The sequence below is a fragment of the Cornus florida genome, unplaced genomic scaffold (assembly GCF_030987335.1).
Source record: "Cornus florida cultivar Cherokee Brave unplaced genomic scaffold, ASM3098733v1 CherokeeBrave_3.0.0_Hap2_Chr02, whole genome shotgun sequence".
Taxonomy (NCBI): Eukaryota; Viridiplantae; Streptophyta; class Magnoliopsida; order Cornales; family Cornaceae; genus Cornus; species Cornus florida.
In genome coordinates this window covers 101609273-101681361 of record NW_026775572.1, presented here as the reverse complement: position 1 = coordinate 101681361, position 72089 = coordinate 101609273, and the positions used below count along the sequence as shown (strand labels likewise).

General features: G+C 36.0%; 1 protein-coding gene, 1 long non-coding RNA gene and 1 other non-coding gene across 7 annotated transcripts; 2 read left to right on the top strand and 1 right to left on the bottom strand.

Annotated features, from left to right (window-relative positions):
* Positions 1-25694: 25694 nt before the first annotated feature.
* LOC132295509 (uncharacterized) lies at positions 25695-49101 on the top strand. 5 transcript variants are annotated; one of them, XR_009478507.1, is made up of 11 exons: positions 25695-25912; positions 28886-28951; positions 29090-29149; positions 33216-33341; positions 33415-33754; positions 38501-38844; positions 38939-39161; positions 39255-39615; positions 39744-39873; positions 45959-46046; positions 47374-47561. It is a non-coding gene; the product is annotated as an uncharacterized LOC132295509 (long non-coding RNA). The 5 variants fall into 5 exon arrangements; XR_009478509.1 differs by lacking the exon at positions 29090-29149 and having other exon boundaries at positions 25697-25912; positions 33415-33519; positions 33609-33754; XR_009478510.1 differs by lacking the exons at positions 29090-29149; positions 47374-47561 and adding an exon at positions 48145-49101 and having other exon boundaries at positions 25696-25912.
* On the bottom strand, positions 36128-36245 carry LOC132297362 (5S ribosomal RNA). The gene has a single exon (XR_009479219.1). It is a non-coding gene; the product is annotated as a 5S ribosomal RNA (ribosomal RNA).
* A 6455-nt stretch (positions 49102-55556) lies between the features above and the next one.
* LOC132296574 (uncharacterized) lies at positions 55557-56072 on the top strand. The gene has a single exon (XM_059794761.1). It carries the CDS (start codon positions 55557-55559, stop codon positions 56070-56072), a length of 516 nt encoding a protein of 171 aa, XP_059650744.1.
* The last annotated feature ends 16017 nt before the right edge of the window (positions 56073-72089 follow it).

The following is a 72089-nucleotide window of genomic DNA, read 5'->3' as shown; positions in this document are numbered from 1 at the left end:
AACTCCAATCCTACTTATTACATCACCATCTATATCCTCAACTTTTTGTAGTATTGATCTTATGTAACGGAAATAGTTCTTTTCAGAGTAACACTTTGATTTTGAAGTGTAATATTTATATTGTCATTGTTTTCTGTTTTATCAATTCTACATGCCATATACTCCATTTTGGTTTTACTAATTCTTAGGCCCCTTGATTCTAATGTCTTTCTCCATATTTCTAATTTTACCTCCATGTGATACCCCTCGATTCTAGAGCCACGGGTGATCAAGTCCGAGCACAGAATACAAGGGATACCAAACAATTAATATTTAAACAAGCATTTGAATACAAAAAGAATAATAAAGAATTAAATAAATAATTAGCTAAAGGAAACTAAATAATAAATCCTTATTTTAAAATCCTCAAATAAAAATAATTAAAAATCCCATACTAAAATCCTCTAATCCTCTGATACCAGTAATTAATTAAAACTACAACTCGGGAATCCATATTGTGAACCCCTAATAATCTCCTAACTGAATTAACTGAACTGCAATAAAACTAGTAATTAAACCATGAAGAAGAGTCCTACGTAGAGTCGGAAGAGTAAATGACTGTCTCTGTTCAGCACGAACAATCTCTAAGAATGGAACTGACGAACACCTGAAAAATAATGGTGGGTCAAGCCCACATACAAGTTCTAAATCTACTACATCCCAAACAGAGACCCAATACACGTACACATTCTAATTAATTCAACAATAACTAAATAGTCCATATATAGATATACACACACTAAAGGAACCTCACCAGACTATAGAGTTGTCTCAACCTGAATAGTAGGCAACATGCAAAACGCACATATAATGGGCATGAGTACCTAGACCTACCAGGGTACACAACTACACTATATCTAGCTACACATCCCTGGCAATATATGCACCCTAACCACTGATCCTGAGACTCAAGCTCATATCATGGCGTATAATTATATATGTAAAATCTGTCCTATCCAACCATCAAAATAAACTATCCAATTATTATTTTAATAATATGTCATCCAACTGTTCCGTTGACCTGACACGAATAAGTAGGACTTAACACTGTGATTAATCCGTTCCTTTATTAAAAATAGGTAGGACTTAACTTTTAAGTTAATCCGTCCCTAATATGCCCCCATCCCATAATGGTGCATTAATCCATATCATAATCAAATAAAAGTTTCCAATCCAAGAATAATGTAAATAATATTTACATTTAATAATCCAAATAAACATGATATAAATCTTAAACACATCATTTGCATTTACTTGAGCAAAAATATCAATTCTAAGTAGCATGCGTTTAATTTACATCATAAGAAATTAACATGTATCTCAACTAAATTGTACATCTCCAAGTTCTAATTAAATTACTTTAAATCTAAATAATTGATTAAAATAATTTAATCCAACAATATTTAATTAATTTAACCTTTTTAAATTAATTAAATTCCATACTTAGCATGTAAACTTAAATCATACATTCCAATTCTTAATGAATCTATTTACTTTAATTAAATATTTAATGTAGATCCATCAATCCAAAAATAACAAAATAATAATACTAATTTAATATTTCAGCATTAAACAGATTTACATACAAATTTATTTAATGCCAAACCCATTATGTACCAAACTGATGCATTCCTAAAACAATTGTCCTTTCTTCTCGTATGGTGTGCACAATATATTGATTCTAATTACAATTGCATTACAAATTGATTCATTCAAATCAGTATGTTTCTATTCCTCGTTCGGCGTGCATTTATAAAGGAAACAATTGCAAAATTTGATTTCATATACATATGGAATACAAACTGATTCGGGCAAACATTAGCCTCGTTCGGCGTGCATTCATAAAGGACAAATTCAAATTTTGACTTCACATATTATACTATACAAACTGATTAATGTAAGCCATCACTACCCTCGTTCGGCGCGCACCCAAACTGATTCATGCTATAACTAACTCATGTGTGGAAAAAAAATAGATAAATATAAAATAAAAACTAAGGCCATCAACAGTGTTAAGTTCGGCAGAAAAAAGAAGAATTAAATCTCATTATTAGAACATGAATTTAAATTTTCAAATTAATCAATAAAATTTGATTCAACTAATTCATTTAAAGAACCTATAATTAATCTAGCATGCATAGAGTACGAATCAAAGGAGAAGAGAAGAATTAAAACTTGCCTTTAGGGATTTGATAAAAACCCTAGCCTCCTTCTTCCTTTTTCTCTTCCTTCCTCTTCTTTCTTTCTCTCTCTAAACTACAGTACGTGATATATTTTCTAACCTCTTTCACAACTCTATAGTTATATATTTATAGGCAACTAAAATAACCCTAATCATTTTTCCATTCCAAGACAAACTAAAATAAAATCAAAATAAAATAAAATAAAATTTAAATACTAAAAAGGTAACTTAAATATATGTTACGTATAATCTATGTGTACTCCTTTTTATATATAATATATAAATATATATCAGATTATTATTTAAGGACTTTCCTTATATATATATATATATATATATATATATATATATATATATATATATATATATTTATTTATTTATTTATTAAATATACATATACATGGGTAATTATCCGTACCCATTAAACCCCTTATCCAAGTAGTCCATGTCAGTTGAATTGATTGGTCAATTACTACTATCCCTATCCAATTCCTTAAAAATATATAAATAAAATAAAAATAAAAATAAACAATTAAATTCCTAAATAAATACACATCATCACATACAATTCAATTTAAACAAATAATTAAATTAACACATTTAAACAAATAATTAAATCAATTAAACCAATAAACAATTAGCCAAGAAATCAGCTAAATAATTAAATGCAATTAAAATAAGTTTAAAAAAAATACTGAGAATATCCTTTTAAAATTAAGGGTATTACATTCTTCCCCCTTAATAAAAGGAATTCCGTCCTCAGAATTCGCCCTTACCTTCTTCCATTATATCTGGAAACTGTGAGCGAATGACATTATCTTGTTCCCAAGTAGACTCAGCCTCATTATGGTGACTATATTGGACCCGTACTAATGATATGACTTTATTGCGAAGAACATGATTCTTACGGTCTATAATGCGACATGGTGGCTCCACATATGTTGCATCCGGTTGCAACTCAATCTCACCCACATCTATGTGCTGATACCTATCCTTATCGCGCAAAAATTTTCGCAACATGGAAACATGAAACACGTTGTGGACGCGATCCAAATGATCTGGAAGTGCCAACCGATAAGCGACAGCTCCAATGCGATCCGTGATCATGAATGGACCAACAAACCGCGGTGACAACTTACCTTTCTTCCCAAAGTGCATGACACCTTTCATAGGCGACACTTTGAGTAGAACCTGATCTCTAACCCTAAACTCCAAAGCACGAGTACGTCGATCGGCATAACTCTTCTGCCTACTCTGGGCAGTGCGCATGCGATTCCTAATAAAAGCAATTTTCTCAGAAGTATCTTTAATGAACTCAGGACCTAAAAATCTGCTCTCGCCAACCTCCATCCAACAAACAGGAGATCTACATGGTCGGCCATATAATGCCTCAAATTTTGCCATACTAATAGTCTTCTGAAAGCTATTGTTATATGCGAACTCCACAAGTCGCAAATACTCCTCCCAATGGCCCTTAAAGTCAAAGACACAAGAACGAAGCATATCCTCCATTATCTGATTAACCCTCTCGGTCTGTCCATCAGTCTGGGGATGATAAGTAGTACTAAGATGCAACTCTGTACCCAAAACCTACTGAAAACTCTTCCAAAACCCTGATACAAAGCTCGAATCCCTATCCGATATAATAGATAACAGAATGCCATGCAACTTCACAATCTCTGTAATGTAAAGTCTCGCTAACTGTTCCGAAGTGTAATCAGTCCGAATAGGTAAGAAATGAGTTGATTTGGTTAACCTATCAACGATGACCCAAATGGAATTGTGATTCTTGAACGAATTAGGCAATCCCTCCACAAAATCCATAAAAATGCTCTCCCATTTCCACTCTGGTATCGGCAGTGGCTGTAGAGCTCCTGGCGGCCTCTGATGATCAATCTTGACCATCTGATAAGTACTACATCGTGAGACAAATAGAGCAATGTCCCTCTTTATACCTGCCCACCAAAACTGCCGCTTCATATCCTGATACATTTTGTCACCTCCTGGATGAACCGAAAACTCAGAGTGGTGAGTCTCAGTCATCACATCCTTCCTCAACTCATCAGCAGAAGGTACCACTACCCGTCCCTTGTACCTCAAACCTCCATCAGCCCCAACATAGTAGAATGGAACCTCTCCGGAAGCTATCTCTGCAACTTTATCAATGCACTGCTGATCCGTGAGTTGTGCCTTTAAAACTTTGTGAATGATAGAAGGTGTAACTACCATGCAAGCCAGGAAAGCATCTGACAATTCATCCACCCTCTTCAACGCATTCCACTCAGTATTGAATAGAGCGGAAAGACTACCAACAGGTCGACGACTGAGTGTATCCGCCACCACATTCGCTTTCCCTGGATGATACTATATAAAAAAATGATAGTCTTTCACAAACTCTAACCACCTGCGCTGTCTCATATTCAGCTCCCGTTGAGTGAATAAATACTGCAGACTTTTGTGATCGCTGAATAATCTGAAGGACTCACCCAACAGATAATGCCTCCAAATACGTAAGGCAAAAACCACAGCTGCCAACTCCAAATCATGCGTTGGATAATTAAGCTCGTGAGGCTTAAGCTTTCGAGATCCATACGAAATTGGTCGCTCCTCTTGCATCAAAACATATCCAAGACCCTGCAATGAAGCATCTGTGTACATAAGATACTCTATCCCGCTCTGTGGGGTAGACAAAATTGGTGCAGAAGTCAACTTAGTCTTCAGCTCATCAAAAGCTTTCTGACAATGTTCATCCCACACGAACCGTACACCCTTCTTAGTCAAATGAGTGAGTGGTCCCGCTATCTTTGAAAACCCCTGGATGAACCTTCTGTAATATCCTGCCAAACCGAGAAAACTTCAAATCTCGGTAGGTGATGTAGGTTGTCCCCACTCAACCACCGCTGAAACTTTGGCTGGATCTACCGCTATTCCCCTTTCTGACACCACGTGACCCAGAAATTTCACTTCCCGCTGCCAAAATTCACATTTCTCAAACTTGGCATACAACTGGTGTTCACGAAGCGTCTGTAAGACTATCTGAAGATGTCTAGCATAATCATCCTTTGACCTCGAGTAAATCAAAATGTCATCTATGAAGACAATGACAAATTGATCCAAGTAAGCCTTGAAGACTCTGTTCATTAAATCCATGAAAACCGCTGGTGCATTAGTCAACCCGAATGGCATCACCCGAAACTCATAAGATCCATATCTAGTGAGAAACGCTGTCCTCGGAACATCCTGCTCCCGAACCCGAAGTTGATGATATCCAGACCGCAGATTAATCTTAGAGAAATAAGTAGCTCCCTTCAACTAATCAAACAAGTCATCAATCCTGGGCAAAGGATATTTGTTACGAATAGTAACCTTGTTCAACTCCCTATAATCTATACACAAGCGGAGCGAACCATCCTTCTTCTTCACAAATAAAACCGGTGCTCCCTAGGGTGAAGTACTCCTGCGAATGAAACCCTGACTGAGCAGCTGCTGAATCTTATCCCTCAAGAATCTGATCAATGAATGGCAAAGCAAAGTGATCTTTTTTATGCCTCTCATCTCTTTCTCCTACTAATGAGCGCTAAAAAGTACACATTTAAACCCCTTAAGCTTGAGTATTCTAGGAGCTTTATCTATCTTATTTACCCGTTTTAGTACTTATTTGTGTTTTTGTCTATTTCAGGTCAATAATGTTAAAATGGGCTAAAAATGAGTTCTTAAGGCCTTTTGGAGTCAAACTAAGTCTTAGCGATGATCCGAAGCAAAAAGAGGCTGATTTGGAGCAAAAAGAAGCTGATACTGAAAAGCTGAAAAGTTGGATGGATCGCAGAAAAAGTTGGATCGATCGAACTTTTAGTTAGATCGATCAGAAAAAGTTGGATCGATCAGAAAAGTTGGATCGATCGAAAAATAAGTTGGATCGATCGAAAAAGTTGGATCGATCGAAAATAAGTTGGATCGATCGAACTGGACATGCTGGCAGCAAGCTGTCACTTTTTCCGTGCGCGCCCAAAAGTTCACCTACCAAAAAGTTGCGGGATTAGATATTTTTGGGCATATATTCTAGACTTAGTGACTAAGAAAAGGACCTTCTATATAAAGGGAAGCAACCCATTTGTAAAAGGGGGATTCTTTAGGCTTTTTATCAATTTTTATTTTCTACATTGTAATTTTTATTTTCTCTAGAAAAGTTAGAAATTAGGGTTAGAAGAAAAGAGAGAAGTGGAGACACATCTCAAGAACACATCTCTAAATCCACTATCTCTCCATCTCTAGAGCTTCAAAGAAGAAGAAGAAGAAGAGGAGGAAGAAGATGGAGCCATGTTTGGAGCTTGATTCCATGACTACATCCACCTCCTCCATGATTGACTAGATCTACACTTAGGGCTTGGATGAGCCCTAAGTCTTGTGTAATCTAAACCCTTGTATTTCTATTTTTGGGGATTTTTATATATATTGTTGTGATTAGTGTTCTAGCCTTGTGAATGTCATGAATCTTGGTATATTTCTATGATTTCCATGGTCTAATTCTTCCTATTAATTCTCTAGTTTATTTACATGTCTATGTGTGATTAAATTAGGAATTATGTCTCACATGATTCATATGGGTTAATTCTTCCATTGATTCTCTATTTTAATTACATGTTGTCTTATGTGTGATTATTTGGGAAATTGATCTCTACACTAGTTTTTCTATATTAATTGCATGTCTATGTGTGATTGATTGAAAATCTAGTGATGGCTAGATATTAGTGCTTAATGGAATGCTCTTGTTATGTCTCTTGATGGTTCATACTTATTCCTTGATGGATTGTACCTCTCCCTTAGTTTATTTTCATGCTAGTAGTGTAGTTGTAGTGTAATGTTAGATGGGGGAGACAATTCATGCTTGTTCTTTGATGTTCCATGTTTTTGAATGCAAGAAGCATATGCTCTAATATTGTGGTGTAATGGAATTTTGAGCTTAATGAAGGATTAATGACTTGTTATGATATATTGTATCTTTCACATGTGTTTAGACAATATATTCCTCTCCCAATAGATATATTGTGGCCTCTCACATGATGTTTAGACAATACATGTTTAACTAAGTCATCCTTGTGAATTATTTGGACTATGAGCTTAATGAAAGGTTTAATGACTTGATTTGATATTTTGTTCTCTTCACATGTTGTCTAGACAATATATTCCTCTTCCAATAGATATATTGTAGCCTTTCACATGTTGTTTAGACATTATACACTTGTTGAGTCACCTTTACTAGTCGAACCAATTTTGTTCACAACAATGTATTCCCCATTAATGGAAAGCAAGTGGTTAATTACATGAGCTTAGTGGTAATTCCAACACCCTAAGTCCTCTCTTCTCATCTCTTAAATCCCTATCTCTACTTAGTTTTATTTTTATTGCATTTTAATTAATTCTTTTCTAGAAGTAATCAACCAACACAACTCTCTTTTGCAATCATTTGGTACGCTAGAGTCGAAGTTGAAATTCCAACACGTATAATCCCTTGGGAGGATCCCTACTCACTCTTGCTATGTTAGTAGTGGTGTTGGTAGTGGTTTTTATAAATTTAAATTTGACATAAAATGCTTTTCTTGAACTATACATTCACTACATTTAGTTTGGCATATTGGAACGGCCGTCGTCACCTACATCAAATCCTCAACAAATTCATCGTCAGATTCTATGACTTCCAATAAGATTCAGACGAAGATCAAGAATACCAATTCGGTTTATTCAAATAAAATGTAATACCCCTAATTTTAAAAGGATATTCTCAGTATTTTTTTTTAAACTTATTTTAATTGCATTTAATTATTTAGTTGATTTTTTGGCTAATTGTTTATTGGTTTAATTGATTTAATTATTTGTTTAAATGTGTTAATTTAATTATTTGTTTAAATTGAATTGTATGTGATGATGTGTATTTATTTAGGAATTTAATTGTTTATTTTTATTTTTATTTTATTTATTTTATTTTTATATTTTTAAGGAATCGGATAGGGATAGTAGTAATTGACCAATCAATTGGACTGACATGGACTACTTGGATAAGGGGTTTAATGGGTACGGATAATTACCCATGTATATGTATATTTAATAAATAAATAAATATATATATATATATATATATATATATATAATAAGGAAAGTCCTTAAATAATAATCTGATATATATTTATATATTATATATAAAAAGGAGTACACATAGATTATACGTAACATATATTTAAGTTACCTTTTTAGTATTTAAATTTTATTTTATTTTATTTTAGTTTGTCTTGGAATGGAAAAAGGATTAGGGTTATTTTAATTGCCTATAAATATATAACTATAGAGTTGTGAAAGAGGTTAGAAAATATATCACATACTGTAGTTTAGAGAGAGAAAGAAAGAAGAGAAAAAGGAAGAAGGAGGCTAGGGTTTTTATCAAATCCCTAAAGGCAAGTTTTAATTCTTCTCTTCTCCTTTGATTCGTACTCTATGCATGCTAGATTAATTATAGGTTCTTTAAATGAATTAATTGAATCAAATTTTATTGATTAATTTGAAAATTTAAATTCATGTTCTAATAATGAGATTTAATTCTTCTTTTTTCTGTCGAACTTAACACTTTGATGGCCTTAGTTTTTATTTTAATTTATCTATTTTTTTTCCACACATGAGTTAGTTATAGCATGAATCAGTTTAGGTGCGCGCCGAACGAGGGTAGTGATGGTTTACATGAATCAGTTTGTATAGTATAATATGTGAAGTCAAAATTTGAATTTGTCCTTTATGAATGCACGCCGAACGAGGCTAATGTTTGCCCGAATCAATTTGTATTCCATATGTATATGAAATCAAATTTTGCAATTGTTTCCTTTATAAATGCACGCCGAACGAGGAATAGAAACATACTGATTTGAATGAATCAATTTGTAATGCAATTGTAATTAGAATCAATATATTGTGCACACCATACGAGAAGAAAGGACAATTGTTTTAGGAATGCATCAGTTTGGTACATAATGGGTTTGGCATTAAATAAATTTATATGTAAATCTGTTTAATGCTGAAATATTAAATTAGTATTATTATTTTGTTATTTTTGGATTGATGGATCTACATTAAATATTTAATTAAAGTAAATAGATTCATTAAGAATTGGAATGTATGATTTAAGTTTACATGCTAAGTATGGAATTTAATTAATTTAAAAAGGTTAAATTAATTAAATATTGTTGGATTAAATTATTTTAATCAATTATTTAGATTTAAAGTAATTTAATTAGAACTTGGAGATGTACAATTTAGTTGAGATACATGTTAATTTCTTATGATATAAATTAAACGCATGCTACTTAGAATTGATATTTTTGCTCAAGTAAATGCAAATGATATGTTTAAGATTTATATCATGTTTATTTGGATTATTAAATGTAAATATTATTTACATTATTCTTGGATTGGAAACTTTTATTTGATTATGAGATGGATTAATGCACCATTATGGGATGGGGGCATATTAGGGACGGATTAATTTAAAAGTTAAGTCCTACCTATTTTTAATAAGGGAACGGATTAATCACAGTGTTAAGTCCTACTTATTCGTGTCAGGTCAACGGAACAGTTGGATGACATATTATTAAAATAATAATTGGATAGTTTATTTTGATGGTTGGATAGGACGGATTTTACATATATAATTATACGCCATGATATGAGCTTGAGTCTCAGGATCAGTGGTTACGGTGCATATATTGCCAGGGATGTGTAGCTAGATATAGTGTAGTTGTGTACCCTGGTAGGTCTAGGGACTCATGCCCACTATATGTGCGTTTTGCATGTTGCCTACTATTCAGGTTGAGACAACTCTATAATCTGGTGAGGTTCCTTTAGTGTATGTATATCTATATATGGACTATTTAGTTATTATTGAATTAATTAGGATGTGTACGTGTATTGGGTCTCTGTTTGGGATGTAGTAGATTTAGAACTTGTATGTGGGCCTGACCCACCATTATTTTTCAGGTGTTCGTCAGTTCCATTCTTAAAGATTGTTCATGCTGAACAGAGACAGTCATTCACTCTTCCGACTCTACGTAGGACTCTTCTTCATGGTTTAATTACTAGTTTTATTTCAGTTAGGAGATTATTAGGGGTCCACAATATGGATTCCCGAGTTGTAGTTTTAATTAATTACTGGTATCAAAGGATTGGAGGATTTTAGTATAGGATTTTTAATTATTTTTATTTGAGGATTTTAAAATAAGGATTTATTATTTAGTTTCCTTCAGCTGATTATTTATTTAATTCTTTATTATTCTTTTTGTATTCAAATGTTTGTTTAAATATTAATTGTTTGGTATCCCTTGTATTCTATGCTCGGACTTGATCACCCGTGGCTCTAGAATCGAGGGGTATCACACTCCAAGGCTTTCTTAGAGGTATCTCTATTGAAACTGTCTTCTGCAAATAACATACACATGGGATGTTTTCTTTAATATCTTCCTTTATTTTGTCATTTTACCTCCAAGGCTTTCTTAGAGGTATCTCTATTAAAACTGCCTGCTGCAAATAACATACACATGGGATGTTTTCTTTAATATCTTCCTTTATTTCATCTAGTATCATCGCAAATAAGCATTAACTCACCGATCTTTCGTGTGAACCCACTTTTATAGAAAGTCACTAGTTTCTCCGCATGTAGTGTTTAACTTTAGTCAATGTCTCACTATATATATCTTGTATAAGATTATAAGTTTTTAGGTACTTGTTTCTTTGTAAAGCCCACCAAATTATATCCCTTGGCACTCTATCACTAGTCTATCCATGAAATGTTCTATGGGCATATTTCTGCTTAATAATTATTATGGTGTCGTCGCACCCATATGCTTTTCGAGCTAGTGACTTTTGAGCTTTGATCTAATATTTTGTTTTCTACTTAATTGTTTCTTGCAGCTTGAGTACAGCAGTTCCCAGTGGGTTAAAAACCCAGCGAAGGATAAAAATCCTAGGTCTTTTGCTACTGCTAATTTTTGGTTATGAGCTTTCTTAGATATGTGGGATTAATATTATTAGCTCTTGTGGACCTTCCAGAATCTATAATTCTATATATGTATATATATTCTTTTGGTGAATGGATTGTGTTCTAAGAATATACATTTAATGTTGGATAAATATTGTAAACTAAAAGAGAAGCTATCATGACAATGACAAGAGTCTGTGAACTCTTGTTAGTGATTGATGAATTGAGAGATTTATTAAGAGATTTATTTAATTTTCACATATTTCTAAAACTATCTTTATGCGGTGTTTAAAAATGTTAATACAATTGTATAGAAGAGTTCATTATTTTTGTCATTAATATGATTAGTTTTTTTTTTTTTCCCTTCCTCCCTTCTTATTGTCCAAGGATATTAAATATTGGTTTTTTAGTAAAGGTGAAATTTCTCTGACTGATCTCATAGGTTGCATCATTTGTGTGTGTGTGTAGAGTACTGCTATTGCTAGAGCGCTCTGGCAAAAAGTCTAAAGAGCTCGCGCTTATAAGCCACACGATTCTTATTTTAAGGATTTGGGAGACAGAATTAATTAAGAAAGAATTATTTGCAATAAGGAAACAAGTTAAGCTTTTTTCTCTCTTCTCTCCACGTTCTCTCTCTCTCTCTTGGTTAACATCCTCAACAAATCTGTCTCTTTCTCTCTCATAGTTAACTCTCAAAGAATGTGTCTCTTTCTCTCTCATAGTTAACCCTCAAAGAATGTGTCTCTTTCTCTCTTATAGTTAAACTCTCAAAAAATATACCTTTTTTGTACTACAGTATGGGTACAGCAGGACCCATTTACAGCAGAGGATCCTAGGCCATTAACTAAAAGAGAACGTGGAGAGAAGAAAGAGAAAAAAAACTTGATTTTTTTTCATATTGCAAAGGATTCTTTCTTAATTAATTATCTCTCCCAAATCCCTAAAAATAGGAATCGTGTGGCTTATAAGCGCGAGCTCTTTAGACTTTTTACGAGAGCACTCTCATAATAGCACTACACTACACACACACAAACAATGCAACCTATGAGATCAGTCAGAGCAATTTCACCTTTACTAAAAAAAACCATTGTATATTAATGGTAATGGTAAATTACATTCATCTCTCTTGAGATTTTGTCAAATAACACATCGATGGAAAGTTTGACGATTATTACTCTGTCCTCCCTTGAGGTTTTCAGTATGCACTCAACAACCTCCCTTCTTGTTAAATAAAATTTACTATATGGCCAAAATACCCATTTCTTTGTTCAAAAAGACATTATTATCCCTGCATTGTGCGGTAAAATTACAAAATTAACCTTGTATTGTAAGCTAATATACCTCTGAAGGTAACATATATGGCAAATTACATTCACACCCCCTGAGGTTAGGTCACTGTTCAGCTAGAATAACATTTTGGTTTTAAAATTCACTTACATTTGAATTGGTGATTTAATATTTCACTTACACCCAAATGTCAATTTTTGGTGGGGTTATAATAATTTTGAGGTGTTAAATGACTATACTACCCTTTGACCTCCCGTTGACTATTTTTGTGACCAAACTATCCCAACATACACATTTCCTCTTCTTCCTCCTCCTTAGACCATCATTGTAACGACTCGAACCAGGGGGTCCAAATCGCTCGCCGGGTCCTTACTCGAACCCGAGGTCATCTAAGGGCATTACGGTCAATTTCAACGTCGATACATGACATACGCGTCATCCTAGAAGGGTCACAAATGCCAATAGGCAAAAACAACGTCGGCCGACTGAAATTGCAGGGTCGGTCGGCTAACTGAGTTAGTCAGCCGGCCTAAATAATGGTTTAAAAAAACCCAACTCTCTACTTGGCCTCGAAATGCACTATCAGTCAATTGGCTAGCCTTGCCAGCCGGCTGACAAGCCCTGAAAACTGCAAATTCTGCAGGTCATGGCTTTAGGAGTCCCATACCTAACCGAGCTCATTTTTGAGCTAAAACCTATTATAAAACCTGTCCTAGCTCATAGCAAATATGATATAACGTCTCAAAATCATAACATCAATAAAATCATTCGAGGTAGTTCACATTCATCCCATCCATTCAAAAATAGCAACATAGTCCTTTACATGAATTAATAGCCATTACAAAATAGTAAATACTACAAAATGATCATGGTTGTAATTACAGGGCCACAAGTTACAAGGTTATACAAGTCATATTAATGCTTTACAAGAATGGAATTCCAATCACAAAAGATAAAAAAAATGGTCCACTAGTCCACCTAAGCTTGTAGAGGAGCGTCGTCCGCTACTTAAATGAAGGGGTAACCACGGAGGATCAGTAGAAGTTGCCTAAGACGTCAACTTTGGACTCCCTTGAGCCATGAAGCACATAATGGGGATAGAGATTGAATCGGGATTATACTTTGGGGATACACATCACATTTATAATATAAAGTAGCATTTCCATCAACCGCATAATACATTTCAACAAACTTATGCCTAGTATGATATGCAATGCACCATATCCCCATGCTTGGTCTTTACTAACCCTAACTCACACTTTGAAAAGCCATTAACCGACATTACCGAGGCGAGATTGATAATTTTCCCTGGTTCCAAATCCGGCAATCATTTGGGGCCTAGTATCAAATTTTTGACGTCCTAAACCAACACGCGCTCCCTCTAGGTTGAGTTAGCACTGGACTTGCGAAATCCGGTTCAATTTCATAAAAATCATTTCAAAATCCCTTTTCTCATTCTCTTTCCTGCCATGCATTGAAAATGCATTTTCTCATATCAATGTAACCTCAATTCCATTTATATAACAATGACAACATTAGCATGGCATTCATAGTGTAAAAGTTATGAACACAACATCTTTTCAACATTCAATCATAAGCATGCTCTTTATATAACTCAATACAATATAATTATTCTAGCACTCAACTTCAACATAGAATGACACATTTGTTCATATAAGCATACTTTTGGGCACTTAAACACATCATTGGCCTTCATATAGCAATAATTTCACAATATAGCCTTCAACTTGAAATTTTAAAGAAGAACAAGACAACAATTTTCAACAAAACTCAAAGTTTAAGGCATTAAGAAACCCCTACCTCAAGGAATTAGCAAAAGCCCCAAATCAGCCCCAAAACTTGAAATCCCAAAGTGTTCCAAATCAAAGTTTGCTCCGATCAAATCGAAGCTCTTGTCATGCTCGTTAACTTTGCCTTCAGTGGCAAAGTCAAATTCTCAAAGCTGAGGAGTAGATCTAAGCTTAAATTTGGAGAAGGAAAAGTAAAAGAAAAGTTGCAGAGGGAGAGAAAGAAATGGCGCAAAAAAGGGAGAAGGAAAATGGTTAGGTAGATGACCATATGGTCCCACGGGTCAAAATATCTCCCTTTGTCATCATATACACACACTAAATACACCACAACCACACATCTAAACACATAGCCACATAATTATGCATCAAATAATTATACATGAAATGTAATGGCCGTAAAAAATAATCCTCGTGTATGACCAAACTTGAAGAAATGTCCCAACTAACTCTCGAAACTCACCCGACACACCCCAAGGTGTCCAGCACGCAAAACGAGGCAAAAAAGAAATAATTCTGAAAAATCTCTGAAAATGAAAAATAGGAAAAATGAGAAACATTATAATCATCATCCCCAATTCACCCCTCCATAGATCCACTAATCCCACATAGGTCCCTCCTCAACCTCACCCATCAATCCTGTTAATCTATCACCCAAATCCTATTGCACCAACGTTGCTCTTCTCTCTTTCCCATTTTTTTTTTTCTCACGGTGGACGCCATATACAGTGGACAAAACCAGCGGATTGGCCATTCGACCACCACCAACACACAAAACCCAACTCCTCAAAATTACACACATATATATCTGCACACACACACACACACACACACAAAAAACAGGGGTCGACCGGATCAATGATGGGTTTTGGATTATGGATTGGAGGTGTGGTGGCCGGACACTTATGATTCTTGAAGAGTAGAGGATGATTCTTGAGGAACAGAGGATGATTCGTCAGGATCAAATATCAATGATAGATATGATGCACGCACTTATGATTCATAATGGGCTTAATTCCGATAGTCCGCGCCCTCCATTTTAGCTATCCTGCCAGGTGCTTTCGTTGTTTGTTTTCTTTTTCGTTGTTATTTTTCTTGCTTTTGATTTTTGGCCAAGTGAGGACACTGTCTAATTCAAGTTTGGGGACATGGAGTCTACTCTAGTTGTTTAAATAATAATAAAAAATAAAATAAAAAATTCCAATTCTTTTTCTTTGGCCTATTAATTTTAATTCAAGTATTTGGGAATTGTTGGGGGGATTTAGACGCTTAAGTAATTTTAAAATTCTTTTATGAGATAGTCCTGAATTCCCACTACTTGTGATTTATCTTATGTGGGCTTCATTATCTACTATGATAGGAATTTTAGTATTTGTTAGTCCCTGATGAATTCACATGCACACTATAATTTTATCTATCAATATTTGTATTTATTTGTTGAATTCTGATGACTATCGATAGATATGAATTGGTAAACTTTGAAGGTTATTACTGTGGTATATATATATATATAAAACAAAGAAGAAAAAAAATTTATCTAAAGCCTTTCATTGATTCATTAGGGCTCATGTCTCATCAGCATAGAGTGTTCACGTAAGGAAATAGGGGTAAGGATAAGGAAAAAAAAAAATATTGAAATAAATTGATTTGGTTCGTCTAGGTTTGTAGCCTAGTTGACTTGAACAATTAAGTCTTTAGGGTGTCTTTATTCCTAATGTTCTAGGACTATCTGGTCTAGGAGTTATTGGCTAAAAGCTTGCTACATGAGTCTTCTAGAAAGCTTAATAAACCGGACATTGCACATCCAATCAATACAATGTGTGTGAAAATATATATATATATATATATATATATATATATATATATTCCATAGAAAATAACTTGAGAAGTGATATGAGGAATTGAAGATATAGAAGTTGGGTTCAATTGAAAAAACATTACTACATAGGTGATTTGCTAGTTCACAAATTTCGCAACATTGGGGATTGATTTTGTTGTTATTCTTATTATACAGGTGTGTGGGAAACATTGGGATGAAGTATGAAAATAGGGACTAAGGAATATTGTCAGTTGATAATTTTTAAAATACTTTTGTGTAGTCTTCCCCATAATTATTATGAGAATAAGTTTATTAACGAATGATTGAATTGTTTTGTATGGTTGTGGGTATCATCTTTGGAAACCCTAATGAGACTTCACTCGTCCATTAAGGGTAACCTAGAGGTTTAAAAGGTTTGTTGCATACGCTAAATGTAATCGTGATTCCCACAAAGCGGCATTTATGTTTCTTTAGTTTTATTGCTATGGGACTAACAATATGTAAGTTTGGGGGTGTGTTAGGTGCTAAATGTTATATATTTTAACCCTTTAATTTGCATGTTTTATTCTCTTAATTGTAGTTTATTTGTGATTTTATATTATTTTATTATTTTTATTTATTTCAAGGCTTTAATTGTAAAATCGGTCAAAACCAGTGATTCTGAGCTTTAAAAGATGACATTCCATAGGATCGAGCAATATTGAAGATCCGACTCTAATTAGACTTAAAAAAGAGTTCAAAAGAAGTCACAAGTTGATGAGAATGGAAAGAAGAATAAAAGAAAGAATTCTTCTCCAACAAGGAAACTTTCTCCAAAGTTGGTAACTTGAACCCGTTTTGGTAATCTATATGTACCTCTCTCCTTAAGTGTCAAAACAGCTAAATTCTCCGCATTGTTGAAAGGAAATTCGAAGAGCTACAATTTTGTATTTCATGAGGATTTCATAAAACAACCGTTTACCTTGTCAAAACGGGATTGGAAGTCTGTATGAATTTTTGAATCCTTATTTGGCAAAATTTCCATATATGTCTTCTATATGAAAAAATGAACTTTTGGGTTGATCTTCTCTTATTTAAAGAGAGTTCTCTACATCATTAGAGGCATCATACAAAGGAGCTTGAGGTTGAGATCAGAGGAGAAGCATTTAGAAGAAAGAAGGGATCAATCCATGGCGGTTAACATGCCTTCCTCAACCATGAAGAATTCCACTCTAGCTATGCTTGGCTAAATTGTGACGGTCCAAGTTTTTGTAAACTCGGTGCGTCAGTAATGACCAAAAGATGACCCGATAATGGATCCGAAATGCGGAAGTGAAAGGTGAAAAACGGTCTCTAAAGATATAATGCGTCTCTAAGACATCAATGTGACCCTCAATGAGGTCACGGAACCCAAAGGAAACAAATGCAGAAGTGTCGTTTCAAAAACGGACAAAAAGAACCTAGGGGCAAAATGGTCATTTTTCAAAAAGTGGATTCAGGTGCTATCAAGTACACCATTGGAAAGACAATGACAAATTAGTCAAGTTCAAAAAAAAGTTTACTCAATTTGGAGTCTGGACGGGGGAGAAAGGTCAAAAACAAAAATGATGTCGTGGCGGCTCGATGAGGACAACCCACCACTACTGCAACTGAGAGTAAAAACGGTCATCTAAACGGACTTTTTTGGAAAATCCCAAAAAAGAAACCCCCCCTAAAATCAAGTTTCCTACCCCGCACCTGAACGGAAACAAAAAAAATGCATTGTAAAATGCCCCGAATGCCCCCAAGAAAATTAGGTCAAGCGGAAAAAAAATGAATCCAAGCTACTGCCCAAGTTTTGGAAATAGGGCTTCGGGAGGTTTTTAAATTGCCTAAATTGAAAATTCAATCTTAAAATACACCCACAAGACCTCCAGAAGTTTCGGATCGGTCGTGACGATTTTCAAAAAAAAGTTGATGAATAGTACCAACTACATTTGTACTAAAAATTTGCAAAACCTGGCAGTAAGGATTTTTTGGATCAATATGGATTTTTGAGGGTCAAGATGATATTTTCTAAAAAAACACAAAAAATAAACCCCCCTCAAAATCAAGTTTTCTGCATGACTTGCAAGGAAAAATGAAAAAAACTCATTGTGAAATACCCGAAATGCCCCTATAATAGAATAGGGTCAAAACTAAAAAATATGCAACTTTAGGTTTTTGTTTCATCAAGGAAGGTATTGTTTGCCAAAGTGAGTATGCAAGTGCATGCAATATGATAAAAATAGATGTACCAACATGGCCTAAATCCTCTTTACATTCCATTAACAAGTTTAGCATACAAAACCTACATTTCTCACAAATAAGCTACAATGGCAATACTTGAGTTTAAGGAGAACATGCTTGTAATCTTTCATGTTAATGGCTCTTGGCCTCATGTTACACATACAAAACAAGCATCAAAGAGAGTACTTAGATACACATTACATGAAGGAAGCCATCTTAGCTTCTAAAATACCATACATCCATGGTATACAAAAGTATTACATCGAAAAGATAAAACATGCTAAACAAGTGCATGCTAATATACAAAAATGCTTCAACTAGCTCAAAAGCTTCTAAGGATGATGAGCATCCATGAACATAGTCTCTTTACCTAAAAAACAACCCAAACCACTAGCGCGAGTAATCAAGTTACTCGTAGGAGAAGCATATGCATATACCCTAAAGTTTCAATATCATTGCGAGATCAATATAGACGAATACAAGGGAGCATTCCACTTAACGTCTATGTTCAAGGTGTGCTAAGGGATCATCTTAAGCTAACTTAAATGATTCTTAAACAACACATAATAATGTCAATGTACTTAACAACATTAATTCACAATCAACCAAAAATTACAAGTTACAATTAAACATTGGTTGTCAACTTGAAATTTAATGCGAAATCACATAATGGAAAACTTGGACATCTCGTCTTGGACTAAACCACGATCAATATGGTTATTCCGGGCATTAACCTGCTGGGAAGACCACCCTAGTGCGCACTATCTCAATTGGGGAGAATTCATACCTCCCGCACTAAAACCAAACTTTAGCCATGTCACTTGTAACACAATGTCCCAAGAGAATCCAAAATATATCAAGTTCAAAACTTATATATCATAATTTAAGGCATATAAACCACCTTCCATGCACAAGTATCTTTGAAATCACACAAACCATGTCTTAGGGTTCCAAATCTAGAATGGCATAATAAATGACAAGTTCCTAACATGATATAATGTGCAATATAATACCACAAACTCATCAATTTAACCATTTCTCAACAATAAGCTTTATACACTAGATTACAACATTTATAGTATTAAGCTTCTAAAATAATTACAATCACCAATAGTAATCAACTTGAATATAGAATTATCATCACAATAGTATAGTAATTCAAATCAATAAGAGTTATATACAACATCAATAATCCTACACAAGATACATACACAATATACATGCTTAAATCAAATAAACCCTAAGTCAATCATAAGGATTTCCTATAATATGCAAGACTATCATATTAGAAGCATGTACACAATATATATTAAACCCCAAATGATTATAAAACACTTAAAATATAAACATACTACCACCCCTACCTCAATAGAGAATTGAATCTCTATAATCCAAGCAGCCAAGCACTAAATGAAAAACAAGCTTAGGGTTAATGAAGGGGAGAATGAGAGGAAACTTTTACTAGTTAAGGTTCTTAGTCTAAGATAAATGGAAGGGCACCAAAATTGAAGAAGAAAGCTATTAACCAAGCTTTTCTCCAATGGTGGCTAGGTTAGAACTTTGAAGAACTAAGGAAAATGAAAAGGATAAGTGAAAAATGGTGAGTAGAAGGGCTAGAGATCCTCCACTCTTTATGTGCTCTTACACTACCTCTCTCACACACACTTGCAAGACTAAATCTTGATCCTACACTTGTCACAAATCAAAGGCTCTATCCTTAGGCTTAATCTCAAGCCTACATTTGTCAATAATCAATGGTTACATGTGCACCAATCTAAGGCCAACACATGGATGAATCTCCACCCACCAAATGTCAAGAAGTCATGGTGCCAAGTCTCTTCACCTAAATGCCAACAAATGGCTCCATGAGAGTGTGACACTTGCCACACTTTCCAAAAATTGCAAAATGGTCCTTTTTTAAAATATCCTCCAAAATAAATTGCAAAAAGGTCCCCAAAACGAAAAAAAATAATTATTTTACACAATTATACTAAAACCCCAAAAATTATAAATAATTACACTAAAGTATGCATTCATGCCCTTTACAAGAAAAGTACTAATCTAGCATGCTTTTCAAGAAAAGTAAAAATACCAATGTCATGGAAATCAAATATCATGAATGCAAGCAAAATCGGAATCAAAACCGAGCACAACAAGTGAGGTTATGCACGGGAAAATGAAAAATGACTAAAAGACGAAAAAAGGAAAAGACAAAATAGGAAAAAGACGAAAAAAGAAAATCGCCGAAAATGGAAAAGGAGGAAAAAGACGGGGTTATTACAAAAATGCTTTGCTAGGGTTGTGATGTAGCCCTAGCTTAACACCACTGGTTTGATTGTATTTATTTATTGGAGAACAATTATTATCATGCATGATTGTGTAATCTATAGGACTTTTAATTTAATTCAATTACAAATATTTTTCTATCTTGTCTTATATATTTGAATCTTCTGATTGAACACAACTTATTCACTTCTTGTAGTTGTGAATAAGATGATTACACAATGGTTTTTCTCTAAATATAATGTTAGAGATTTGATAGATTATGCCTAGAAAAGATAGACTATACTACACACTGGAGTAAAGTAGTTAGGTAGATGGTTTATATCAATCGAAGATATTCTATGCTTAGCTTTAAATTATATTATCTTCTAGCTAAATTAATATATGCTTGTAGCCATGATTGATAAGTGCTCAAATGTTGCACATTTTAGCACCTAAGTTAGGGTATTTTAGTTCATTCATCTATCTTACTTTCTCGTTTGAGTTCTAATTCTTGTTTTTGTCTATTTCAGGTCAATAAGATTCAAACGGGCTAAAAAGAGCCTGTTAGCTCCTTTTTGGAGTCAAGAAGAAAATCCGAAAAAAGTCAGAAAAAGTGCACTGGAGTAATCTCGATTGACCGAAGATTCCTCCACAATCGATCGAAGTCTTCTTGATCCATCAAAGCCGTCAGCATGACAGCTCAGCAAAGGATAAGGCCAACAGAAGATATTTCTTGCCACGTCATCTTTAATCGGTCGAAGTTATCTTCGATCCATCGAAGTCTTCTTCGATTAATTGAAGCCCCTGGCAGTAAGCTGTTTAATTCCCGAATGCATCCGAACTCCACCTAACTTTTGGCTGCGAGATTAGACCAATGAAATGGCTATTTTCTGACTTGTTGCCTACACAAATAGGCTTGTATTTAAATCAAATTAAACCATTTTTGTCGAGGTTTTCAATTTATTGTTTTAATTTACATTGTAATAATTTGATACTATCTCTTTAGAAAAGTTAGAGATTAGGTTTTTGGGAAAAGAAGAGAGTAGAGGCACCAAGAACATACTTGAAGATTTATACACTCTCTCTCTAGAATTCATTAAAGAAGAAGAGGAAGAAGATGGAGCCATGTTTGGAGATAGCCCTTGAGGATTCCATGACAATATCCACCTCCTTCATGATAAGCTAGGCTTCTCATTGGGGTTTGGATGAACCCCAAGCTTGTAAACTAAACCATTTCTCTTAACTTTTTGGGGAATTTATCTTGTGTTTAGTGTTATAGCTTTGTGTATAAAATAAATCTTGGTTTTATCTCTATGATTTCTATGGTTTATTTCTTCCTATTAATTCTCTAGATTAGTTACATGTCTATGTGTAATTAATTAAGAATTATATCTCTATGATTCATATGATTTAATTCTTTCTATTGATTCTCTTTGTAATTACATATTGTCTTATGTGTGATTATTTGAGAATTGATCTCTACACTAGTTTTTCTATGTTAATTGCATGTCTATGTGTGGTTGATTGAGAATCTAGTGATGGCTATGCATGGTTTTCAATGAATGGATTTGTCAATTAATTTGATGGATTATGTTTATGCCTGATGGGTTGTTCTACAATTTAATTCACGCTTGTAGGTAGATAAACAATATATGCTTGATTTGATATTCCATGGCTTATTGTTGCAAATTCCATAATTCTCTAAATTGATGTGTGCTACAATTGTTACTAATTTGATGGATCATGCTTAGAATTGAAGGGTTGTGCTATGCTTAGTTTACTTGTTTGTTAGGTAGACAATCCATGCTTAAATTTAATGGTTCATGCTTAATATAGCAATTGGTAGTCACATTTTATTCACAAGAATGTTTTTCCCCAATTAGTTGAAAGAATGTGGATTGGTGAATGAGCTTGATGGCGATTCCAACACCCCAAGACCTCTCTTCCTACCAATTAAACCCTATCTCAATTTAGTTGTTTTAATTGCATTCTAATTTCATTGCATCTTAGTTTAATCAACTAATCTCTCCTTGCAATCTTGTGATCCACTAGAGTTAAAGTTGAATTCCGACTACGTGTTTAATCCTTACGGACGATCCCTACTCGCTATGCTTCGTTAGTTGTAGTAGTGGTTTTATAAATGTAAATTTGACTTTTAACAAGGCTTCCAAAACCGCATTCATATTTTGACATTTTGAAGCAACCTCTCATAATACAAAGCTCGGTTTTTTAACACTTAGAAAAGGGTTGGTCAATGATTAATTCCCTATGCATGTTATATGTTATATCTATAATAAATTGATGCAATTGATTGGTGGTGCGACGTTAGTGGTGAAGTCATACCCCTAGTTCTATCTTTCTATTTTCTACATCTTATTTAATCATTATTCTTTATTTTATTTTTCTACTTAGTTCATTTAGAATAAATCATCACAATTTGGTTATCCTACTTTCAAGTTAATTTGGAACTTGAGAAATCTATTGACAAACTTAATTTATAGAAGTCCCTTGGGTATGACACTTTTACAAGTAAACCCTATCTGCAAAGATTCGTGCACTTGCGAGTGGTACATATAAATCTCATAACACCTACTTTTTTAGAATTTGACGTGTTAGCATATCGTGTTCGTGTTTACGCTTCTTAGCACCCCCATCAATTTTAGAAATCACCTATTTAGTGTGTGTATAGACTATATAGTATGAAAAAAAGAACAGTCTACTTGATACGAAATGAAAATGGTGTCTGTATCTTGTCTTTTTGCTATGCACTTGGTATTTTTTAGTGCTTGTCTATGTCCTCATTCAGAATAGAACCTTGGGTATTTTTGTGGAATTTCGAATTGGTCTTGCTGATTTATGTTGAAATTTTTGCACATTAGAATTGTTAGACTTGGTTTGGTACTCTAAAAGTCAAACCAAGAAGGGAAGGAAGGACAAAAATGGGTAAAGAAAAGTAGGGGGAAAGAAATGAATTATTGTATAGAAAAGTTTTATTGCTTTTTCTTACATCAACTAAAATTGGGCATGATCTATTTCGGATATGGCCTAGCGGTTTACTTGCTGGACTTTGGAGCTTAGAAAGTTTAAGGGCTGGGGTTCGAGTCCTGTTCGGTGTTCTTTGTGTTTAGCATCCTCTGCCCCTGCAGTGACTTACTCGTCTCGAGTGGGGAGGCGCTATTTCGGGTCCTCGAGAATTAGTCAGGTTGTTGAGGGGCCCGGACACCCCGTGTTAACTTTTTTTTTTTAAAAAAAGAAAAATGCGCTAGAACTGGAGCTAGGCAAAAGTTACAATTCTGACCATCGCTTGGTCCACTAGAAATTGAATTTATTTATTATTATTATTATTATTTTTTTGGGTAAGTACTGAAATTTAATTTGAATCCTGCATACTAATCCATAGAATTGCACTAAATAAGGGAGTTATTTTTTTTCATTAATAGAATTAGTTAATTTTTTTTCCTCCCTTTCTTGTTCTTGTCAGAAGGATATTGAAATCAATAATTGTATGCGCTTTTTTGAAATAATGTTACCTTCACTTCCACATAATTAATTAAAAAAAATAAAAATTGTAAGGTGTATAGTGGTTATGAAAAGTACAAAATTTACTTTCTTATGAAAATAATATATTCTTATTTTTTTTCGAGAAAAATTAATTGGTTTTGGAAAATTAATTTCCTAAAATTTTTTCCTTTTTCTACCATCCAAATTATTAAAAAATTAAAAAAAATTATATTTTCATCTAACCAAAATTCCGAACTAAGCCTTAGGACATTATATTAAGGCCAAAGAACACCAAAGTTCCAAACAAAGCCTTAGGACATTATATTAAGGGCTAACAACAATCCTATTTGGGCCGAGGTGACATGCTAATTCATGGATCCCAATTATGTTGATAAGTGAAAACATGTTGTTACATTTAAATGAAAGAGCAACCTGCTTAAGAGCATGAGCCACCCTATTTTCATTTATTGGGATGGCATAGAATTAAGCAATGTTAGGACACTTTACCATATTTTTTTAGATTATGCAAAAATAAGGGAGTGAGCACGAATTTAGCATAAAAAAACTAATAAAAAATCATTCGGCAATTCATTGTAAGTATTTAATAAATCGCAACTCATTTTTTTAATAAATCAGTATTATTAATATTAATACATGATGGTCGAACAAGGATCAACTCATTTTCAGCCCTATCATATCTCACTTGATAAGTCTTATTTATTTACAGTTATATAACTTATACGTAGGCTGCAAATGAATCGAGCTATTCATGATCAGCTCGGGCTCAGCTCGTTAAGGGCTTGGACAGGGCTCTTTCATTAAGTAAATGAGCTGAACTCAAGCTTGATTTTTAGGCTCATTTAATAAATGAGCCAAGCCCGAAAAGTGTTGAGCTTAACTCGTATAGGCTCGTTTAATGACACTTTCAAACCGACAGAAAAATCAACTTTGATGTGGCAATACATGAATGGCTGTTCCAAATCTCTCTCTTCACACATTAAATGCACTACATTTTTAGAGAAAAATACCCTTTCAATTTCTCATTTTCTTCGCCAAATATATATATATCTTTACAAAAATTCTTTTCCATTGAAAGACTCCAACAGCATTTTTTTCTTTTTTGTTATCTGAAAAATCATTAAATAAAAAAGAAGAAAGAAACATGAGGAACAAGAAAACCTGATAGTAAATATTAAGCCTATGGAAAAAAAAAAAGAAAAAAAAAGATACTAAATATTAAACACCCATTTAATCGAGGATGCATTATTACTTAATTGGGTAGAGAGAGAGAAAAGGATCTTTCCGGGATTTATTGTATTGTCTGGTTCTTTTCTTTGTATTGTTTGTTTATAAAGTAATTTTGATGATCGGTCAGAAAGAAATATTATTACAGTTTCATGGTGTTCTACGAGAAGACGTGGAGAGATGATGCATTATTACTTTATTTGGGTAGAGAGAGAAAATGATCTTCCAACTTTTGTTAGCAAACTATATTGATTCATATGTTTGAATTTTTAAGAAGTCCATACACTGACCATCCACGTAAAAGCCGTATCGATTTTTTTTAAGTCGGCTCTAAGAATAAACCCTACAGCTACATGGGACAGGTCAATATATTATCTTGACACAGCTCCTCATTATAATGACGCCGGAAGCCCTCACAAGCAACACAGCTCGATCAACTCCTCCAACATATAATCCGCCAGCATCCCTCCAAAAGCCACTCATCTCCTTCTTAAACGGATAACCTGGTAAGATATGATTTTATCTTGAAAATTTGTTTTTTATTTGTTTTTTTTTCTTCTTCTTCTTCGAGATTGAGATGTGATCTGAAATTAATTCTGCAACTTGTTCTTTACATCTTATTCAGTTCTTTTTTCGATTCTGCAATTAATTTTGAAACTCTGGGTATATTGAAAATTTCAGCAGAGGCACTGTTGTCAAATTCTTTGCCTTCTATGAAAAATTGTTGAAGTGCAGAAATATGCTCTCTGTTATGAGTTGGGAAGCAAATTTGGAGGGTGTATGTAAATGAGGTTGAGCTTTTCAAAATTTTATCAAATTTCAACTAGGCTCAGTTCAGCCCTACTTACACAGATATCAACAATAGCCGTCAATCATTTTTCAAAGAAAAAAAAAATACTGGTCAATTGGACTCATGTGATTTTAAACTTTCGGATATACAATACCTTTTTGACCTACATTTCAGATAAAGGAAAAAACTTTTTGACCAAACTATAAAAAGTTGGGTCAATCCATTAATATTAATGTGTATATATATATATAAAGATGAGAGGAAAAAGAAAAATAAACCCATTTCATGGCAATTTTAGGTTTATTTATAACCAAGCAGACCAAGTAAGTGAATCTCAAGGGCGGATGGTGGGTTCAAAAATAAATTTTTTTGCTATACTAATTTTTTACAATTAGGGTTGGACTTGAGTTGAAAAATCTCAACCCGAATTGAATTAGGGTTAGGCTTGGGTTAAAGTGCTAGCAACCCAAGCGAACCTGAATTATAATATTATTTTTACTTTAAAATATATTATATATAATATTTAAATTATGATTACCTTTTTTTTTTTCAACTTCCTTTGTTAATATCTTAACTTATTGTATATTAACATTTAGGAGACCTAATTTTCTAAGAATTTATTTGTAATTTATTAAAAATCTACAAAAAGTCTTTGAAGTTTTTTTTGTTTAAGACTAATTTAATCTAAAACTAATTCAAGATCATATTAAATTTTTGATGTAAAGATTAACCATATAAGTAACCCAAATTAACCCGAAGTTTTAATACGAAATCTAAGCCCGAATTTAAAAGGATGGGTTGGGCTCGCGTTGAGTAGTTAGGATTGAGAATAGGGTTAGGATTGGGCTTGGGTCTTGCATTTCATATGGTGGGTTGGGCTTAATATATACCTCAAACCCGCACGAATTGCAGCCCTAATTAGACCACCCTAATTAATCCACCATCAAGCCCAAGTCAACTCAGCCACCATACTAAAATAAAGCCCCAAGCCAAATAAGACCAGCGCCGGCCCTGATCCAAGGTGACAAAGGAGGCGACCTCAAAATTTATATGCCCATGGACGATGGGCCACCAGAAAAGAAAAAAAAAAAAATTAGGTCAAATCATTTCAGCCTCCCTAATTGCTTCCATCTCTCTTCTCGTTCTCAACTCTGAACTTGCCCCCTCTCTCTCTCTCTGTGCAACTGCAAACTACAAAATCTACAAGAATCAGAAGTTCAAAACCCATATATTTCAGTTTATCTAGCTGTCTGCAAGAATCAAAAGTTCAAAACCTATATCGGCATATCATTTCAGATTGTTCAAAAAATCAAAACCCATATCTTTTAGTTTCCATCGCCCACTGTTCCAGTTCGGGTTCGCTGTTCGCAAGCTTCAGCCGTTGGCCCGCTGTCTCTTTACTCTCAAGCTTGACCCCCTCTCTCTCTCTCCCTCCAACTGCTAACTTGTATGTATGGGTTTTGTTTTAATTTTTTTTTTTTTTCTAAATCAACTAATCAAGGTCTGTAATTCTTCTTTTGCAAACTAAATCCTTTTTGGTGAAATTTTTTATGATCTCTTTTATATAATTTTTTTTTTTTTTTACAATATAAAGTAACAAAATTTGCATTGCATTTTGAGGTAATCACCGTAATCTACACTCTATTTCAGCGAAACAAATATTTTATTTTATTTCTATAACTTATATTTTGGTTTTTATTTTATTTTATTTTATTCTTTATTTATTTATTTATTGTCGGTTATGTCTACAAGAAAATTTGAATCTGGGCATGAAAAAAGGAAAAAAAAGAATCTGAATTGGATTAGAAATATGCAGAGATTGAATCTGAAACAATTTTTTTCAACATGCCAAGCTTTTTGAAGATGGAAATCTTTTCAGAACTAAAAAAAATAATAACAAGAACTTTGACAAGCAAAAGGATAAGATATAGGGTAAAGCTCTAAAGTTACTTCTTGAAAATTAAAATACTTACAAAAAGCATGCTTTTGAGTGAACTCCATAGTGTTGGAAGGGGCTTGCCATGAACTACCTCACACTCTGCTTCCACTAGTAGATTCTCAAATAGGATTCGTAAATTGGTCAAAAGAAGAGATAGGGTACTGAGTGGTAAATTGTTCAGAAATAAATTAGTTATTTTTTTTTATTAATTACCCAAATAGGATTTTCTATGCCTTAATCAGTCAATTGTCTAAAGAAACATTGTTTGTTAACTAAAATTGAATTAAAAAACAGTTGATTTTGGTTGATATATTTTGGTTTAGCCCGCCCCATTGAGAAATCCTGGATGTTTTGTTTCACATAGAAATACAATCTGTGTAATGCACGAAGGATATATTCAATCTTTCTGTCATATTTTTATTTTCAAATTTTGGTTTTTGATTTTCTTTTGTTATTAGAATGCAGAATATCAGGATATTGATTTGTTAATTTTGAAGATTATTCCCAAACTGATGCATTGTACTTTGTTATTGGATTAATGTAACATAAGAGCTGAGTATAATATGTGTTAATCACACATATCCGTAATCACACCTCTTTCTACGGATAGGTGTCCAACATTTTGATTGAAAGCATAGTTGGGTTAGGTTGATACATGATATAGATAATACTTAGATGGTGGTGTTTTAATTGTTATGAGTGAGATTGTGAAACCTTTTCCTCACAACTTGAGTGTTTTCTTATTTTTAGGGTTACCATTGGGCCTTAACATTTAGCAAGAACAAGGTTCAAGAAACATGCCTCCTTAGTCATCAGGTAACAAACTCTTACTTTTTCTAAAATTTTAATTGCCATTTTTAGCTATTGGTTACATTTATTTTCAATTTCAGAATATATGTTTTACAAGTTTATTAACGCTTTTAAAACTTTTCCTCTTTTGTCCTAATAATATAGGTCTCTTTTCTGAAAGAAGAGAGTTGATGGGAATGGGTGGGGTAGGGGAAAAGAAAATAGGTATGTTTTTTTTGCTTAGCTAATTGAATTATATAAATCCCCTTACCGTTGTAGCAGTTATGTTGGTTTTAAAATGACCAATTATGATAGGAGGTCTCTTTTTAGTTTATCTTAATCAAATGTATATCTATGCAAGAGGATTACGTGATTCTGGATGACGATTCTAGATGAGGATGTTAATGTCAATGTTATGAGGATGTTGATGTCAACGTTGACTCTAGTGATGACGACTAATGATGTTGATAATATGTTGATGCACTCAAATTAAGTCAAAACACTTAGAATTGAAGGAAATTTAGAGTTGAAGACATACTATTGAGCATAGTGTCTAATTCTTTTAGTTACAAGAAGTTGATGAAAGCCCGATTTTTACCCCCTAATTACGAACAGGTTCTTTATCAGAAATATCAGTCCTACGCTGGTAAGTATAACGATTGCTAAATATGCTGAAGAATTTTATCGGTTTTCATCTCGTAACAACATGGTGGAACCTGAATTTAGCATGCTGGCCCGTTTCTAAGGCGAATTGCGATGGTATGTTGAAGAGAAAGTGGCGTTGCAACCACTATTCAAACTGTCTGAGATTGTCACGATAGCAGAGAGAGCAGAATCGTTACTGGAGAAGTCGAAGAATCGGTCTCGTTGGTTATATAATCCCCCATGTCCTACACATGACATGGGTAAGCAGACTGCAGTACCCCCTGTTCTAATGACATGGCGAGGCATTGGAAATGGGCCAACAAAGGCCAAACCCGCAGCACCCATAGGCCTTGCTGGAAGGGGAGCCCTAGCTGTGAGAGAAAATCCCTATGCACACCCAAGTGTGGGCAAGTGTTTTCGATGTGGAGAACCTGGCCTTAAATCTAACAATTGCCTCAAGCGACTGCTGGTCGAGCATGAGGAAGGTGCGTGTGAGGAAGGTGAGTTCCTTACCTTTGAAGAAGTAGAGGTGGCTGAAGGAGATAATGGCGAGTTGTCCCACTCTTTAGTCATGAGGAGGTTGATGTTCACGCTAAAGGAGGAGGAGCACTTGCTGCGTCATAATGTGTTCCATACACTGTCAACCATAAGGTATATGACATTATTGATAGTGGCGTTAGTGAGAACTTGTTTCCTCAACAATGGTTTGAAAATTGGGATGCCTCAATAGTGGGAATCAGAGCAGTTATATCCGAAGAAGGAAGGTCAATAGCGTTTTATAGTGAGAAGCAGAGTGCAGCACGGAAGAAGTGGACTACCTATAAGTTGGAATTCTATGCGGTGGTGCAAGCTTTGCATACGTGGGAGCATTATCTTATCCAGCGACAGATCACCAGGCCCTGAAATCCATTAACAATCAAAACAATGTTAATCAGATGCACAGGCGATGGGCGGCTTATATCCAGCGTAACACCTTCTCGCTAAAACACAAGTTAGGCCAATATAACAAAGTTGCAGATGCACTAAATTGGAGAGTAGCTTTCTTAGTTACTATGAAGGCTGAAATCACTGGTTCGAGTGCCTAAAGGAGTTATATGAGGCTGACGAAAATTTTGGCTAAGCCTGGGCAGTGTGTAAAACGAGCCAATCCTTTTAATGGTTGCACATGCAGGAAGGATTTCTCTTTAATGGCAATCAGTTGTGTATTCCAGGAGTTCTTTGCGGGAGGAAGTGGTTCATGAATTGCATGGAGGAGGATTAGGAGGACATTTGGGGTGTGTGATAAGACGCGAGAGCTGTTAGAACGGCCGTAACTCAAGCGTGACATGGAGAACCATGTGTGGCGGTGCTCAGTCTGCCAAACTAATAAAGGCCGATCTCAAAATACTGGTCTTTACACACCGCTACCTATTCCAGATGTTCCATGGGACGATTTATCCATGGATTTTGTTTTAGGGTTGCTGAGGATGCAGCGAGGAGCAGACTTTGTTTTTGTGGTGCTTGATCGATTTTCCAAGATGTCCCATTTTATTGCATGCAAGAAGACGAACGATGCAGTCCAAATGGCTAATCTGTTCTTTAAGGAGGTGGTTCGTTTTCATGGGGTGCCACAGTCCATTTCCTCAGATTGCGACACCAAGTTCTTGTCTCACTTTCTATACCTCTCTTAATTTCAGTAGCACCAGTCACCCCAGCCAAACAGTGGTGGTGAATAGGACCATTGGAAATCTAATTCGCTTTATTTCAGGAAAGAAACCTGAACAGTGGGATCTCGCCCTTGCTCAGGCAGATTTGATTACAATTGCATGGTTAACAGGTTCACTGGCAAATCCCCGTTTGCGGTTGTATATTGCTGTTCTCCAAAAGTTGCTTTGAATTTGGTATCCTTACCGAAGTTGCCGGGGAAGAGTGTTGCTGCAGAGAAAATGGCTGAGCACATTAAGACCATTCAGGAGAGTGTCAAGAAACATTTAGAGGAAACTTACGCCAAATACAAGGCTGCAGCTGACAAGAGACGAAGGAAAAGAGTATTTGAAAAAGGGGACCTGATTATGGTATATCTAAGAAAAGAGAGGTTTCCAGTGGGAACATATAACAAGCTGAAGGCCAAGAAATATGGTTTGTAGCATATTCTAAAGTAAATCAATGATAACGCCTATGTGATTGACTGACATGGCCATTTCTTCTACCTTCAATGTGGCTGACATACATTGGACGAGTTCTTTTTAAGCAAGGGAGGTTGATGTAGAACAACTCGTTCACGATTATATGAGAATACAGGATCATCGCAAATCAGGAGGCTGAAAAGTTAAGCGAAATAGAAGAAAATAAATAAATAAATAAGGAAAAGTCAAAAGGAGATTTGGTGTAGTTGCCAATAATAAAAGATATTATTCTCCATTGTAAGAATTAAGGAAGATTCAGAAAATAAATAAGAACATTTGGTGTAGTTGCTAACAATAGAAGATATTATTCTCCATTATAAGATTTAAGGAGGATTCTGTTCCATCAAAACTCAGATTTCCCCTTTAATATTATTTCACCCTTGCTTTCTTTTTTTATTTTATTTTTGACTTGCCTATATAAAGACGAGATGTAGGTTTGCAAAAATCATTATTATCAATATAATTTCAGTTTCTCTCTTGTGAGAGTGTTCTTTGTGAATTCAAGGGTTCAACCATGTTCTTTTCGTTTCTGCTACGTTATGTTCTATCATCGTAAAGAATATAATTTGTTTGTGTTTGTTTTTTTCCAAAATGGAGAGACCATATGTAGCCTGCTATAACTACCTAGTCAAGCAAAAATGTAACGGGGAATTGCATTGCCTAGCATATTTGCAATCAAAATGCAACATAGTTCCTCTTTATATTATTCCCTTCAATAGAAAAACTGAGCTAGATTTTGAAGGGCCACGAACAGTGGCACATGAGAACCTTTTAAGGTTGACTGATATTGATGTCGGAAGGCAATTGACATTATACGAGGCTGCTAATCAAACAATTCACCTATGGCTAAAGAACTATAGAATGCAATATACATAAAATGTGAGTATGGTTGTCCAGTGACAATTCAAAGAATTTAAAACAATAATCAGGTGAGTTTTAGCAGCAATTTTTTTATTGAATTTCGTAGTAAGTTAACTATGTACATTTGGTTGTATCCATATACATAAATTTGGAGTATTTTATGATCTTCTTTTTCATATTATAATTAGAGGTCTTCTGAATGCTATACTGAAAGTGCATGAACATGGATTCTGCACTTCAAGGGAGTGGATGGTGTACGTTCATGAAAATAAGCCGAAGTTGTTAGTTGATGTCACGTAACCCTAAATTAGGGGCCGATGTTGTTCACCGTGGAACATACAAAAAGAACATAGCTCATGACATAGTTTGTACAGTTGCATGAAGGTGAAACATGTTATAATATTCATCCCGTGGAATATTCTTTCTCGTAGTATTACAATTTGCATTAGTTTGAACAGTTGCATGAAGGTGAATACAGCTCAAACCAAGCAAGATATGATATTAACCATGCTTCATTTTTTCATTGGATTTCGTACTAGATTAACCATTTACATGTAGTTGTATCCATTAAACAAATTTGGAGTGTATTGTATTTTATCTTTTCATTTTCTTAATGCAAGGGCTTACGCAACGCAATAGTCAAAGTGCATGAACGGGGTTTTTGTACTTCAAGTGAATGCATAGTGTTTGTTGTGGAGGATAAACCAAAGCCATTGGTGGATATGATACCTAACCCCAAGTTAAGGGTAGGTATTTTTGTTATATTAATTATATATTTCTTCTTTCAAATTTGATTTCTTTATTTTTGATTGTGAACAGGGACAACAACTATCTAACAAAACACTGCGCTTTGTTGAATGCGAGAGAACGTAATTACTTTTACGTGGCAGTAACGGCGGAGATGTTTTCTTTAAATGTGTTAAGGTATGATGCCACAACATGAAGTGTTGGAGATGATGTTTACTATAACAAAAATGATGCGTATTCCCACTACAAGTATTTGAGGGATGCAGTTCTCCACATTGTGAACCCGAAGGCATGGGAGCCAAAAGACGGCAAGCCAGATTGGGCTTGTTATTACTCACGGAAGCTCCTCTGGATGTAGGAGGAGATGAATGATGACAGGAGGGATGAATTTGTAGGGAAATCTCAGAAAAAGGTCAGTGCAAAGTTTGAACAGCCATATGATGAATTAATATAATCACTTTACTACCATGTGTTATTCACTTGAATTCTTTTTAAATTTGATGAATTTAATTACTATGCAACAACATCTGTTGTACATGAACTGAAGTTGTCTACTTTAAATTTGTATTTTCTATATTCATGTGTCTGCTTCTCTGTGCTTGAATCTGATTCAATCACCTTCCACCTGATTAATAGTTGTATTTTGGAAAGATGACTTGCTTGCTTTGCTTAGTTTAGTTGTGAAGGATTTGTTTTTGTTTTCTTGTTTATTCACGAGAGTGTCAAGAAACATCTAGAGGAAACTTATGCCAAATACAAGGCTGCAGCTGACAAGAGACGAAGGAAAAGAGTATTCGAAGTAGGGGATCTGATTATGGTGTATCTAAGAAAAGAGAGGTTTCCAGTTGGAACATACAAGAAGTTGAAGGCTGATTCTAAATGAAAATCAATGATAACGCCTATGTGATTGACTGACATGACCATTTCTTCTATCTTCAATGTGGCTGACATATATGAATATTATCCGCCAGATTCGGGTAACTCAAGGACGAGTTCTTTTTACGCAGGGGAGGCTGATGTAGAACAACTTGCTCATGATTATCTGAGTATACATGATCATCGCAAATCAAGGAGGCTGAAAAGGTAAGGAGAATAGAAGAAAGAAAATAAATAAATAAGGAAAAGTCAAACGGAGATTTGGTATAGTTGCCAACAATAGGAGATATTATTCTCCATTGCAAGAATTAGGGAGGATTCTAAAAATAAATAAGAATATTTGGTGTAGTTGCCAACAATGGATGATATTATTCTCCATTGCAAGGTTTAAAGAGGATTCTGCTCCATAAAATCTCAGATTTCCCCTTTAATATTATTTCACGCGTGCTTTGTTTTTTTATTTTATTTTTGACTTGCTTATATAAAGGCAGGAGATGTAAGTATGCAAAAATCATTATTATCAATATTATTTTAGTTTCTCTCTTGTGAGTGTGTTCTTTGTGAATTCAGGGTTTAAACCTGTTTTTTTTTTTTTTTTTTTTTTTTCATAATTGTTTAACCCTGTTCTTTATCGTTTCCGCTACATTATGCGCTATCATCGTAAAGAATATTAGTTGTTTGTATTTGTTTTTGTTTTTGTTTTTTTTGGGGAATGGACAGACAGTATAAAGCCAGCTATAATTGCCTAGTCAAGCAAAAATGTAACGGGGCTTGAATGTAGAAGTCATCATTTTCTTCGTTCTTGAATATCATGGGTCAGATGTCATGTTTCATGTGATGTCAGCACAAGTTTTGTTAGGTGAAAGACATTACATTGATTTTTAACTGAGGGAGTGGGAGGGAAATGAGAGTAGAAGAGAAGGAAGAATTTTTCTTCTTGTTTGCTTTAAAAATGAAGAGGGAAATAAGAGGAATAGAAGGGAGGAGGGAGAGCCTTATCATCTTTGACTTACTGACCCTTTCTTTTTCTTCATGGCATGGGGATTCAAATCAATGTATCCACAAAGATGACCTGCCAAGGGAAAGGGACCAGCTCGTCCTTTCGGGGTATATTCCTTTAGGCTAACACAAGGGCCTAACCAAAAATTCCGTTTAATAAAAAATTAATTGGATTTTAAGCCCAAGCCCGAACCGGGTGCGCATGTGCGTAGCAAATGGATCCCGTTTGACCAGATCCGGCCAAAATACCAATTCTATTTTTTTTTTCTTCTCTGTTTTGCTGGGTACAACATGGCTTCCAGTTCAGATTTGTTTTCTCCCACCTCTGGTCTCCCATGACTTCTGAATAGTTTTCAAGGTGAGATTGCCCTTCAAAAAGTGGGAGAATTTGGAAGGAAGGATGAGAAACCTAGAGCCTGTTTGGTTCAATTTTTAGATAACACTTTTAATTATTATGAAATTAGAAACCAATTTTTTAGATATTTATGAAAGACTGTTCGATGAAAGCGGGATTGCATTTTCTTCTTCCGCTTCATTTATATATATATTTAAAAAGATTGTCACCTTAATGGACTTTTGAATCGTTATTAGTTTTCTTATGTTGTTGGAGAGCAGTAATTTTTATCAAAAATCTAAACCAAGGAGACCCTAGTTTATGCTATTTTTATAACAAGTGATCTATTTTTTTACTCCTTGCAATTTAGACCATTATTTCATTCATTTTCTTTTCACTATTTTTTCAAACATGATAGAGGGGTCAGGGGTATCACTATCCTTTTCGGCTTTAATTTTTTTCCCTCCTCTGTTATCGAAACAAAAGGAAATGTTAACATAATCCTCTCTGCTTCTTTTTTTTGTTTTCAAAATGTTTATACGAGTTTTTCCATGTATTTTTTTCGATAACCAAAAAGGGGTGCAACACAGGGACTTCCCAGGGGTCACCCATCCTAGTATTACTCTCGCCTAAGCATGCTTAACTGTGGAGTTCTGATGTGATCCGGTGTATTAGTGCTGGTATGATCACACCCACGAGTTTTTCTATTTCTTTCTTTTTGAAAATGATGGGCATTGGTTGGTGCAATGATAGAAACTCAGGCAAATAAGCATAAAAATGACAGCTCGAGTTTCACAAGGTTTGGTTAGTATGACCGTTTGAGTTTGAGAATAATCACCTCGTGAAAAGCTTAATTATCATAATCGTGATTTGGATTATGAAATTCCACAAATAAGGCAACCATGACTACTTGACTGATGCTAGGATTAGAAGGTTGGTTTATTAATGTGAGAACATTGTTGCTAGAGATGGATAATTTGGTTCAATAAAATGGACTACCTATGAGTTGGAATTCTATGTGGTGGTGTAAACTTTGCATACGTGGGAGCATTATCTTATCCAGGGAGAGTTCGTTCTATTTACAGATCACCCGGCACTGAAATCCATTAACAATCAAAATAGTGTTAATCGGATGCACGCGCGATGGGCGGTTTATATCCAACGTAACACGTTCTAGCTAAAACACAAGTCAGGCCAACATAACAAAGTTGCAGATGCACTAAGTTGGAGAGCAACTTTCTTAGTTACTATGAGGCTGAAATCACAGGGTTTGAGTGCCTGAAGGAGTTATACGAGGCCGATGAAGATTTTGGCTAAGCTTGGGCAGCATGTAAAACGAGTCAATCCTTTTAAGGGTTGCATATGTAGGAAGGATTTATCTTTAATGGCAATCAATTATGTATTCCACAGAGTTCTTTGCGGGAGCAAGTGGTTCGTGAATTGCATGGAGGAGGATTAGGAGGACATTTGGGGCATGATAAGACGCGAGAGTTGGTAGAAGAACGGTATTATTGGCCACAATTCAAGCGTGACGTGGAGAACCATGTGCGGCGGTGCTCAATCTGCCAAACTAATAAAGGCCACTCTCAGAATACTGGTCTGTACACACCGCTGCCTATTCTAAATGCTCCATGGGAGGATTTATCCATAGATTTTGTGGTGGTCGATTGATTTTCCAAGATGTCCCATTTTATTGCATGCAAGAAGATGAACGATGCAGTTCAAATGGCCAATATGTTCTTTAAGGAGATGGTTCGTTTGCATGGGGTGCCACAGTCCATTACCTCAGATCGTGACCCCAAGTTCTTGTCTCACTTTTGGCGGACTTTATGGAAGAGATTCGATACCTCTCTTAATTTCAGTAGCACGAGTCACCCCCAGACTGATGACCAAATAGTGGTGGTGAATAAGACCCTTGGATATCTAATTCGTTGTATTTTAGGAAAGAAACCAAAACAATGGGATCTTGCTCTTGCCCAGGCATAATTTTCTGCTTACAATTGCATGGTAAACAGGTCCACTGGCAAATCCCCGTTTGCGGTTGTGTATTGCTGTTCTCCAAAAGTTGCTTTGGATTTGGTATATCCTTACCAAAGTTGTCGGGGAAGAGTGTTGTTGCAGAGAAAATGGTTGAGCACATTAAGACCATTCACAAGAGTGTCAAGAAACATCCGGAGGAAACTTACGCCAAATACAAGGCTGCAGTTGACAAGAGATGAAGGAAAAGAGTATTTGAAGAAGGGGACCTGATTATGGTGTATCTAAGAAAAGAAAGGTTTCCAGTTGGAACATACAAGAAGCTGAAGGCCAAGAAATATGGTTCGTAGCAGATTCTAAATGAAAAGCAATGATAACGCCCATGTGATTGACTGACATGGCCATTTCTTCTACCTTCAATGTGGCTGACATACATGAATATTATCCGCCAGATTCGGGTAACTTGGGGACGAGTTCTTTTTACACAGGGGAGGCTGATGTAGAACAACTTGCTCACAATTATCTGAGCGTACAGGATCATCGCAAATCAAGGAGGCTGAAAAGGTAAGGAGAATAGAAGAAAATAAATAAATAAGGAAAAGTTAAACGGAGATTTGGTGTAGTTGCCAACAATGGAAGATATTATTCTCTTTTACAAGATTTAAGGAGGATTCTGCTCCATCAAATCTTAGATTTCCCCTTTAATATTATTTTCTTTTTTAATTTTATTTTTGACTTGCCTATATAAAGGCAAGAGATGTAAGTATGCAGAAATCATTATTATCAATATTATTTCAGTTTCTCTCTTGTAAGTGTGTTCTTTGTGAATTCAAGGGTTTAACCTTGTGTTTTTTTTTTTTTTTTTTTTCATAATTGTTTAACCCTGTTCTTTATCGTTTTTGCTACGTTATGTGCTATCATCGTAAAGAATATAATTTGTTTGTGTTTGTTTTTGTTTTTGTTCTTTTCCAGAATGGAGAGACAGTATAGAGCCGGCTATAATTGTCGAGTCAAGCAAAAATGGAACCGGGAATTGCATTGCCTAGCATTTTTGCAATAAAAATGCAATATATTTCCTCTTTATATTATTCCCTTCAATGGAAAAACCGAGCTAGATTTTGAGGGGCCACGAACAGTGGCACATGAGAACCTTTTAAGGGTGATTGATATTGATGTTGGAAGACAATTGACATTATACGAGGCTGCTGATCAAATAATTCTCCTATGGCTAAAGAACCATAGAATGCAATATAACAGAAAAAGTGAGCAGTATGGTTGTCCAGCGACAATGCAAAAGAATTTAAAACAATAATCAGGTGTGTTTATGCAGCAATTTTTTTTATGTACATTTGGTTGTATCCATGTACATAAATTTGGAGTATTTTATGATCTTTTTCATTTTATAATTAGGGGTCTTCTGAATGCTATACTGAAAGTGCATGAACATGGGTTCTGCACATCAAGGGAGTGGACGGTGTACGTGCACGAAAATAAGCCGAAGTTGTTAGTCGATATGTCACCTAACCCCAAATTAGGGGCTGATGCTGTTCACCGTGGAGCATACGGAAAATGCTAATATGCCTGTGGACGTCCAATGTTTTGTAGATTTCCTAAAGGATGAAATCGCACAATGGTATAAATTGTATAAATTCATTGCCTGGTATAATGTTTTTATATTTTTTGTTATATTTCATTCTTTAAATTTGGTTTCTTTATTTGTGGACAGGAACAACGTATACCTCACGAAGTGCTCATGGATTCCCGGGAGCGCATGTACTTTTTTGTTGGTGTAATGGCCGAAATGGATTCTCTTGGATCGGCTGCAACCATTAGACTAAAACTAAAAATGTCTCCGTTCCTGGATGTATCAATCGAAGGGGATGTTCTAAAAAATTGGACTTTAAGAATTCTGACACATTCACTTGCCGAGGACGTATTAGTTTTTTTATTCCAAGACAGGACATTATGGAGACGAGTTTCGCTATAAAAAAGAAGATACGTATGAACATTATAAGTTTTTGAGGGACTTTGTTCTTCATATGGTGAGCTTGAAGCCATGAGAAAGGCCAAAAGTCAATTCTAAATGGGTAAATCCTAATCTATTATTTTTTGCGATTCACATTTTTACAACAATAACTGCCCTTCTAACTTCTTTTTTTTTTTTTTTTTTTTTTTTTTTTTTTTTTTTTTTTTTTTTCATGTTAACAATCATTAGGGACTAGGAAAGGACATACAATATATTGATAAAGTTCTTTCAACCTTATATCGCGATTCAATTTCAAACCTGCAGAGGTTCCTGTTAGAGGAATCAAAACTTGGGCACTTTCTGAAGCAATGGCCAAAAGGTATGTGAGTTTTGCCACCCCATGTGAGTGTCTTCACTGTCATTGTTACATATGACTCGGCCTTATATTGGCGAGCACTGCTCTTAAGATGAGGATAAGCTTTTTACAAGTTTGAGATCTATTATCCTTTTGTGAATCCAAGTACAGTGTATAATATGGAACAGTTTGTTGTTGATCATGGAAAATGTATTGCTATGTCCCATGGCCTAACGCGGCATTAGTGTGCAATTCTGCAATAGTACATGTCAGATGGATGAGATTTATTTTATACTCATTAGTCCTGAAAAATCTATATTTCCTCTATTGCTATATGAAGTAAACAGGCTGCTAGAGCAAATTTGTGAGGGAAAAACTGGAAAAATTGGAGGGGCATTGGACCTCCCATAAGTTCCTTTGCTTTAACAGAAGTGTGTTGATCCATCTAGGCCATAGGTTGTCTGGAAATTGAAGTAGAAACCAAATATGTTTGATCATTGCTGCAGTGTTGAGCATACTGAGGTTAGGCAGAGACAATCAACCTTTCTCCTTAGGCGCACACACAATTCTATTCTACTTTGCATCTGCTTCTAGAGCTAGTCCCTGACCAAAGGAAGTTCCTGATGATAGTGCTTATTCTAGAGATGACAAGCTTGGGTAGAATCAAAACATCTATCCAATAGAGAAGCTTCCTGTAGCGGACTGTCTTACACGAGAAGTCTTACTTGACCAGTGGTAGACTTTACCTGCAAATTGTTCCACTAGAGTAGTGCAATCATTGGAGGTTAGTCTTGTAGAAATAATAGGACCCCCTAGATAATTGACAGGGAGTTCTCCCATTTCAAATTGTAAGTGATTAAGGATGCTAGCATGGTCATTAGATGAAATGCCAGAGAAGAAAACCCTACTTTTGGTGGGATTCGCGAATAGGCCTGAAAGGTTAAAGAAGGTATTGAGGCCTTGGTTTAAAACAGAAATAGTGAGAGAGATCTCCCCGAGCAAACAAAAGTAAGTCATCAACAAAAACAAGTTGTGTAAGAGCAGAGTTCTTACATCTGTAACAGTGACAAAAATCAGGGTTATTAGCAGTGATAGAAGTGAGAAGTTGGGAGAGGACTTCCAAAGCAAGAAAAAATAGGGAGGGTGATAAAGGATCACCCTGCCTCAACCCTCTCTTCCCTTTTAAAAATCCATGAACCTCTCCAGTATAAGAAATGGAGATGGAGGGTGTTGTAATACACAGTTTCACTCATTTGACAAAAATATTAGGGAAACCCATCAGTTTCAGAGAATCTAAGATGAACTCCCACCCCAGGGTAGGTGGCAGCAACTTCCATTGTGGAACTGAAATGGGATATGAGCTCATTACTGATTACATCCTAATTAACAGTAGTTTTTCCTGATGAAAGTGTTAGCTATTGTCCATGGTCCCCCCTTCCACAACTCTTGTTGCTGCTTGTTGGATTTGAAACTCAAAGAGGTAGTACCCTTTTGCATTGACTATTACCTCTGTCAGATCTCTTGTACCCCATATTTTATGTGCATTTTGTTTGAACCACTCTGAAAGGAACCTTCCTTTGGTAGAAAGGTCCTACTAAAGTTGTTTTTCACTCATCTACCCCTTCAGAAGAGATGTAGTTGGAGGAGCTACTGAAAATTTTCCATTGTTAGAAGCAAGTTGGTGGAATTCAAATTGCATGGAAATTGGAATAATGTTTAATTGTTTCTAGCTGTCTTAACCCAAGACTTTGGGTTCTGAGTTCTGTCTAGCTGTTGAGTTGAGGCTTGAACAGTCAGCTGGGCATTAGGTAGAGCAGATTCAGGGTTTTTTGAGTGTGGGATAGACTATGTCAGGATGTGCAGGAGCTGCAGTATCAGCAGAAGGGAAAGTTTGACGGTTGACAGCATGAATATGGGAAGGGTTGGATGGACTGTTAGGCTATGTTTGGTACGGTGAGAAAGAAAAGAAAGGATGACAATAGTTATGAGAGAAAGGAAAGGGAAGGGAAGGGAAGGGAAGGGAAGGATAATTTTAATCCCCTATCGTGTTTGGTTGATTAATGAAGGAAAAGAAAGGAAAGGACATGTTTGGGAAAAGAAAGGAGAGGAAACTATTTTAATAAATTTACTATTATACCCTTTTATATTTTAAAAGATAAATTTATAGATTTAACTATGTAATATAAAAATAATATTTTTAGGGCAAATCATTTTAGCCTCCCCAATCGCCTCCATCTCTATTCTCGTTCTCAAATCCGAACTTGCCCTCTCTCTCTCTCTCTCTCTCTCTCTTTCTTCAACTGCAAACTACAAAATCTACAAGAATCAGAAGTTCAAAACCCATATATTTCAGTTATTCTATCTGTCTGCAAGAATCAAAAGTTCAAAACCTATTACCTATATCAAAACCCATATCGGCATATCATTTCAGATTGTTCAAAAAATCAAAACCCATATCTTTCAGTTTCCATCGCCCACTGTTCCAGTTCGGGTTCGCCGTTCGCAAGTTTCAGCCGCTGTCTCTCAACTCTCAAGCTTGCCCCCCTCTCTTTGCAACTTCTAACTTGTATGTATGGGTTTTGTTTTAATTTTTTTTCTAAATCAACTAATTGAGGTCTGTAATTCTTGTTTTGCAAACTAAATCCTAAAATCAAGAGTAATCTTGATTTTGTGTAAGGGTAAATTTGGCATCAGAAATAATACATCAAGCCTTTCCTTCTCTCTCCTTCCATATCCTCCCATTTTTGGGAAGATAAGAAAGTTACCATTTTTGCCTTGTGTTATCCTTCCAAAACCATTCCTTTCCTTCTAACCATTTATGCCAAACACAATTTTTTAGGCTATGTTTGGTACGGTGGCAATGAATAGAAAGAATAACATTAGTTATGAGGGGAAGGGAAGGATAATTTTAACCCCCTATCTTGTTTGGTTGATTAATGAAGGAAAAAATAATAATCATGTTCGGAAAAAGAAAGGAAAGGAAAGTATTTTAACAAATTTACTATTATACCTTTTTATATTTTAAAAGATAAATTTATAGATTTTTTTTTTTTTTTTTTTTTTTTTTTTTTTTTTTTTTTTAATTTTATAGATTTGACTATATAATTTGTAGGTCCATGGATGATGGGCCACCAGGGAAAAAAAATAAAAAATAAAAATTTAGGGCAAATCATTTCACCCTCCCCAATCGCCTCTATTCTCGTTCTCAGTAAACCTGCCCCCCTCTCTCTCTCTCTGCAACTGCAAACTCCAAAACCTACAAGAATCAGAAGTTCAAAACCCATATATTTTAGTTTATCTATCTGCCTGCAAGAATCAAAAGTTCAAAACCCATATCGGCATATCATTTCCGATTGTTCAAAAAATCAAAACCCATATCTTTCGGTTTCCATCGCTCACTGTTCCAGTTCAGGTTCGCCGTTTGCAAGCTTCAGCCGTTGTCTCTTAACTCTCAAGCTTGCCCTCCTCTCTCTGCAACTGCTAACTTGTATGTATGGGTTTTGTTTTTCTAAATCAACTAATCAAGTCTGTAATTCTTGTTTTGCAAACTAAAATCAAGTGTAATCGTGTTTTTGTGTAAGGGTAAATTTGGCATCAGAAAGAGTGCATCAAGCCTTTCCTTCACTTTCCTTCCATTTCCTCCCATTTTTGGGAGGATAAGGATGTTACTATTTATGGCTTGTGATAACCTTCCAAAACCTTCCCTTCCCTTTCCTTCCAACCATTTAGGCTAAACACAATTTTTTAATCACCCTCCATCACCTTCCCTTTCCTTTCCTCCCTTTTCCATTGCACCAAACTGACCCTTAATCACCCTCCATCACCTTTCCTTTCCTTTCCTCCCTTTTCCATTGAACCGAACTGACCCTTAACATTTGTGTTGGGTGGTTTAGGCAAAAATGATTGGTTATTATTTGTATATGGGGACATGGGAGGCAGAGTTTTGTTCATTTTACCGATGGGTATTGAGATTGGTTTAAATGAGGAGTACCTTTAATCAGAAAATGATGTGTAAGCCTCTAGAATAACTTTGGATGGGAGTTGGTGAGAGTTTGTTTCTGACCGATCTAAGAAGCACGGATCCTTCTATGAAGTGCCTTGTCCGTGTTTGACACCTTATCCGACACCGACACTTTATTAATACTTCTGGACGCGTCTTTGATACTTCATGGCCGTGTTCATAATTTGAGAATAATTTTTATTATATTGAACATTTGACTGACACATCTTGGGCACTTGTCAGACACTTGGTGAACACATGCCGGACACTTGACCAATACATCCCGCACTTTATCTTTCTAAACCAAACACATGACAATTCTTAGAAACAACATTATGCACATACATTTAAGTGTCTAAGCTCCTTTTTGTTAAAAAAAATAAAAAATAAAAATACATTAAACACGTCAAAGTATGTAATGAGAGGGACAAGAAAGACAACTTATAATGACAAGATATGATAGTAATATCATATATAATATAATATATATATATATATATATATATATATATATATATTTATATTTGAATAGCTTCAATTTCAAACTTATGTAACTTTAGTATAGGAATAATAAATTAATTAATGTTATATAATTGTCTTATTCAATATATATAAATGAAAATTTATATTTATATTAGCCGTGCCAGTGTCCTACTTTTCTAGGGTTAACGTGTCGGCGTATCCATGTCGTATCGTGTCCGTGTTTATTCTTAGCACCCCATTAATATCAGATATCACCTCTTTAGTGTGTGTGTGTGTAGTATAAAAAAATAATACGCTACTCAGTACTGATTCTTAGCACCCCATCAATATCAGAAATCACCTCTTTAGTGTGTGTGTATATGGTATAAAAAAATAACACTCTACTCAGTACTGAATGAAAATGGTGTCTGTATCTTGTCTTTTTGCTATACACTTGGTATTTGTTAGTGCTTGTCTATGTCCTCATCGAGAATAGAACATTGGTGACTCCCTGGGTCTTTTTTGGAATCTCTGACCGAGGATTGGTCTTGGTGATTTAGTTATGCTGAAAGAGGTTAAAGGAAAATAGGAGGAAAGAAAGGAATTCTTGCGTGGAAAAGTTTTATTGCTTTTCCCTTTTAAGTTTCAATATCAACTAAAATTGGGCGTGTAATATGGAGGCCAGGATTGGAGCTGGACACTTAAAATTACAATTCTGACCATCAGTTGGCCCACTAGAAATTGAAATTTTTTTTTTCTTGGCTAACTACTGAAATTTAATTTGAATTCTGCATACTAATCCATGGAATTGCACTAAAGGTTTGATTTGAGTGATCAATGATCAACACTGAACTTCTTTTTTACCTTTTCTTTTTTGATTTTCATGACCAGTGCTTTAGTAGTGATTAGTGAATCATCTGTTCAATAATATTTTGATAAGTAAGCTTTTTGAAAGATTAGCTAGTTATTTGTTGAAGTATTCTCAATAAGCTTTTTGAAAGATTAGCTAGTTATTTGTTGAAGTATTCTCAATAAGATGAACTAGGGTCTGCTTGGAGTGAGAGATTCCAAACTATTTTCTTCCCTTTTTTCCCATTTAAGTGCTTTATTAGTTATCAGTGAACCATCTGTTCTATAATCTGGATAAGAGAGCTTTTTGGTTTATCATTAGGTTTATTTGGAAAGAGAGGTTGAATCCTCATGTACTTGAATCTCAATTTGCAATTTTGATTTTGTTGTAAATTCTTTGTCTCCAATGGAAATAATTTCAATTTCACCTAATCCAGTACTAACTTGTAAGTCATGACTGTAGTTCCATTTTAACTTGCCAATCAGACCCTAAAGAAAATTGGGTTTTTTCAGGTGTATATACAATTTCGCTTTTTCCTTCATTCTCTCTTTTCCTAACAGATTTTTATCCCAACCAAATGAATGGAAATTGAATTCCCTTTCAGTTTTGTCCTCCCCTCCTTGTTTCTGAATTGCCTAAATGTTTTTAGGATAGAATGAGACTCCTTGAAAAGAATGTTATAGGACCAGAAATATCACCACCAGAAATCTGATACAATTGTAGAAGTGTTCTTCTTTCATAATTGTAGTTCTATAAACTCCTCGCTGCAAATTTATAAACATGTATTTCTTTTGCAGGCTTTGCGTCTACTAGATGCTGCTTTTGTATCAAGATCTGCTCTGACTGATGCTCTCAAGCTAAAAGAACCAAAACAAGAACAGTGAGGTAATTAATATCAGTCATCTCGATGCATGGACAGAATGAAAACTCAAAAGGAATGCAGTTATAAATTGGCATAGTTTCTGTTGTTATAAGTGGAGTTGCCCTTAGCTTCTGTTGGACTTGGGAAGCTATCCAACTTGTGATAGAACTTGCTCTGGGCATCATGATCATCATCGTCATCATCCTTGCCTTTCTCCCATATGGATGGGGTCGGCCGCATGAATTCTCTTTTTGCATTCTTTCCTATTATAAATCATTCATGCGCTGCTCTTAATTTAAGTTTTTAATTACCACATCCCACACGTAAGCTTTAGTCAGCCTCCTTGTCGCTTATCTTCTACACAAACCATTCTTCCTCTTTTAATAGGTGCATCATCGAGTCTGCATTGAATATGACCATACGATCTTAGTCTACTTTCCCTAACTTTATTATTTATTGGCGCTATACTTAATTATTTCCTCACATGTACATTATATATCTTATCTCTTCTAGTGACTTTTATCATCCAACATAGCATATCCTCATTTCCACTACATGGATGCATTGTATTTATGTCTTTTTCAATGCCCAACACTCCGCCCCACGCAATATTGCCGGCCTAATAGCCATTCTATAGATTGTCACAAAGAATACCTACCACTCACTAGCGTGCCTCCATTTCGTCCACCCAACTCCAATCCTACTTACTACATCACCATTTATATCCCCATCTTTTTGTAGTATTGATCCTATGTAACGGAAATAGTTCTTTTTAGAGTAACACTTTGATTTTGAAGTGTAATATTTATATTGTCATCGTTTTCTATTTTATCAATTTTACATGCCATATATTCCATTTTGGTTTTACTAATTCTTAGGCCCTTGATTCTAATGTCTTTCTCCATATTTCTAATTTTACCTCCAAAGCTTTCTTAGAGGTATCTCTATTGAAACTGTCTTGTGCAAATAACATACACATGGGATGTTTTCTTTAATATCTTCTGTTATTTCCTCTAGTATCATCGCAAATAAGCATGGACTCACCAATCTTTGGTGTAAACCCACCTTTATAGAAAGTCGCTGTTTTCTCCGCATGTAGTGTTAACTTTAGTCAATGTCTCACTGTACATATATTGTATAAGATTATAAGTTATATAGGTACTTGTTTTCTTTGTAAAGCCCACCAAATTATATCCCTTGGCACTCTATCACTAGTCTATCAATGAAGTGTTCTATGGGCATATTTCTTTTCATAATTATTATGGTGTCGTCGCACCCATATGCTTTTCGAGCTAGTGACTTTTGAGCTTTGATCTGATATTTTGTTTTCTACTAAATTGTTTCTTGCAGCTTGAGTACAGCAGTTCCCAGTGGGATAAAAACCGAAGGATAAAAATCCTAGGTCTTTTGCTACTGCTAGTTTTTGGTTATGAGCTTTTCTTGAACTTTATGATATATTATATGTGGGATTAATATTATTAGGCTCTTGTGGACCTTCCAGAAAAGAAAAAAAAAAAAAAAAAAAAAAAGGAAAGAAAGTCTCTTGTAGGACTTTTGACTGGCAAGGTATCATATCATGCTGATGGTGGTTCATGGCATCGGTACATAGGTGGTTCGTGTTTGGTGGCGGCGTATTTCCAGAATCTATAATTCTATATATGTATATATATTCTTTTGGTGAATGGATTGTGTTCTAAGAATTTAACATTTAATGTTGGATAAATATTGTAAACTAAAAAGAAGATATCATGACAATGACAAGCGTCTGTGAGCTCTTGTTAGTGATTGATGAATTGAGAGATTTATTTAATTTTCACATATTTCTAAAACTATCTTTTTGCGGTGTTTAAAAGTGTTAATACAGTTGTATAGAAGAGTTCATGATTTTTGTCATTAATATGATTAGTTTTTTTTTTTTTTTCCCCTCCCTTTCTTCTTAGGGGTAAGTGCAGGAAACATTTCATAGCACTTTTATTTTCTATTTAAAAAAATGTGCAAAAAACATTTCTATTCTTTTCAATTTGTGCGAAAACACTCTTACCTTTTTACTCTTTCAAAAATGCCCCTACCATTTTTGTTGAATCTCAATTGTTGCATAGACTCTTTCAATTCTTGCTACAGGCGGCGGCGACAATAGCAAATGGAGAGATGGTGGCGGTGGTGGATGAAGAGATGGATGTCGGCGGTGGTTGTGAGATCCAGCTATGCTTATTTAAACCAAATAAATCTCCCCAATTTGTGTTTGCCTCGTTTGTATCGAACAACAAATCAAGGGAAGAAGTTACAGACTTCGATTCTTCACGGTGTACCCAGAAAAGCTACAAGATACATTCGCAAACCCCACATCACCATAGTCTGCCGCTGCCATTCGCCTGCCTCACCATCACCAAAACCCAAGCAACCCCACTGGCGAGGATGAAGACGGCGGTTTGCGAGGGTAGTGAGCTTAGAACGGCGGTTCGCGAGCAAGTGGGAATCTCGGCCGGTGGTGGCAATGGCAGCAAACAGCGATTCCGGCGATGGGCTTTGGAGAGGACTGGTTCGGCCGTGAGCTCGAGACGCCTCCGTCTTTATCTCCCTCCCCGGCGACGGCTCCGTCTATATATATATATATGTATTTATATATATATAATTTGTAAATTTAAAATATATATATATCTATGTATATGTGTATCCGAAAATATCGTTCTCACATTCAAGTGTCAGGCTCCGAACAGCTTGGTTCCAGTGACTTCGCCAGTTTCTCTCCAAAACAGGAAAAATGATTTTGGCAGTATCACTTGACAATTCTATGTGATCAAATTCCTTGTGTGATCATTGTTTCACAGAAACATGGCACGCTCAGCCACCTGCCAGATAAAACCAAATATATTAGGGAGAACAAGGAACACATAATTCCTTATTAGTTTCTTACTAGTTCAATCCTTGTCAGTTAGTGTGAAACGATTAGACAAACGATAAACAAAAGGGAAAATATATTATGTCCAACTTCACTACTATATCTTTGTATATATATATGTATCTTCTCCAGTTTTCCCTTCCCTCCGCTACCACCAAATGAAGGAAAAGAAGGGTCAAGCCCTTTTTAGTCATTTCATATTATTATATATATATATATATATATATACATATATTATCAAATGTGTTGTTAAGGGTATTTTAGTTCAATTTTTATAAATAAGACCTATTTGCACAAATGTCATAGTTTAGAAGTGTTTTTTGCACTAGAAGTGTGCAATATGCACTATATATGCATACTGTAAGGATGTTTTTAACCCTTAACCCTTTTTCTTATTGTCCAAGGATATTAAAGTCAATTGTATGTGGGTGTTAAAATAATGTTCCATTCACTTTCTCATAATTAATTAAATAAAATAAAAATTGTAACCTGATCAAGCAATGGTCCCACTATCCATTTAAAAGCGATTTCTCATTTAATTAAAAGAAATTTCTACCCGAACTCGTTTGTTCCGTGGCAAGGAAAATTTGCAATACAATGGTGGTGCCATATTGTCTTGCCAAATTAAATAGGGTCTATCACTCTATCTAGTACTGTTATACAATTACATGGTGATTATTTTTTATTTTTCCGGGGTATTTTTTTTTTATAAATATTCAAAAAAGTACAATTACAATAGGAGACTAATCTCCAAAACCTGAAAAAGGAATTGACATTCCAATTCCAACAGGCATCCTATCTCAAAAGATGAACATTACAAACCAACTACAATCATAAGATTAGCTAAACTAATATCTAGAAATCTGATGTATTAGAAATGTGATTACATTCCAAATAGTAGCCTGCACAACATGTGAGCTCTGTTCTTGTATTCCTGTATGGAGCATAGCGTTCCTATTGGACCATATCTTCCAAAGAGTAACTAGAAAAATGCCATTTAAGATCTTAGATTTAAAAGACTTGGACACAGTATTCTGCAAAAACCAGTCCACAATGTGATTTAGACTTAAAAACCTTTGAACCTGAATATGCGGCAACTCAAAAATCCCTCTCCAAATCTCTGAAGCTAACCCACAATGACAGAACAATGCTCATTTGAATCTTCCCCAGCAAAACAATTGTGACAAATTTTAACTTGCAGCCCTCTTTACTGTAAATTCACAAATGACAAATTTTTATTATGTAGAATGATGACAACACAAATACTGATCCGCGGTCTACATTTTTTCCAACACAATCTGGCCCATTTGCACCTATTTCCAGTAGCTCTGCAACTATTCCATGCTGCCTTCAGTGAGAAATTCCCATGTTTCCACTTAATTTGGTCACTTCCTGCATGAATATCTGTTTGCTGAACAACATTCTTCATGTTATCATAGAAAACTACGCGGTGATTGCCTTAAAGAATCATCATTTTTGGGCTATTTTTGGATTATTTTGTATATTTTGCTAAATTGAAAGTTCAACACTGAAAAGTATGAACACAACACTCATAAAATACCAATTTAAACAGTCATACAACATAATTACTTAAAAAACCTACACTAATGTAGTATTTTATTGAGATATAGTACTAAACTATTAGATTAAAAATTAGAAATGTGAAGTCCAGATAACCAATCCGACTATGAATTTTTTTTTTGCATATATTGCAATTTCTGTTTTTTGGAGACTCGAACATATTATTATCGGGTTTAATTTCTCAATTTAATTGAATCCAAAAGGCAAATACAAAAAGTGCACTGCACTGGAAGCGGTCCATCACCAAAATGATGTAGTAAATCCTATTCCACTTTTGCACTCTTTTCTCCCTCTCTTACTCAACCCCTCACACTTCTCTGATCTCTCACCGCTCCTCTCTCCAACGAACTTTCAGAATACACCTGATACACCCCACGACGTCCGGCACACAAAATAAGTCAGAAACATTACATGTAAAAACAAAATATCAGATCACATGGGTCAGATATTATTTCAAGCTTTTCTTTTATTTTATTTTATTTCTGATTGGCAACACAAGTTAACGTTAAGTTTACTGTTCTGTTACTTTTCTTTTCTATAAGCCAAGCCAAACAAGGCCTCATATCGTGCACCGCATGGGCAATACGACAAAACTTACGAGCTTGAGAGTGTGACTTACCTAACAATTAGATCAACACTCAATTGAGAGAGGATGATATAAACCGAATTATATCCCGTTGTAATCTTATCCTCTTGTTAATTTTTTATTATAGAATAATCAATAGGATATGCCCATACTCGTTTATCAGATGATAAGTTCGTTACAACAAAAGCACACAGTGTGTCTACACATTCCAGCCGTTCGGGCAGAACCTTTGGACTCATGTGGTTGGCATATATATATATATATATATATATATATATATATGTGGGACCAAAACCACCACATCATAAAAGGTTCATGTGCTACCTAGAAAAGACTATTAAACTAACATATCTAAGCCTGTTGTTCATAGTTATCCAAAAGTTCATCAGAATAATAAGATTTAATTATAAGCCAGCCGTCCGTCCGTCTATCCTGCCAGGTGCTTTCGTTTTAGCTATCCTTATACTCGGCGGCCTCCATTTTAGCTATCTTGTTAGGTACTTTCGGTGTTTGCTTTCTTTTTTGTTGTTATGTTTTTTTTTGCTTTTGAATTTTGTCTAATAAGAACACTGGCCAATTCAAGTTTGGGGGTAGACCGGTTAATGGATCGGATCTCGATCTGAATCCGATCCGAATCAGGTCCGATTAGTCGGATATGGATTGAGTGAAAAATTCGATAACCCGATAATGATCCGAATCCGTTAATCCGTTAACTTAACAAATCGGATATGGATTTGGGTTGTTCCGATCCAATAATAATTCGATCTTACTAAAATAATATATAATTATATTTACATTTTATATTATATATATATATATTCAAGTATTAGAATTGTGTAAATGTAAATTATGTAATGAAAAACATTAATTAAAATGTTATATTTACAATAGTACTACGTGTCCTCGTCCACATAGGATCACTCCCCTAGTATCAATCCATTGAAGACGCGAGAACTCCATAGGGCATAGGCGGCACTGTAAGTCTGTAAGTCTATATTGTGCTTCTAGTTCCAGATAGAAACGAAGGTGAAGAAGAGTCATCTATTGACGCATGATGGGGAAGGAGAAAGTTCTGATTCTTTTCTTCAATCTCCCTCTATTACAAGCATAATGGGGAATGGGAAACGAAGGTGTAAGTCTATTTTTTCTTTTCTTTTCTCTATTACAAACCCTAATTTTTCATCTTTCAAAAGTACAAGTTGTTTAAGAATTTTCTTATTTTCTCCTTCTATCTCTCTTTTTCCCGTTGATGGAGATTCTGATTCTTTGTTACAGAACCCATTTCAATCTATCTTTACCCGAAATTTGATCCTCTTTGTTTCACAGTTTCACCTTAAGATGGAAGATATGAACCATATTTTCAGTAGTAAAAATCATTTATTCTAGATTTGGTATCTAATTTATTTGAATATTGAATCAAATTGCGTGATTTGTGTTTGTATAAATGCAAAAGGTAAAGTTTCTAATCGGATCGGATTTATCGGATCGAACATCCGATAAAATGAGTATCGGACATGGATCGATTAAAGAAGAATCCGTCGGATTATCAAATCGGATCGAATCACTCAGTTTGCTTATCAGATTCGGATCGGATCGACCATGATCCGGTCCAAATCCGATCCGTTGACAGGTGTATTTGGGGGATTGGAGTCTACTCTAGTTATTTTAAAAAAATAAAAATTAAGATTTAAAAATTTTCAATTCTTTTTCTTTGGCATATTAATTTTAATTCAAGTATTTGGGAATTGTTGGGGGGATGAAGAAACTTAAGTAATTTTTAAAATTCTTTTTTGAGATAGTCCTGAATTCCTACTACTTGTGCTTTATCTTATATGGGTTTCATTATCTAGTATGATAGGAATTTTAGAATTTGTTAGTCCCTGATGAATTTCACATGCACACTAAAATTTTATCTGTAGGTATTTGTATTTTTTGTTGAATTCTAATGACTGTGGATGGATATGAATTGGTAAACTTTGAAGGTTATTATTATGACATATATACATATATATATAACAAAGAAGAAAAAAAAAAATTATCTAAAGCCTTTCATGGATGGAGTAATCGGGGCTCATATCTCATCAGCATAGAGTGTTCGCATGAAGAAGTAGGAGGGTAAGGGAGACAAAAAAAAAAAAAAAAATGAAAAAAATTGATTTGGTTCATCCAGGTTTGTAGCCTAATTAACTTGAGCAATTAAGTCCTTAGGGGTGTTTTTACACGTAATGCCCTAAAACTATCTGGTCAAGTCATTGGCTAAAAGCTTGTTACATGAGTCTTCTAGAAAGTTTAATAGACCGGACATTGCACAACCAATCAATACAATGTGTGTGAATATATATATATATATATATATATATATATATGAGGACGCCAAAGACGGCTTGGGCCAGATCCAACTCACGAAACGAAGTATGGGCCTGACAATTGACAAGGGCCCGATCTTGACGTCCACAAAGCAGACCGGGTATATTGGACTGATTAAAAAAGGCCTTCCAGGAGGATTCAGGCCCATAACCACTGAACCTTGAGGATAGGCCCAACAACAGAAATTAGTGAAGAAGGCTCTGGAATAATGTAAATAATCTATAAATAGAAAGGAGAAAGGAGGAATAGAGGAAGAAAAATTTTGAAGTGTAATGAAATTCTGTCAAATTAGAGAGAGAAAATTCATGCATCTTCAATGGCGCCATCTGTGGGAACCGAAGAGGATTGGTTAATGATTCACTCAGATTGATTTGATCTAGTAGTGTAGCACTTGAGGACGAAGCCTGATCGTTCAAGGCAGAATTGAGGTCGGTAAAATTGACATCGGAGAAATCGGTGTTTGATCTAAGCAGTTTAGCTTTGTGCTTGTTTTGGAGAATTGAGCGGTCAAGATTCGCTGAAATTGCCGAATTTAGCAAGTTCGTTGCCAGAGCAATTCAGATCTGGTTAATCATGATCAATGTGCAGCTGCACTAGAATCTAGATCTAGAGCGTCAGCATTGGCAAAACTCAGATCTGATCAGAAATTTACGGTTGATGACTTTGCTACAATCCAGAATGATGATTGGAGAAGAGAATTCGAATCCAGTGGAGAATAACCAGCAGATGAAGCTTGACGAACTGATGAACATGATCGAGGCACTGAGAAAAGAAAATGCAAAGTTAAGAGCTGGAATGGAACGTCGAGAGGTTCCGGTTGCGACGCGACCGCCTCCGATAGATGGAAGAGGCGTGCAACCTGATGACGCACATCAAGGTGAGCAAGAAGGAGATAACCACGTCAATCTCCACTGCGAGGAGGTTAGGATGGAGAATATACCGCCAAACGCTCGTCGAGCTGAGGATCGAGAAGGATTTGTACATCTCGATCCTCATCGTGAACATATCAGGCGAGATGACAATACAGCTCTCAATCGGCATCAGGAAAGGCATAATTGTGAGCAGGATATGGAGTTTGATTGTCACAAGGTTAATTCACCGTGGTTCACGGAGGAAAGGTCGATCGATCCACCTTATCGGCCTTCAATGGCCACATACGATTATAAGAGTTCGGAAAGAAGATCTACAGACCAAAGAGTTGTCACAAGGTTTGAAAGAGAGAATAAAGTCCCCCGTTCGGCAGCACGGACGGTTGATTCGCCCTTCACCGATGAGATCCTGAATGCTCCGAGCCCGAGGAAGTTTTCCATGCCTATTTTTATTCTGTTCGACGGAACGACCGATCCGATTAATCAAGTCTATCACATTCAGTTGAAGATGGCACTGAACACAGAAAATGATCCTTTGATGTGCAAGTGTTTTCCTACAAGCTTAGCTGGACCGACGCTCAATTGGTTTAAGAACCTACCGAGGGGCTCGGTAGACAGCTTCCATAGCTTGTGTGATCGGTTCATAAGCCAATACTATGGGAATAAGCGCCTGGCAAAAGATATCTCCAGCTTGTTCACCATGAAACAACATAACGATGAGTGTCTCCAAGCTTTCCTTACTAGGTTTAATCTAACCAAAAGCATGGTGATAGAGTGCCATCCTTCCACAATAGTTCAGGGGTTCAAGTTAGCTATGACCCGAGGGACACCGTTCTATACCAGTCTGGTGGTAAACACGCCCAAGACAATGGACGAGCTGAATGAGAGGGCTAATGGTTTCGTACGCCTGGAAGAGGAAGAAGCAGCTAACGCTAGGAAGACGTCCATGATCTCCACGGAAGAGAAGTCTAAAGCGAAAATACGGCAGAAGTAAGCTCCTATGCAACGTTAGACCTCCTGGAAGGCAGAGAAGAGGCCTAGAGAGGATGACCTGATTACTCCACTCAAAGTCATACTCGCAAGGCTATACCAAGAGAACAAAGATAAGTTTCGCCCTCCCTTACCAATTAGACAACCGCTTGAGCAGCGGGATCAATCTACACATTGTGCTTTCCATAGTGATTTTGGTTATCAGACTAATGAATGTATGAACTTAAGGAGACAAGTGGAGATGCTGATTGCTAGGGGAGAGTTTGCAGGGTATGTTCAAGGACCGGCGCAAGAGCAAAATTGTCCAGTTGAGCAGGTCAAGAGAAACCAAAAACTGAACCACCATAACGCTCAGCCTGTACGGATTATCAACGCAATCCATGGCCGACCCGAGCAAACTGTAGAATCTGAGGAATTGCTCCGAACACGCCTTTGCCAAGCGCAAATGAAGAGGCGAGTAGGCAGTGTCAACACCCTGCACCAACAGAGTTCGGTCGTGCAGATACGGTTCGATAGGACAGACCTGATGCGAGTTCAGATTCCGCATGAGGATCCCTTGGTTGTCAGTTTGACAGTGACAGAATGCTTGGTACGCAGAGTGCTTGTCGATCCGGGTAGCAGTGCGAATATCATGCCTAGAGTCATTTTTGATCGGCTTGAAATTAAGCCGGAGAAGCTCAAGTCTACTAGAAATCCGTTGTTGGGGTTTGATGGCAAACGAGTCGAACCGATCGGCACAGTGGAATTGGTGGTCTAAGCAGCTGAGAGGGACTTGGTAGAAAGTTTTGTGGTGGTGGAGATCTATCCCTCCTATAATTTGTTGATGGGGAGAGGATGGATCCATAGGGTACAAGGAGTCCCCTCAACCCTACATCAAGTGATGAGGTGCCTATGCCCAGACGGGAGCAAGGTGATTGATATCCATGGGGATCAGGTTGCAGCAAAGGAATGCCATTCAGTGACCCTGAGGGCCGCAGACAAGGGCAAGGCTCCCATCTAATCAGTTGATGCCTAATAACAATTATGTAATGACCCGGTCTTTTTCCTCCTTTTCCATTTTCGACGATTTTCTTTTTTCGTCTTTTTCTTATTTTGTCTTTTCCTTTTTTCGTCTTTTAGTCGTTTTTCATTTTTCCTTGCATTACCTCACTTATTGTGCTCGGATTTCATTCCAATTTTGCATGCATTCATGATATTTGATTTCCATGACATTGGTATTTTTACTTTTCTTGAAAAGCATGCTAGATTAGTATTTTTCTTGTAAAGGGCATGAATGCATACTTTAGTGTAATTATTTATAACTTTTGGGGTTTTAGTGTAATTATGTAAAATAATTATTTTTTGTTTTGGGGACCTTTTTGCGATTTATTTTGGAAGATATTTTGAAAAAGGACCATTTTGTAATTTTTGAAAAGTGTGATAAGTGTCACACTCTCATGGAGCCATTTGTTGGTATTTAGGTGAAGAGACTTGACACCATGACTTCTTGACATTTGGTGGGTGGAGATTCATCCATGTGTTGGCCTTAGATTGGTGCACATGTAACCATTGATTGTTGACAAGTGTGGGTCTAGGATTAAGTCTTGGAAGAGACATTGGATTGCTGACAAGTGTAAGCTCAAGATTTAGTCTTGCATGTGTGTGTGTGAGAGGTAGTGTAAGAGCACATAGTGAGTGGAGGTTTTCTAGATACTCCACTCACCAATTTCACCTTCTCCTTCATCTTTTACACTTGTTCTTCACAACCCTAGCAAAGACTCCATTAGAGGAAAGCTTAGTGTAGAACTTTGACTTCACATTTGGCACTCTTCCACTCACCCTAGACCTTTGACCTTAGGAGAGAAAAGATTCCTTTCACTCTCCTCTTCAAGAATCCTAACCTTGTTTTTCATTTTGTGCTTGATAGCTTGGATTATAGAGATTCAATTCTCTATTAAGGTAGGGGTGGTAGCATGTTTATATTCTAAGTATTTTATAGTCGTTATGGTTTAAATCAATAAACCCTAAGTCAAGAAGTGAAGGTTTCCTATAATATGCAATACTATCATATCAAAAGCATGTACACAATATATATTCATAAGCATGTATGATATGTGTAAACCATGTGTAGGAGGATTATATAATTTAGTAGCATGCTAAATTCTAGAAATTTCACATGTGTTAGTGATGTGGGACACTTGTAGAATTATTGATATTATATGCAATCTCTATTGATATGAATTGCTATATTTGTTGTTACAATAATTCTATGCCCTTGTGAATTACTAATTGTAATTATTTAGGAGCTTATTGCTATGATGTTGATAATTAGTATATAGAGCTTGTTATTGAGGCATGACTTGAATTGATAAATTTATGATATTGTATTGTGCATAATATCATGATGTGAATTTGTTATTTGGCATGCCATTCTAGATTTGGAACCCTAAGACATGGTTTGTATGGTTTCAAAATACTTGTGTATGGAAGGTGGTTTGTATGCCTTATTATATATATGTAAGTTTTGAACTTAATATATATTTTGGAATCTCTTGGGATGTTGTTACATGTGACATGGCTAAAGTTTGGCTTTAGTGCGGGAGGTATGAGTTCTCCCCAATAGAGATAGTGCACACTAGGGTGGTCTTCCCAGTGGGTTAATGCCCAGAATAACCGTATTGATCTTGGTTAAGTTCGAGACGTGATGTCCAAGTCTTCCATTACTTGTTTTCGTATTAAATTTTAAGTTGACAACCAATGCTTAATTGTAGCTTGAAATTCTTGTTATTGGCGAATTGATGTTGTTGAGTACATTGATAATTATTTGTGTTGCTAAAGAATCATTTAAGTTAGTTTAAGATGATCCCTTAGAACACCTCGAACATAGACGTTAAGTGGAATGCTCCCTTGTATTCGTCTATATTGATCTTGCAATGATATTGAAACTTTAGGGTATACGCATATGCTTCTCCTACGAATAACTTGATTACTCACCTCAGTGGTTTGTGTTGTTTTTCAGGTAAGGAGACCATGTTCATGGATGCTCATTATCCTTGAAACTTTTGAGCTATTTGAAGCATTTTTGTATATTAACATGCAAGTGTTTAACATGACTTGACTTTTGATATCATATTTTGAATGCCATGGGTGTATGGTACTTTTGGAGCTTTAGTAACTTTCTTGATATGTAATAACACTCAAATATTTGCTTTTGACATTTTAAGTATGTATGTAAAGAGGCCAAGGGCCAAACATGTCTATTTTTGTACTTAGACACTTTTTGTATCAAAGTTTTGCTTTAAATCTCTTTTAATCAAAATTTGAGGTTTGAGAGGTCAAAATCTTGTAAATGATGTGTATGAGGCCATGGGCCATTATTTTGTACTCAAATATCCATAGCAAAGATGTTAGCATGTTCACATATCCAATTTTCATTGAGCAATCAGTTTTGTGCATTCATTTCGAATTAAAGCATCATGGGATTCAAATTGAAGTGGAACTTTAGCACCTTCAGCAGATAGCAAGGTCAGCAGCAGGTTTTTGAGGTGTTTCGGTCGACCAAAACTCCATTTCGGTCGACTGATGGTTAATGGTTTGGTATTTGTACAGTAATCTCACATTCTAGTAGCCAAAAACACTGTTCAAGGGTCATTTCGGTCGACCGAACCTTTATTTTGGTCTACCGAAGCAATTGGAACCTCTTCTTCATGATTTCAGGTCTTAGCATCTCCATTTTGGTCATCCAAAACTTCATTTCGGTCGACCGAAATAGCTTAATCCTAAGCCTAGTCTCTGTGGAGTTCCAGCACTAATCATCCGACTTCAACGGGTCATAACTTCATCGTTTCTAATCCAAATCCTAAACTCAAGGATTTTGAGTCAGCTTTCCAATGGTACCAATCCCATTCTCAAATTTCAAATATAGTGGGAGTTATGTATGTTTTAATGAAGTAGTGTCAGTTTTCACTTCAACCGGGACGGGGCATTTTGTGGGATTCTTGGCCAATGTTCACGGAACCTCTTGGAATGTTTCAAAATAATTAGATTAGGTTGTATTACCTTGTTTGACTTATTTAGAGTCAAGTTTCTCCTTTCAATAGTGAATTGACCTTTTTGCCCCTTGGATAGCAAATTTTGTCCTTTTTGACCTTTGTTTCCGTTTTTGTCCTCTTTAAGTTCCGTGACCTCATGGAGGGTCACATTTATGTCTTAGGAGTGACTCATATCTCTAGAGACCTTGGTTTACCTTTAGCTTCGGCAATTCAGATTCGTTATCGGATCACTTTCGGTTCATCACTGACGCACCGGGTTGAAAAACTTGGGCCGTTACAAATTACAGGAACCACCCCTCGTCATGAGTAGGGAGGAGGAGTCCACGATGCTGACCGAAGAGCCTCTGGATGAAGTTCAAATTGATCATTTGAGGCCAGACCGAACCACAAAAGTAGGATTGCGACTTTCAGATGAGGAAAAACCCCAGTTAATTGATTTCCTTTCTCAAAATGCAGATGTGTTCGCTTGGAGCCATTCAGACATGCCAGGGATCGACCCTTCTGTCTTTTGTCACTCCCTTAATGTTGATTCGAACGTTAGGCTTGTGAAGCAGAAGTAGAAGTAGAGGAGGTTCGCCCCGGAACGCAACCAAATCATTGCTGAGGAGGTAAACCGATTGTTAGAGGCTGGGTTCATTCGAGAAGTACAATACCCGAGCTGGTTGTCAAATGTGGTTGTAGTACAGAAGAAGAATGAAAAATGGGGAGTTTGTATTGACTTCATCAATCTAAATAAGGCCTGCCCGAAGGATAGCTTTCCACTTCCGAAGATTGATCAAATGGTGGACGCTACAACAGGATATGAGCAGTTAACTTTTCTTGATGCTTATTTAGGCTATAATCAAATTCCTATGGATCCGAACGATGAAGAAAAGACTTTTTTTTATCACCGAACGAGGGATCTACTGTTACAAGGTCATGCCGTTCGGATTGAAAAATGCTGGAGTTACGTACCAAAGGTTGGTTAGTAAAATTTTTAAAGAGCAAATGGGCGAAACAGTGGAGGCATACATTGACGATATGGTGGTAAAGAGCAAGCAGAAGGGACATCACTTGAAGCATTTGCAAGAAGTGTTTAATGTATTAAAAAGGTATGGAATGAGGTTAAATCCGACAAAGTGCTCGTTCGGCGTGGGATCAGGGCAATTCCTTGGCCATGTGTTCAACAACAGAGGGATTGAGATCAGCCCAACCCAAGCAGAAGCCCTGCTTAACAATACAGAACCGTGCACTATTAAGGAAGTTTAGGCTCTTACCGGGGGCATAGCGACATTAAGTCGGTTTATTTCTAAGTTATCTGATCGGTGCAAACCATTCTTTGATATAATTAGAGGTCACAGAAAACAGTCCTGGGGGAATGAGCAGAGGCAGGTACTGACCAATCTGAAAGAATATATGCGGAACCCACCAGTTTTGAATGCCCTAGAGCCAGGTGAAAAACTCTTCTTGAGTCCATCTTGATTAGTTTTCATTGTCCTTCCAGTGGTGTGCTCGGTGGTACTTGAATCCATACTTTTAGAAATGTCTACTTTGCCCCTAGGGGCTTAATAGTTATTTTTTTTGATCTTTTGCCTTCATACTTTGTTTCTTTGGGTTCCATGACCTCATGGAAGGTCATTTTAGGGTCTTAGAGGTGTGTTGTGTCTTGGGAGACCATTGTCTTGTTTCTTGCTTCTGCATCTGGATCCGTTATCGGGTCAATCTTCGGTTCATCACTGACGTACTGGGTTGAATCAAAACCCGGGTCGTTACAGCTCCGATATTCAAAGTTAACCTTCTCAACTACCTAAGTAAGAGCAAGTGTAATAATTACACCTACTAAAAATGCAACTGATTACTCATCAACTAACCGAAAAATTTAAATATCTTAGCGGTTGTTGAGAACATCCATTTCCACCTTCGCTTCCAACAAACGGAACTTGATGCAAAGTGTGAATCACCAATGCTATCCGTCTAAGCCGTCTCAAGATCCATTCTATTCATATGAACTGATATCTTATTAGCTTGATCAAAATAGACAAAGTGAAACTGATTTAATTTTATCAGTCAACTAATATCCCATCCAGAATCCTGACCCTTGTATCAAATCAGCAATCCCTCAACTAAATCCGTGAAAATGCTCTGTCATTTCCACTTTAGTATAGAAAATAGCTGCAAGGATCTAGTGATCTCTGATGGTTCATCTCTACTATCTAATAAATATTAGACTTGGAGAAAAATCATTATGTCCCTCCTCCTACCTGTCCTCCAAACATCTGTTTCCTATCGTGATGCATCCTATTTCGACCTGGAAGAATAAAGAACTAAGAGTTGTGAATCTCAGTCCTTGCATCCTGCATCCAATTTGTCGGCAGAAAATACCGTTAGTCTGGTACCACCAGCTTCCGTCTATACCTACTGTTTAAATTGGAGCATCTTTAAAAGCGAATTCTTCAATTACATCTATCCACCACTAATCCATGATAAACTTACCGATATTGAAAATTAATCGGTAATTCCATTTATCAAAAGTCAACTATCATTTTAACTCAATAAAAGTCAACAAATTACGACCTTTCCATACACACCGTGCACCTCTTCTTTATTATAGGTGATCGGTCTCACCATCTTATCTTTGACACACCCAGTTTCTTTAACAGAAGTAGGTATCAATTCGATTTATTTGCCTAACTTCAAAAGAATATGAAATCTTTCCATCTTCCAAATAAGTCATCAATTTCCTAGCAACAGCTAATTATTGCGAATTATGACCTAAAAAAAATTCCATATTATTTTTGCAAATGAATAAGACTTAGTTTCCTCCTCCATGTGCAACACCGGTAACTCCTCCTAATGACACACCCTCGCGAAAAGAGTATTGTTTAAGAATAAACTGATGAAGATTTATCCAATCTACTATCCTTATTTAGCATCATTTTACTAAGTACCTAAATCAGTACAAAATCCTCTTTCCGACTTGGTAACAACTTCTGGAATTTTCAAAAAGATGTTCAACAAATCTAGCACCTCTGATAAATCATCATGGCGTTACAATGATCTATATTTACCACCACCTCACGCATACGGAAATATTTACAACCACCATTGTCATGGCGTTGTAATATGATACAAATCCATACCTAGCGCAAAGTATATCAAACTAATCGTTCTAGATTATTTAACTTGTAGTGATGGTTTAACTATCCCATCCCAAATAACATTGTAGTGACCCAGTCATTTTCCTTTTTTTTATTTTCTCAAATTTTCACGAATATTTTTTTTTTTTTTTTTCCGTTGATCTTTCTCTTTCTGAGTTCGATTTCTCATCACTTAGTGTCATCTTGAGTGCTCAGGAATGGTTTCCGATACTCTTTCCTTTGGATTGACGACTTCCTTTGAGGACCGAGTAATTTTCACATTTTCACTTCTGTGATACTATTTACTTTTTGTCTTTTTCCCGTTTATCACTTTATTGGCACAACCTCATTTTTCGTGCTCGGATTTGATTTCAGTTTTTGCAGGCATCCACGATATTTAAATTCCATGCCATGTATATTTTTACTTTCTTAGAAAAAGCATGCTAAGTGTTTACTTTTCTTATAAATGGTATGGATGCATAACTTTTTGTAATACTCTTAACTTGTGGGGTTTTAGTGTAATTAAATAAAGTAATTATTTTTCATTTTGGGGACCATTTTTCAATTTAATTTGGAAGATATTTTAAAAAAGGACCTTTTTGCAATTTTTGGAAAATGTGACAAGTGTCACATTCTCATAGTGCCACTTGTTGGCATTGGGGTGGAGTGACTTGGATGCATCATCTTATGACATTTAGAGAGTGAAGATTCACCCACTTGTTGGCCTAGGATTGGTGCACTTGTTGGCTTAGATGGTTGACAAGTGTAGGCTTAGGATTAAGCCTAGGAAGGAGCCTTGGATTTGTGACAAGTGTAGGTTCACATTTTAGTCTTGCAATTATTTTTGGGCTACTTTGGGATTATGGTTTTAAAGAAGGGTTTTTATGCAATTGACCATAGATGTGTGTGTTGACGATGGTGTAGGATCACATAGTGAGTGGAGGATTTCAATTTCCTCCACTCACACTTTTTCACATTATGTCATTACCTTCCTCACCACAAACCCTAGCCCCCATTGATGAAACTTAAAGCCTTAAGCTTTGACTTTGATTTTTGAGGGCCTTCCATTGATTTCCAAGCTTAACCTTGGGAATACTTTTTGTTCCCCTCATCCTCCTCTTCATAACCCTAGAAGGGTTTGCCATTTTGTGTTGATTTGCCTTGGATTTAAGAGGAACAATCATATTGTGAGGTAGGGGTGTTATAGTTTATTTTCCAAGTGTTTTACTTGCTTTTGTATGAAATATAAGTTGTATGCATGTCTTTTGTTAATTTGAGAAATTAATGATGTATCATAACTTGCATGTAACTCATTTTAGACTTGATATATGGCATGTCCATGACTTGATCTTTGTTATATATTAAATTGGAATGATTTAAATGAGTTTTCAAATCTAGAGATTTAATGAATTTAATTTGATTTAAATTCTAGTTAATTGTGCTTTGCTTGTATTCCATTTTTGACTTGATATATGGTGTAACAATGACTTAGTGCTTGATATATATTCAATTGAGATAATTTGAATGACTTTTGAAATCTAGAGAATTAATTGATTTAAATTAATTAAATTCTACATGATGATATCTTTTACATTTTGCACTTTTGATTTGATATATGTAATGAGCATGCTATGTCCTTTAACATATATTAATTTGAGGTTATTTGAATTTGATTTGAAATCTAGAGAATTCAATTATTTTATTTAATTAAATTCTATCTAGTGGCTCGATGAATCTATTTGTGTTTTAGAAGTTGTTTCTATATTCAAATCATGGACTTGGACTTGTTGTGTATTTACTTGGTTGTGTTTTGAGCATTTGATAACAATCTTGTTGTAACGACCCGGTCATTTGCCTTTCTTTCCTTTTTCCTGAAATTTTACGAATGAATTTTTTTCGTTTAATTTTCTTTTCTGAGCTCTGTTTCATGTCGCTTAGTGTCATCTCGAGTGCTCAGAATTGGTTCCTGAGACTCTTTTCCGTGGATTGACAACTTCCTTTAAGGACTGAGTCATTTTTCACATTTTTCGTTTTTCGACACTATTCGCTATTTCATCCTTTTCCCTATTCTGTCTTATCTCCGTTTGTCAGTTTTTGGCACAACCCCACTTCTCATGCTCGGAGTTGGTTTTTGACTTCACGTGCCTTCATCTTGAGTGGTTTCCACGAAATACGTATCTTTACTTTTGCAAGAAAGTACTCTGGTTGCTCCCGGTGTCCATAGGGGCATGGATGCAAAGTTCTTTGAAATTATTTTCTTTTCTTGGGGTGTTTTTCGTAAATATCTTTTGAAGATATTTTATTTCAAGGGTTTTTAAGAAAATATTTTTAGAAGATATTTTCATTCTGGGCCATAAGTGCAGTTTTCACTTTTTTGAGGGGCCATTATGCAATTAATGAAAGTTATTGCAAAATGTCTTGTTTTGAGTCTGGATCCTGGTACGGGATTCATTTTCACATTTCGTTGAGTTGTGTACTCTTGAAATTTCCTCCTGGTCGATGTTTTCCAGTTTCAGGGTTTCTGGCCCCAGTTTTCGCCAAACATGTTTTGGGCATAACTTTTTGCTCGGGACTCAATTTTTGATGCCATTTCTTCCGTTGTTCATATTTTATCATTTTGAATCTTTTTAATTCACAAAGTTTTTCCATTTGAGCTCGTCTGCTCAAATTTTACTTTTTCGGAGCCGGCGGGGCCCGTTCGGGGCACTTTTTGAAAATCTAGAGTAATTAAAATCTATTTTGTGGTCCCATTAGCTTAATTAAGGTTTTAACTTGATATTTGTATTGGCCATGACTTGTTTACTAGTATATATTAATTATGGACCATTTGAAGTTGTTTTAGAACCTTGGTAATTAAATTAGCATAATTTAATTAAAGTTGTACTTTGTTGTTCCAACAACCTAATTGAGTTTTAGAATGGATATAGGTGATGACCATGCTATGTCCTTTAACATGTATTAAATTGAGGTTATTTGGAATTGAATCGGAATCTAGAGAATTTAATTGTGTTTATCTATTTAAATTCTATCAATTTGCTCCATGATCTAGTTGTGTTTTAGAAGTGGTTTCTATATTCAAATCATGGACTTGGACTTGTTGTATATTCATTTGGTTATGTTTTGAACATTGGATAACATAGTTGCTATGTTTGTATTCATGAGAATATGTTTTCCTTATTGAATATATTGTTGCCTTGTGTAATGATTTGCACACTTCGTGTTTGACATCTTTCATGCATAGCGTGTAACGAATCGCACACAGAAGATTCGACATTCATCACATCATATTAGTTGTGGACTTAGAGCATGTATTGTATAGGTTTCCAAATTTGGTTGTGCTTGGTAGATAGTTGATTATCTTGCATATTCCTGTTGATATATGCGTTGTTGCACAACTTGTTGATTTTGGAAACTTGGGGATGTCGTTGTTTGGCTATGGCTAGGACGTGGTTCTAATACGAGGGATAGTCCCTCTATATATAGTCTAGTGCGCACATAGGGAGGTTACCCATGGGCTAGTAACCCTAAAGTAACTATGTTGTCGGTCTGATCCGGCGTGACGTCCGAGTATCCACTTTGTTTGATTTCGCATTTCATTTTCAAGTTGATAACTAGATGATGTTGTAACTTGTTGTTTCTTATTTGTCATTCCATTTTAAGTTACAGGATGTTAACTTTGCGAAATTGTGCTTTATCCGTTGTATTGGAAGTTCCAATGTTGGTTAAATTGCATCGATATTGAAAATCGTGTTTTGACGTTCTAATAAAGCTTAGGATTGATCGTATTGATTCTTTTATAACATAGACGTTAGGTGGCATGAACCACTACTGTTATTTTGTGCTTTAGATTCTAAGTTGATGGCTTTCAGAACTTAAACCTTGTTGTATTGTATAACATGCTCTTTTGTTGTTGAATTGCATGGATAATGTGATTCTTGTTAACTTGTATTCAAATATACTTTTGTCATGTTGTATGGATTACTCTAGACCTAGTTCAATTATATTTAAAATGCAGTTCATGTTAATCTATGCTCAAGCATTCTTCTTGTCGTGTTCTTTGGATTATCCCAACCATGATTCATTTCATACACGTATGTATATCATGATTCTTGTTGCTTAGACTCTAAGGTAGCTTAGGATGCTCCCCGAGTCTCATTTGGACATAGACGTTAGGTGGCATGAGACCCTTTAACATGTTTCACCTTAAGGTGATAAATTTGTAAAATGCTAGGTCGATGCATGCTCATCTCCTACGAGTAGCTTTATGTTACTCACCCCTACGATACTGGGGCATATTTCAGGTACGAAGACTTGGTTCGTGAAGCCTAGCATTCCTTGGATGTCGTGTAGCATTCAAGTTTCCATTTCATGCAAATGTTAGCATGAAATGTCTTTTTGTAGACTTATATGTCAAAATATGTATATTTGATTTCATGTATGTAATGTGTACTTAAGTACACTTCTTTCGATGTATTTGATATGTATGAGATGAGGCCGGAGGCCAATGACCATTATATTGTATCATATGTATCTTTTGATTTCTTGAAAAGCTATGAAAACCTTGAAAAATCGCAAGTCATTGGTTCACCATAGTTGCATCGGGTGTGGGAATTCCGTTTTCATTATTTCATAGGGTCTTATAAATCATGTTTGAAGTGTGGCCAAGGGCCAAATGGTCATTTAATCCCGTTTTGCATTTTTAGATTCCATGTTTTCCATTCCAAGTCCATTTTTGCCTTTTTGCCCGTTGGGGGGTCGGATTTTGCATTGGCTATATTTTTAAACCATGGACCATTGTAGCGCGTCTAAATAGGTAAGTTACGTTTGCGTGCATAGTCGTTTCCGGGCAAAACTTCATCGTTTGTGTTTTGAGCCTCTTGTGAATTCATTTCGTATTTTTTTGCATATTCTGATCTAGGGGCATTATGGACCTTTCACCTCAGTTTTATTTTCTTCTTTCGATGTGGTCGCTTAGAAAACATAATTTTAGGGGGAGTTTCTTCTTCGTGTTTTTCTAGAAAATGTCGTCTTGGCATCGGAAATCCCTCGTTAAGTTTCAGCTTCCAGTTTTCATTTAGTAGCTTTATGACCCTCTTGTTCAGTTCTGATTTAGGGGCATTTTGGGGATTTCATAGTGACTTTTTTTTCGATTCCGTCCGCTATGTAGGGTAGAAAACTCGATTTTAGGAGGGGTTTCTTCTTCGTGTTTTTCCAGAAAAACTCGTCTTGACCTCCGTTTCAAGCCTCAATTCTGGGCAGATAAAAAAAAATGTAGCAGCAGCCAAGGGCTGCCACCAGCCATGTCTTTGGGCGCCGGCGTGCACGCCGGTGGGCTCGCGCATGGGCGCCGTGTGCGCCATGGCCCCTCGTCGGGCCGCCGCGACATCAATTCTTCTTTTGGGCTTTTCTCCTTCATCCGGACTCCGATTCAAGTGAATTTTTTTTTGAGCTTGACTAATTTTTCGCTGTCTTTCCAACGGTGTACTCGGTTGCACCCGGTTCTTCCTGAATAATTACCAGTTTACCCTTTTTGCTTTAAGTGCTCGTTTTTCTTCGTCATGCCGTTTCTCCTTCGTTCGGACTCCGAATCATGCGATTCTTGAGTCCATCTTGATTAGTTTTTCGTTGTCCTTCCAGCGGTGTGCTTGGTGGCACCCGAATCTATAGTTTTTGGAAATGACTATTTTGCCCCTGGGGGCTTATTTGTCATATTTTTGATCTTTTGCTTTCGCATCAGTTCTTGTTGAGTTCCACAACCTCATGGAAAGTCACTTTGACTTCTTAGGGTCTTGTTTTCTGTTTTCACTTCCGCATTCGGATCCGTTATCGAATCATCCTTACGGTTCATCACAGGACACGCTGGCCTAAAAACTAGAGTTGTCACAGGTGGTATCAGAGCGTCCGGGTTCGAATACCTTGGACGACGGGTTTTGGGTGCATATCAGGCTCACATTGTTTTGCTTTGATGTGTCATTTATATCTTGATAACATGCTTTGTTTGATAACATGTCTTGTATGATAACATGTTCACATGCTTAGGTGTTTTGAGACATCTATTATTTGTTAAGCATACTTTATATGTATATATGCCCTTGATAACATGTTTTGATTTGATAACATGTCTGTTTGCTTATGTGGCACCTTGAGTAGATAGTCCATTGCTATGATGCATGCTAACTGTTTACTTTTATGTCTGGTTTTGGTATCGTCTTGTAGGATCTGTCATATCCCTTGGATGCATTCTTGTTTCCCGAGTTTCTTCCTCGGATGGGAGAAATTCATTCTGTAAGGACCCATGTCGGGAATCTTCTTGTCTGTTCTGTCGGTTGATGCGAGTGAGGCTCATGTGAGCGTAGAATCGCAGTCATTTTCTGGTGGGGTGAGACGTGGGCCAGGGAGGTACCGTTTCATTCCCTTTCGTCGTGGCTTCTAGATCAAAGGCCTTAAGCGTATGGTGCCAGTGTCATTGTTGTCAGAGTTTTGGGATTTGCTACCCCAACTCTCGCAGATGCCTGGTTCCCGTGGTGCTTTTGGTAATGATCATTTTCGACATTGATGTCATTGGTATCGAAAAGTTCCCTTCTGGGGCATGTTACGAACTAGTGCCTTATACTGTCATGCTACCTTGCTGACGAGTTAGTGTGAGCGGGTTCTGGTCACTGTTCGTACTGCCTTGTCACTCTCTTCTTCTATCATGTTTCAACGTTTCGTTATCTTGGGATTCTCTCGGTAGTTGACGTTGAGTTAACGTGCTGATTCGTATGAGGTGTTATCTCAGTTCATGGTTTCATGTTCCTTCAGTTGATCTTTAGACTTCAAGATTTGTCCTTCAGTGCATTGTGAGCTGTCCTTTGATTTGACCTTCTTTGGTCATTATTTTGTTCTCTCTGGTATGTTCCTAATTTCGGGGACGAAATTCTTTTAAGGAGGGTAGGTTGTAACGACCCGGTCATTTGCCTTCCTTTCCTTTTTCTTGAAATTTTACGAATGAATTTTTTTCGTTTAATTTTCTTTTCTGAGCTCTGTTTTGTGTCGCTTAGTGTCATCTCGAGTGCTCAGAATTGGTTCCTGAGACTCTTTTCCGTGGATTGACAACTTCCTTTAAGGACTGAGTTATTTTCACATTTTTCGTTTTTCGACACTATGCGTTATTTCGTCCTTTTCCCTATTCTGTCTTATCTCCGTTTGTCAGTTTTTGGCACAACCTCACTTCTCATGCTCGGAGTTGGTTTTTGACTTCACGTGCCTTCATCTTGAGTGGTTTCCACGAAATACGTATCTTTACTTTTACAAGAAAGTACTTTAGTTGCTCCCGGTATCCATAGGGGCATGGATGCAAAGTTCTTTGAAATTATTTTCTTTTCTTGGGGTGTTTTTCGTAAATATCTTTTGAAGATATTTTATTTCAGGGGTTTTTAAGAAAATATTTTTAGAAGATATTTTCATTCTGGACCATAAGTGCAGTTTTCACTTTTTTGAGGGGCCATTGTGCAATTAATGAAAGTTATTGCAAAATGTCTTGTTTTGAGCCTGGATCCTCGTACGGGATTCATTTTCACATTTCGTCGAGTTGTGTACTCTTGGAATTTCCTCCTGGTCGATGTTTTCCAGTTTCAGGGTTTTTGGCTCTAGTTTTCGCCAAACTTGTTTTGGGCATAACTTTTTGCTCGGGACTCAGTTTTTGACGTCGTTTCTTCCGTTGTTCATATTTTATCATTTTGAATCTTTTTTATTCATAAAGTTTTGCCATTTGAGTGCGTATGCTCAAATTTTACTTTTTCGTAGCCGGCGGGGCCCGTTCGGGACACTTTTTGAGATTTCTATAAAAAGGGGGGTGAGATATTTTATTTTTCTTCTTTTGATGTGGTCGCTTAGAAAACATAATTTTAGGGGGGCTTTCTTCTTCGTGTTTTTCCAGAAAATGTCGTCTTGGCATCGGAAATCCCTCGTAAAGTTTCAGCTTCCAGTTTTCATTTAGCTGCTTTATGACCCTTTTGTTCAGTTCTGATCTAGGGGCATTTTGGGGATTTCACAGTGAGTTTTTTTTGATTCCGTCCGCTATGTCGGGTAGAAAACTCGATTTTAGGGTTTCTTCTTCGTGTTTTTCCAGAAAAACTCGTCTTGACCTCCGTTTCAAGCCTCAGTTCTGGGCAGATAAAAAAAAATGTAGCAGCAGCCAAGGGCTGCCACCAGCCATGTCTTTGGGCGCCGGCGTGCACGCCGGTGGGCTCGCGCATGGGCGCCGTGTGCGCCATGGCCCCTCGTCGGGCCGCCGCGACGTCAATTATTCTTTTAGGCTTTTCTCCTTCGTCCGGACTCCGATTCAAGTGAATTTTTTTTTGAGCTTGACTAATTTTTCGCTGTCCTTCCAACGGTGTGCTCGGTTGCACACGGTTCTTCCTGGATAATTACCAATTTACCCTTTTTGCTTTAAGTACTCGTTTTTCTTCGTCATGCCGTTTCTCCTTCGTTCGGACTCCGAATCATGCGATTCTTGAGTCCATCTTGATTAGTTTTTCGTTGTCCTTCCAGCGGTGTGCTCGGTGGCACCCGAATCTACAGTTTTTAAAAATGACTATTTTGCCCCTGGGGGCTTATTTGTCATATTTTTGATCTTTTGCTTCCGCATCAGTTCTTGTTGAGTTCCACGACCTCATGGAAAGTCACTTTGACTTCTTAGAGTCTTATTTTCTGTTTTCGCTTCCGCATTCGGATCCGTTATCGAATCATCCTTACGGTTCATCACAGGACACGCTGGCCTAAAAACTAGGGTTGTCACACTTGTTATATTTATATTCATGAGAACATGTTTTCTTTATGGAATATATTGTTGCCTTGTGTAATGAATTGCACACTTTGTAATTGACATTATGTATGTCATTTTGGAATTGAAACTCTAAGGCATGGATCGTATGGTTTCAACTTACTTGTGCATGTAAGGTGTTTTCGTGTATTATATAAATTATGTATAAGTTATGAACTTATTTGGTTTATTTTGGAGTCTTGGGACATTGTTGTTACAATTGACATGGCTAGAGTTTGGCTCTAGTGCAGGAGGTATGAGTTCTCTCGAATTGAGATAGTGCGCACTAGGGTGGTCTTCCCAGCGGGTTAATGCCCGAAATAACCATTGAGGTCTCAACAGAATTCTGAGCTTGATGTACAAGTCTTCCACTATTTGATTTCGCATTCAATTCCATGTTGACAATCATGAATAATTGTGACTTGTGGTTTTAGTTATTGGCGATTTTGATGTTGTTAAGTACGTCTATGTTAAATTGTTATATTTAGTTGTTTTCGCATTTTAGATTTCAAGTTGATAACTTTGAGAATCTATATCTTGTTGCTTTGTATAGCATGCCCTTATGTTGCTTGGGATTGCATGCATGATGTGATTTATGCTAAAGATGTTCTAAGGTAGCTTAGGATACTCCCTGAGTCTAACCTTTAACATAGACGTTAGGTGGCATGACTCCTTTGGAACTGTTTCATGTTAACGTAAATATTTATAAGAAATCGAGTCGATGCATGCTCATTCCCTACAAGTAAACTTGTTTACTCACGCTGAAGTTACTGGGATTTTTGTTCAGGTACGAAGACTTGGTTCATAATGGTCATCATTGCTTG

What these genes read in the sequence shown, in the direction of transcription:
- LOC132296574 (XM_059794761.1), top strand. Translation starts at nt 55,557, where the DNA reads ATGCTGATTGCTAGGGGAGAGTTTGCAGGGTATGTTCAAGGACCGGCG.